This window comes from Rhinopithecus roxellana, chromosome 17 (genome assembly GCF_007565055.1).
Source record: "Rhinopithecus roxellana isolate Shanxi Qingling chromosome 17, ASM756505v1, whole genome shotgun sequence".
NCBI classification, from domain to species: domain Eukaryota; kingdom Metazoa; phylum Chordata; class Mammalia; order Primates; family Cercopithecidae; genus Rhinopithecus; species Rhinopithecus roxellana.
This window is the reverse complement of record NC_044565.1, coordinates 20,774,295-20,838,397: the sequence shown is the minus strand read 5'-3', so window position 1 is coordinate 20,838,397 and position 64,103 is coordinate 20,774,295. Positions and strand designations below refer to the sequence as shown.

The 64,103-nt window shown below is 46.2% G+C and overlaps 1 protein-coding gene, 1 long non-coding RNA gene and 1 pseudogene across 3 annotated transcripts; all 3 read left to right on the top strand.

Moving 5' to 3' along the window:
• The first annotated feature begins 292 nt into the window (after window positions 1-292).
• TMSB10 (thymosin beta 10) lies at window positions 293-1,407 on the top strand. Its single transcript, XM_030921518.1, has 3 exons — window positions 293-451; window positions 736-850; window positions 1,122-1,407. The coding sequence occupies exons 2-3, from the start codon at window positions 751-753 to the stop codon at window positions 1,154-1,156; spliced, it is 135 nt and encodes a 44-aa protein (XP_030777378.1). The 5' UTR covers window positions 293-451; window positions 736-750; the 3' UTR covers window positions 1,157-1,407.
• Window positions 1,408-3,496: 2,089 nt separating this feature from the next.
• On the top strand, window positions 3,497-8,791 carry LOC115894319. Its single transcript, XR_004054424.1, has 3 exons — window positions 3,497-3,806; window positions 7,552-7,656; window positions 8,483-8,791. It is a non-coding gene; the product is annotated as an uncharacterized LOC115894319 (long non-coding RNA).
• An 8,292-nt stretch (window positions 8,792-17,083) lies between these two features.
• Window positions 17,084-17,646, top strand: LOC104659728 (annotated as a pseudogene). The gene has a single exon (XR_747625.1). The product of XR_747625.1 is annotated as a 40S ribosomal protein S18 pseudogene (transcript).
• Window positions 17,647-64,103: the final 46,457 nt, after the last annotated feature.

Sequence of the window (64,103 nt, the reverse complement as noted above, 5' to 3'; positions counted from 1 at the left end):
ACGCCCGCACATCCACACCTACGGCTACACATCATATCTGCACCCGCACAAAACCACACACCCTTCCCAGTCGGTCCCATATCCTTTCTGCGGGGTGAACAGCAGATTCTCGGAAAGGGGGAAATGTAGCCGCAAAAGCAAACCCCGGAGCCTGGCGCCCACCCTGGCGGCGACTACAGCCCCCACGCAGGGCACACTGTGAGCTGGAGGTGCCGGGCGCGGGAGAAGCCGCGCCCAGCCGGGCTGGCAGCCCAGCGGAGGGCGCGGCAGGGCGAGGAGCCGCCCGCGCTGCTCCCGCCCCTCGGGTGCCAGCGCCGCCCCTGCTGCGGCGGTGAGGGGCGGGGCGGGGCGCGGCGTATATAAGGCTAGGGGCGGGCGCCGCTCTTTTGTCTCTTGCTGCAGCAACGCGAGTGGGAGCACCGGGATCCCGGGCTCGGAACCCGACTACACGGTGAGTGCGGCGCCGGGGCTGGGGGCCCACCCAGGGTGTGGCCGGATCCTGTGCACCGGGCGGGCGCGCCGCAACCGCGACAGGCGCCCTTCTCGGACGGGACCCAGGGGCCGGCGACCACGCCCTGGGACCGAGAAGGGGGGCGCGGGACGCGCCCAGATCCTCGGCCTTGGGGCTGCTCGCCACGCCTTGGCGCGAGTGCCACGTCGAGAGGCGTCGGCGGGGAGCGCGGAGGGGGACGCCGGCCCCCAGCCCCAGGTCAAGCGCCTTCGTTTGCCCACTAGGATTGTTTTAAGAAAATGGCAGACAAACCAGACATGGGGGAAATCGCCAGCTTCGATAAGGCCAAGCTGAAGAAAACGGAGACGCAGGAGAAGAACACCCTGCCGACCAAAGAGAGTGAGTGTGCCTCGGTCTCCCGCGCCCCAGTCCAGCCCCTCACCCTGCTCTTCCCTGCAAACCCACTCCTCCACCCCGCACCCGGCTGTTGCCCGCGGTCTGGGCGGCCCCGGCCACTCTTTCAGTTTCACAAAGCGCCTTGTTTCGCCCCAGCCCCAAGCTTCCTTCTAAATCCCCACACCTCGTGGGTGCCTCGCCCACACTGGGAAGCACCTCGATTGCGGGTGGGGGTTGCAGCTTCCCTCCAGCGCCCGCTTCCCGCTCTCCACAGCCATTGAGCAGGAGAAGCGGAGTGAAATTTCCTAAAATCCTGGAGGATTTCCTACCCCCGTCATCTTCGAGACCCCAGTCGTGATGTGGAGGAAGAGCCACCTGCAAGATGGACACGAGCCACAAGCTGCACTGTGAACCTGGGCACTCCGCGCCGATGCCACCGGCCTGTGGGTCTCTGAAGGGACCCCCCCCAATCGGACTGCCAAATTCTCCGGTTTGCCCTGGAATATTATAGAAAATTATTTGTATGAATAATGAAAATAAAACACACTTCGTGGCATGGCTGGCGTGGTCTGAGTCTCTTGGTTGAGTATGCGTGGGCAGTGCCACTGCAGGAAAGCCCCCTGCCGCAAAGGGGAGGAGGTGGGTCGCAGAATGGGCTGACTCGGAGGGAGTTTTTAATTTTGGCTTTACCTGCTTCTCCGTAAGATTTCATGTCTTGTTAGCCGCTTAACTCTTGCTCGTAAGCAATCTGTGTAAAATTTAACCCCACGTTGTCCCCACGTTGCTTTGGAAAATGCTTTTTCAAAAGAGCAAGGTTTACTTTTGATAAGCTTCGAAAGCCCTACTGTTTCCCTCTGGCCTCCTAGCTGACTCAGAAGGGAACACTGATTTTAAAGTCTGGGGAGAAAGCAAAGACAATCTGGAATGTTGGAAATTGGGTGAGGTCACAAAGTCTCCGGAAGGCTTTCTTCTGGAGCTTAAAACAAAGGCGGGATCTAGGGATACAGCAACGGGAACGTCAGAACTAGAGGAAGCAACACTAGAACTGGGGGAGGGGAGAGGGGGAAGAGCTTTTTGTCTTTTAACCCTAGTTCAGAACCTCCCACAAAAGCATTAGCCATTAGAGGAAGTGCTAGGCTGAGCTGCTACCACACAGTGTTAAGCAGGAAGGGTGGGGATGTGGTGGGAGGGTGGGAGGGAGGGCGGGCGGGAGGACTGGCGCTGGCGGCCAAGCTCCAACGGATGACACCTCAAACCCACCCGGAAGGAATGGGACCAGCCCAAGGGGGCCTGATAGTTGGGAACCTGGGGCTGCAGGCCATTCAGAAGCAGAAGAAACAGGCTTATAATGACAGGGGTGGAGTTTTCTTTAAGGAGGGTGGATAGGACACTGCTTAGTGATTCGTCCCACATTTTTGCCTGGCCCCAAGAGGCTGGACACTGGGTGAAGGCAGTTAATTCGAATGAGGTACGGTCCCTGTCCACAAGGAATTTAAAATCTAGTGAGTGAGATAGGTAGCCACAGCACACCAGAGTCAGGACACCTGGGCTTGGCAGGGAGACTCATGCCCAAAGACATTCTCTCTGAATTCCTATCTGCACCTCCTTCCTGGTACCTGGACACATACATCACCTCCCCCATTACAGTAAATAGAGAAACAATCTTTTTTTTTTTTGAGATGGTGTCTCGCTCTTGTCGCCCAGACTGGAGTGGGACCGCGTGATCTCGGCTCACTGCCTCCGCCTCCCGGGTTAAAGTGATTCTCCTCCCTCAGTCTCCCCAGGAGCTGGGATTACAGGCATGGGCCACCACACCCAGCTAATTTTTTGGTTGTCTTTTTTTTTTCCTTTTTTTTTTTTTTTTTTTTTTTTTTTTTTTTTTTGAGATGGAGTTTCGCTCTTGTTGCCCAGGCTGGAATGCAATGGCACGATCTCAGCTCACCACAACCTCCCTCCGCCTCCCGGATTCTCCTGCCTCAGCCTCCTGAGTAGCTGGGATTACAGGCATGCACCATCACACCCATCTAATTTTGTATTTTTAGTAGAGACAGGGTTTCGCCGTGTTAGCCAGGCTGGTCTTGAACTCCTGACCTCAGATGATCCACCCGCCTCAGCCCCTCAAAGTGCTGGAATTACAGGTGTGAGCCACCACACCCGGCCGAAAGATTCTTATTAATTGATATTGGTGACTGTCACAGTAGCCAGCACTTAGTAGACATTCATAAATGCTCACTGAATTGTAACTGAAGTATCACCTGGCCTCGCCATCTTGGCCATGCTAAAGCCAAGCTGCTACCAGCCCTCCTCCCCCACTGTCTTGTTGATTCTATTCTGTTCTATGTGCACATTGACAGGACCCAAGCATGGTGCACTTGTGAAAGTTCGGGGAAGGCAAATACCTTCATTTCCTTCCCTGAGCCCAGTTCAGGATGCAATCCTATTAAAATAAGGGGAAGTACAGTTAACCTACAATTGAAGCTATTGTTAGGAAGCTCTATATTACCCAGATGACAACTACAGCTCTCAGCCAGCTAAAAGATTTTGGATATTGGGTTGCTGATTTCAGAGAAATTCAGAAGCTGTGTTCCTGTTCTGCTTAATTCAACACGCTTTTTTTTTTTTTTTTTTTTTAGAACTCAGTGCCCATCATCGTACTAGGTCTGTGGAGGCTATAAAAGACATGTGCCAACTAACTACACAAAAGGGAGAGTAAAATAAATGCTAAAGAGAGATTTAAGTAAAACCCTCTGGGAAAGTAGACAAAGGAGTGGTTAACCCTGGGACAGGGCGCTGCTTCATGGAAGAGGAACCATTTGAATGAAGACCTAGAGAAGTGAGAATGAGAGCAGGGCTTTCTCAACAGAAGGAGGAGCAAGGTATAGTGATACCACAGCATATGCAGCAATGGGAAAGGTAAAGGTTCTGTGCAAACAGAAGCACTTCAAAATTACCCTAGCAGGTAAGTAGGGTGTGGTTTTTCCTGTAGACAGTTGGAAACTACTGCAGATTTTGAGGGTTGGGGCAAAGTTATGTAAGATGTTTGTGATAGCATGTGGAAGATGCTGTGGCTGATACAGATGGCTACGTACCCAACCACTACCACCACTGCCACCACCATCACTGCCATTAACACCATAACCACCACCACCATCACAACCATCATCATTGCCACCACCATCACTGTGATCACCGCATCACCATTGCCACCACCACCACCATCACCATTACCACCATCACACCTCCACCACCACACCACTACCATTACCATGACCATTGCCACAACCTTTATCACCATCAACAGCACCACTATCACCACACCACCCCATCCCCATTGCCACCATCATCACCACCACCATCCCTATTACCACCATACTACCACTACCACCATCACCTCCACCATCACCACCACCACTACCATTATTACCATCACGATTGCCACCACCATCACTACCATCACTACTACCATCACCACCTCCACCATCACCATTACCACCATCACACCTCCACCACCACACCACTACCATCACCATCACCATGACCATTGCCACCACCTTTATCACCACCATCAACAGCAGCACTATCACCACACCACCCCATCCCCATTGCCACCGTCATCACCACCACCATCCCTATTGCCACCATCACCATCATCTCCACTATCACCACCACCACTACCATTATCATCATCACCATTGCCACCACCATCACCACCATCCCTACTACCATCACCACCTCCACCATCACCATTGCCAACACCTTCACCATCACCACCACCATCACCATCACCACACCAACAACAATCACAACATCAACACCAACACCCACACATCATCTTCTTCTACCCTGCCTATGAAGAATGGCCAATGAAAGACCAATTTTATGCAGATATCAGTCAATCAATGAGCTTCAGAGGACCCAGCATAGGAAATGATGTTTGAGTAGTATAAATTTAAGGCACTTTGGGGTTCAGCAATATAAAAATTTGTGAGGACATTTTGTTTTGTTTTGGTTGTCATAATAATTAGGGGACAGTATTGGCAGTTCATAGGCAGAGACCAGAAATGTTTGACATTCTGAAATGCATAGAACAATCCTACACATCAAAGATTTGTCTCATGAATGACTTTGTTTTAACTTTTTTACTGTATTAAAACATACATATGGGGGCCTGGTGCAGTGGCTCACACCTGTAATCCCAGCACTTTGGGAGTCCAAGATGGGCAGATAACTGAGGTCAGGAGTTCGAGACCAGCCTGGCCAACATGGTGAAACCCCATCTCTACTAAAAATACAAAAATTAGCCAGGCATGGTGGTTAGCACCTGTAATCCCAGCTACTCAGGAGACTGAGGCAGGAGAATTGCTTGCACCCGGGAGGTGGAGGTTGCAGTGAGCCAAGATCGTGCCATTGCACTCCAGCCTGGGTGACAGAGTGAGACGCCATCTCAAAAACAAAACAAAAATTTAAAAACAGTATATATGGAAAAACACACAGAAGTGTACAGTTTGATGAATCTTTGCAAACTGAACACACCCTAATGCCTCCCTCCAGTCATATACCTATATGTGTTCTAACATCATGTATATATTTTACCTGTTTTTGAATGTAATGTAAATAGATGCATGACTTCTATTCATCTAGGTAAAACATTTCTTTTTTTTTTTTTTTTTTTTTTTTTTTTTCTTTTTTTTTGAGACGGAGTCTTGCTCTGTCGCCCGGGCTGGAGTGCAGTGGCCGGATCTCAGCTCACTGCAAGCTCCGCCTCCCGGGTTTACGCCATTCTCCTGCCTCAGCCTCCGGAGTAGCTGGGACTACAGGCGCCCGCCACCTCGCCCGGCTAGTTTTTTGCATTTAGTAGAGACGGGGTTTCACCGTGTTAGCCAGGATGGTCTCGATCTCCTGACCTCGTGATCCGCCCGTCTCGGCCTCCCAAAGTGCTGGGATTACAGGCTTGAGCCACCGCGCCCGGCCAAAACATTTCTTTATATGAGTCCAGCAACAACTAATTTTGCTCAATTTTACTATAGACTTTATGTGCCAAGAGTGTAAACTATCATGTAATTGAGGGATGCCTTTTTCTTTTTTTAACTTGCAGCTTCACTAAGAATTGATCACCATTGCAGAAAATCATTTCACTAATAAAAGTATCCTCTTGGTTTCTGAATTTTTTCATACAACACAATTGTATCATGTCCATCTGAAGCTGCTGGATCATGATAATATTACATATAAGTGAAAACATGCATAAAGTGAAGACTACTTCTTTATACGCTAGAATATTGTTGTACCATATTGTGTTAGTCAGCTTTTGATAAGTTATGCTGCAGTAACAAAAAACCCCAAAACCTCAATGGCTTACAACAACAAAAATCTATTTCTTGTTTACATTACACATCAGTTGCTGCTCTGCTCCTGTTCCACAAGTCTTTTTCATTCTGAGAGCCAGGCTAAAGGAGCAGTCCCCATCCGAGACATGCTGTTGTTACGGCAGAGCCGTGTGTCTTCTCAGATGTGGTACTTCCATTCACGTTACATTGGTCAAAGAAGCACTGTAAATTGCAAGTCATCAGGCTGGGATGTATAATTCCATTGTGGGGAAAGCAGAAAATAATTAGAACTTGTAATACAATTTACTATATATATATTTTTTTATATATAAATGTATATACCTTTTTTTATAAATTACCTTTATTTCACCTTTATATTCTGGTTAGGGCTTATATTTATGTTTTTAATGTGTGTGTAGGGGCAGGTTATATTATCTTTGATTTTCATTTCAGGAAAGAGGACTGTTATAAAATACTTTATACGTAAGAAGAAGTTGGTTGTGAAGGGTTGGGAACCAGTGGTCTGAACCAATCATGGTAATTCCATTATCTAAGAATAAGGGTGGGTTGTGATTCTGGCCAGGGAGACCCGAGAGGAAGCCTGTTTACAGGCTTCTTGGAAGACTGTGTTTCCTTTTCAAGACAGGCATGAGTACAAATGTGGTGATGTGAGAATATGACATGTGAAAGATGACAGTCATCTGGGGGAAATGCTAACATGATGAGGGTGGCAAAGATTGAAAACGGAAAGAATCTAGGTCCTTGGTAAGCCCCTGAGCTGCTGAGTTTTTCTGAAAGTGCCTTATCTTTGAACTTTTTGTTATGGGAAACAATAAATTTTTCTTACATTTAGGAAGTCTATGGCTGGGTTTTCTGTTACTTATAGTCAAAGTATTCTAACAATGATCAGCTGGAAAGAGAAGAGTTTAACTGCAGAAATACTGGTTAGTAGGATATTAGAGTAGTTCAAACAAGAGGTAGTGAAAACTTTAATCAAGGAAAGACCCTCCCATATTAGTACGCTGGCAAATATCTAATAATCATCTCAGTTCTGGGTAGAGGTGAGGAGGAACTGATTTGTAGCATTTGCTGATTTCCATGGTGTAAATATTGCTAATTTCAAGCTGCCAACAGTTTAAAAACCAATTTGCCTGCTTTCCGAAAATTTAACAATTGGCTCTTTGCAAGCTGCTGCCAGTTGGCTCCGGAACACCACTGACTATAGGGATAGGAAAGCAGGGCTGATATAAAAGATATTGCAGAGGGGGAATTAACAAGACTTCGGATTATATGGGAAATTACAGAAATTGTAATTTGACAGATGAAAATAAATTTTTACTTGTCTATGTGACTTCATTTTTCTGCTTTGAGTTTCAGAGGGGAAAACTGAAGCATTCTACAACCAGAGCATTTCCCAGAAAGTACATAGAGAGACACGGAATTGCTTTGGAGAGAGAGAAAGTGTTTTTTACGAGTTCCCAAGTGAGTATTACAAATTAGTTTTATTGCCAACACATTGTACAGAGAGACAATAAAATAAGCCCATAATAAAGTTGGTGCCTATGGTGATCCCAGTGAAGGGCAAGGTGAACTTATAAGACATCACAGTATGATAGAACCTGCATCAAGCACAATCCAGGAAGCTAACACTGGGGGTGGTGTGGGTAGAAGCACAAAGTGAGAGAACAGCAGGCTGGATCGGTGGGAGTCAATAGCTAGTTAGGACCAAACAAACTGAAGGAGCAATAAAGTTATTAACTGACCCATTGCTTTCTCCTTTTATATATATTAAGCACAATATATTAAGCATCTGCTAAGTACTGGGTCCTAGGCTAGGCACTTGATCAGGGTAAACAATATGGATTCTTTTTTTTTTTTTTTTTTTTTTGAGATAGAGTCTCACTCTGTTGCCCAGGCTGGAGTGAAATGGTGTGATCTCGGCTCACTGCAACCTCCGCCTCCTGAGTTCCAGTGATTCTTCCCAGGTAGCTGGGACTACAGGTGCGGGCCACCATGCCCAGCTAATTTTGTATTTTTACTAGAGATGGGGTTTCACCATGTTAGCCAGGCTGGTCTCGAACTCCTGACCTCAGGTGATCCACTCACCTCAGCCTCCCAAAGTGCTGGGATTACAGGCGTGAGCCACCACGCCTGGCTATAAAATTTATTCTTTGTATGTAATTCTCTCAAAGCTAAAATGATCAGATAACTCAGATTAATGACAAAATATGGGATCATGGAACTATATATCCTGATTTAAAACTAAAAGGACACTAAGATGATTTTTTACCTCCCCTGTGAAATTCAGAAGACTGAGCTATCTGAGAGACGGCCCTGTTGGTTCAGCCCTGGCTTAACTCTACGTTTACTCTGAAGTCCTGCGGCATCCTTGTCTATCTCTTCAATATTACATTGGTGTGCTTCATAGAAGTCAACAAGATCAGAAGGACTGTTGGTTAGAAGATAAAACACTGGCTCTATGATGGCTATTCAAAGTTGTCAAACAACCCATAGCTAGGAATTGTTTCCATATTGTGGAAAAATCTTATTCTCTCAGAAGACAATGCTGCAGGGAAAAATGCCTACTCTTACATCAATGCAGCCCCAAGACCTTCATGGAAGCATCTATAGCTAAAAAGAACCTATTCTTCTTTTTTTTTTTTTTTTTTTTTTGAGACGGAGTCTCGCTCTGTCGCCCAGGCTGGAGTGCAATGGCCGCATCTCAGCTCACTGCAAGCTCTGCCTCCCGGGTTCACGCCATTCTCCTGCCTTAGCCTCCCGAGTAGCTGGGACTACAGGCGCCCGCCACCTCGCCCAGCTAGGTTTTTGTATTTTTGTTTTAGTAGAGACGGGGTTTCACCTTGTTAGCCAGGATGGTGTCGATCTCCTGACCTCGTGATCTGCCCGTCTCGGCCTCCCAAACTGCTGGGATTACAGGCTTGAGCCACCGCACCCAGCCAAAGAACCTATTCTTTAGGTCACTTTTTTTGTCCAAATGTTATCTCCTGCCAAGCTATCTCTTATTTTGTTTCCTGCTACTCAGATGTTCAGTATTGATCTGGCATGTTCTTAGGAAAAAAATGAGTAAGGTGTATAATTGTATTATGAGGATTCTTTGGTTTGTGACAAAAAAGCAAAAACAAAAACTCTATCCAACCTTGCTTAAGCGAAAAGAATTTATTTACTCATGTACATGAGAAGTCCATGGAGTCAGTTTTGCTTCAGGTGTGTCTGATGGAGATAGCTAAATGACGTCACAGGGACCTGGTTTTCCTTTCTCTATCTCTCAGCTCTGTATCTTCGTTCTCAGGCTGACCCTCCCCTCATGGTGACATTATAGCTGCTACAGCTCAAAAATTACATTCCTCCCAGGTGTAGGAGCCACAGAAGAGAGAATTTCTCTTTATCCAGTTTGAACAAAAACCCTGGGCCTAACTTTCACTGGCCTGAATTAGGTCAAGTGCCAGCCCCTGGCCTAATCACACTGGCTAGGGAAAGGGAAGACAGCGATTGTTCCAAATCTAGGTCACATGCTATTATTTTTTTTAAATCAGGTTAAAGTTAGCATCACCAGTAACGGAATAAACCAACATTACGTACTTCCTGACATGATACACTGAAATGAATTCAGCATCACATTCATGATACTCCTGACAAAAATTGCATAGCCTGAATCCAATCATGAGGAAACACCAGACAAACCCAATTTAAAGGACTTTATATAAAACAACTGGCCTAGATCCTTCAAAAATGTCAAGATTACAAGAGACAGCCCGGACATTGTGGCTCTCACCTGTAATCCCAGCATTTTGGGAGGCCAAGGCAGGCAGATCACTTGATCCCAGGAGTTCAAGACCAGCCTGGCCAACATGGCAAAAGCCCGTCTCTACAAAAAAAAAAAAAAAAAGAAAAATAGGCCGGGCATGGTGGCTCAGGCCTATAATCCCAGCACTTTGGGAGGCCGAGGCAGGTGGTTACCTGAGATCAGGAGTTTGAGACCAGCCTGGCTAACATGGCAAAACTCCGTCTCTACTAAAAATACAAAAATTAGCTGGGTATGGTGGCTTATGCCTGTAATCCCAGCTACTTGGAAGGCTGAGGCAGGAGACTCATTTGAACCTCAGAGATGGAGGTTACAGTGAGCCGAGATCATGCCATTGCACTCCAGCCTGGACAATGAGAGCAAAACTCCACCTCAAAAAAAAAAAAAAAAAATGTCCTGCAAGGCACAATGGCTCAAACCTGTAATCCCAGTACTTTGGGAGGCTGAGGCAGGAGAATCACTTGAGGTCAGGATTTTGAGACCAGCCTGGCAACATAGTGAGACCTCATCGTTACAAAATATTTTAAAAATCAACCAGAGGCTGAGGTCAGAGGATCACGTAAGCCCAGGAGGTCGAGGCTACGGTGAGCCGCAATTGTGCCACTGGACTCCTGCCCGGGCAACAAAATAAGATCTTGCCCCAAAATAAAATAAAATAAAATAAAATAAAATAAAAAGTTAAAAAAATAAGAATCAGAATATTTCATCATTCACAGAAAATAGATTTTTTTTTTGTTTGTTTGTTTGTTTGTTTGTTTGTTTTTTTTTGAGACGGAGTCTCGCTCTGTCACCCAGGCTGGAGTGCAGTGGCCGATCTCGGCTCACTGCAAGCTCCGCCTCCCGGGTTCACGCCATTCTCCTGCCTCAGCCTCCCGAGTAGCTGGGACTACAGGCACCCACCACCAGGCCCGGCTAATTTTTTGTATTTTTGGTAGAGACAGGGTTTCACTGTGTTAGACAGGATGGTCTCGATCTCCTGACCTTGTGATCCGCCCACCTCGGCCTCCCAAAGTGCTGGGATTACAGGCGTGAGCCACCGCGCCCAGCCAGAAAATAGATTTTTTAAAAAGAAAGAGTGGACTGGACACAGTGGTTCATGCCTATAATCCCAGCACCTTGAGAGGCTGAGGCAGGTGGATCACTTGAGTCCAGGAGTTCGAGACCAACATGGGCAACACAGTTAGACACCCCCTGCCCACTGGCGTCTCTACAAAAAATAAACAAAAATTAGCTGGCCATCTTGGCACATGCCCCTAGTTCTAGCTGCTTGGAAGGCTGAGGTAGAATGATCACTTGAACCTGGGAGGTAGTAGCTGCAGTGAGCCATGATCGCATCACTGTACTCAGCCTGGGCAAGTAAGTGAAACCCTGTCTCCAGAGAGAGAGAGAGTAATATATAAGTAGCACTCAGTCCAACTCTGTGGAAGATCACACATGTGATCTAAACCAACAACGGATTTAATCTATCATGAAATTATTTTATCTTGTGCCCTAATTTTGAAGAAGTAAATAAAAACGAGTAAACTGGGCTATTCAGGAAATATTTACCTTTAGAATGATCCATTAAAGTGAGTAGACAACCAAACCATGGACACAGTAATAGTTACAGCTTACACAGTCTAGCCATGGAACCCAGCAACATGGCTTAGGGGCTAAGGAAGCTGAATTTCAGGGATGGTGTAAACAGGCCTTGGAACATGTTGACATCCATAGTAATAGCTAAAGTGGTTCCTGAGTCCCCAAACTGTTAGTTGTTTCTATCACTTAGGGTTTTCGAGAGAAACAGAGCCAATAGGAGATAGACACACACACACACACACACAAACACACACACACACACATACGGAGTGAAAGAGACTTTAAGAAATTGGTGAAGTGGCATTGTTGTTGTTGTCTGGGGTAAATACTGGGGGTTCGTTGTCTCACGCCAAGGACACGGACACACACAATGAGTGAGTTTAGGAGCCGAGGTTTAATAGGCAAAAGAAAGAGAAAGGAGAACAGCTATCTCTCTTGCGCGAGAGAGGGGATTCCAAATGGGAAATGTGGCCCAGAATGGGAGTGCTCTGCAGGCTTGCAGAGGTGGTGTCTGATTTGCGTAGGGCCCACAGATTGGTTGGACCAGGTGTGATGCTTACATAGTGCTCAGGAAGGCTGGCCACCCCATCCTCATCTTATTACGAAAATGGGCTTTCCATTTGGCGGGCACCATGTTGTTTGCTCCTTACTGTACACGTGTCTGGCAAAGAGAAGGGAAGATGGAGCGCCCTTTTGAATATGCCTAGTCCCAGGTACCATTTTCCTATTGTCATAGTTGCCAGCATTCACCCACGCAGGCTTCCAGGCTTGCTTGTCTATGTCTGCAGCTCGATTTTACAGGCTGCTCTTTGTTAGAAAAGAGTATGATTTGGGGGCTGCTTTTCATTAAAAGGAAAACCTTACCGAGGACTTCCTTACCCTCACTCTCTGCCTAAATAATTTCTTTTTAACTCTAATATCATTGGGTCAGATGACTGTAGAGGTTAACAAGTCTGAAATCCATAGGATAGGCCACCAAGATGGAAATTCAAGCAGTTCTTCTGTGTTACAGTCTTAAGATAGAATTCCTTCTTCTCAGAGAAACTGCAGTTTTTTTCTCTGAAGACCTTAAACTGATTGGATGAGGTTCAGCCACAAAGACTATCTCCTTTTCTTCAAGTCAACTAATTGCACATGTTAATCACATCTACAAAATGCCTTCACAGCAATATATAAACAGTGCTTGACCAAATAGCTGACACCATAGCCAACTCAACACATAAAATTAACCATCACACTGCTTGAGGTTTTTCTTTTCCCATTTCATCTGCACAGGCACCTGGATTCTTGCAGGCATTTTCTCCTTGGATCTGGGCACCAGTACATCCCATGCCGGTCCTGGCCCACCAAGAGGACCACTGAAGGCAGAAGCCCAGCTCCCACTCCCACCCAGGGCCAGGAAATGTCACTAGGGATGGAAACTGATGTGGGATGGTGCAGCAGAAAGCATTAAGGAGACTGGGATCTCAGAGTTGCTCTACCAGGCGTGGGCTGCTCCTTCTAGACATCTTTAATCTTTATCAGGAAGACAAATAAGCTTCTATTATGATATATAAGTCACTGGGTTTTTGTTTGTTTTTGTTTTCTTTTTGTCTGTTTGTTTTGTTTTTGTTTTTGTTTTGAGATGGAGTCTCTCTGTCACCCAGGTTGGAGTGCAATGGTGCCATCTCAGCTCACTTCAACCTCCCCCTCCTGGGTTCAAGCGGTTCTCCCACCTCAGTTTCCAAAGTAGCTGGGATTACAGGCAACTGCCATCATGCCCGGCTAATTTCTGTATTTTTGTAGAGATGGGGTTTCACCATGATGGCCAGGGTGGTCTTGAACTCCTGACCTCAGGTGATTCGCCTGCCTCGGCCTCCAAAGGTGCTGGGATTACAGGCATGAGCCACGGTGCCCAGCCATGTTTTTGTTTTCTGAGACAGAGTCTCACTCTGTCGCCCAGGCTGGAGTGCAGTGGTGCCATCTCGACTCAGTGCAATCTCCGCCTCCCGGCTTCAAGTGATTCTCCTCCATCAGCCTCCCGAGTAGCTGGGACTACAGGCGCTGCGCCACCATGCCCAGCTAATTTTTGTATTATTTGTAGAGACTGAGTTTCACCATGTTGGCCAGGCTGGTCTCAAATTCCTGACCTCAGGTGATCCACCCACCTTGGCCTCCCAAAGTGCTGGGATTACAGGCGTGAGCCACTGTGCCCGGCCAGACAGTCCAATATTTTTAAATCAGCCATAAATCTATGCACGGAATAATGTCTCTCTCTCTCTGTCTCTGACACATACACACATACACACACGCGCACGCGTGTACACCCACACATTGTTACCACTTAGAAGAGTGCCAGGCCCAGATGGTTTCACAGACGATTGCTTTCAAAGCTGCAAGAAAGCAATAACTTCAATACCTCAAAATTTGTTTCGGTAGTTAGAAAAGGACATATGCTTCCTGTGATGGTTAATTTTAGCTGTCAACTTGACTTGATTAAGTAATACACTAGTCTCCCCTTATCCACGGAGGGTATGTTCCGAGATCCCCAGCGGATGTATGAAGCCACACATACTACTGAACCCTGTACACACCTATGATAACGTTTAATTTATAAATTAGGCACAGTAAGATGCTAACAATAACTAATAATAAAATAGAACAATTAAGTTAAACAGTTGAACACAAGCACTGTGATGCTGTGACAGTCACTCCTAACTGAGATGGCTGCTAAGAGACTAGCTAACGGGTGAGTGGTGTATACAACGTGGAAATGCTGGACAAAGGGATGAGTCACATCCTGGGAGGGACAGAGTGGAATGCCATGAGATTTCATCATGTTACTCAGAACGATGAGCCATTTAAAACTTATGAATTGTTTATTTCTGGAATGTTTAATTTCATATTTTCAGACCAAGGTTGACCAGGAGTAACTGAAACTGCAGACAGCAAAACTGAATAAAGTGGGGAGTCGAGAACCTAGAGACCTGGTAAAGCATTCTTTCTAGGTGTGTCTGTGAGGGTGTTTTCACAGGAGATTGGCATGTGAGTGGGTGGGCTGACTGAGGAGGAACTGCCCTCAATGTGGGCGGACACCATCCCCTTGGCTGTGGGCCCAGATAGAACCAAAAGGCAGAGAAAAGGCAAATGCTTTTTTCTCTCTCCTGAAGCTGGGCCACCCTTTTTCTGCCCTTGGACATCAGAACTGCAGGCTCCCTGGCCTTTGGACTCTGGGTCTTACATCAGTAGCCCCCGGGTTCCGGGCCTTTGGCCTTGGACTGAGAGTTACACCATCAGCTGCCCTGGTTCTGAGACTTTAGGACTTGAACTGAGCCCCACTGTGGTGTCCCATGGTCTCCAGCTTGCAGACAGTCTGTCGTGGGACTTTTCACCCTCCCTAATCTCATGAGCCAATTCCCCTAATAAATCCCCTCTCATACATCTATATACAGTCACCCCTCATATCTGTGGAGGATGGGTTCTAGGTTATGTTGCCCAGGCTGGCCTTAAACTGTTGGGCTCAAGCTATCCTCCCATCTCAGCTTCCCGAGTAGTTAGGACTATCATATTCTTTCTTTTTGGAGATGGAGTCTCTTTCTGTCACTGAGGCTGGAGTGTAACAGCATGATCTCAGTTCACTGCAACCTCTGCCTCCTGGGTTCAAGCGATTCTCCTGCCTCAGCCTCCCAAGTAGCTGGGATTACAGGTGCCCACCACCACGCCTGGCTAATTTTTTATATTTTTAGGAGATAAGGGGTTTCACCGCATTGGTCAGGCTGGTCTCGAACTCCTGACCTCAGGTGATCCACCTGCCTCGGCCTCCCAAAGTTCTGGGATTACAGGCATGGGCCACTGTGTCCAGCCAAACTGTATTCTTAAACACGTTTTGTTCTGGCTTATTGCTGATTACCAAATAACTCCAAGACTTAGTGTCTTAAAACAATCACTCTTTTGTTATATATCCCGTAGGACAGGAATTCTTATCTCCCTGCGGATAACAAAATCCAGAGACGGTCAAGTCTCTGCTATAAAATGGCGTAGTATTTGCATATAACCTATGCACATCCTCCAGTCTACTTTAAATCACCTCTAGATTATTTATAATACCAATGTAAAGGCTGTGTAAATAGCTGTTAACCCACATTGTTTAGGAAATAATGACAAGGAAAAAAAAGTCTATACATATTCAGTATAGATGCTTTTCTCCCAGATATTTTCAATCCACAATTAATTGAATTCACTGATGTAGAAACCCCAGATATGAGGAGCCAACTATATATATATATATATACACATATCCTACTGGCTCTTTCTCTCTGGAGAACTCTAACACGCCTTCCAAAACAGTTAGAAAGCAAATATGATCCTGAAAACAAAATCTACTGTGAATATTGTTGCAAACTTCTAAATAAAATACTAGTAAATTTAATCAAAAAGTATATTAAAATAACAAAACATAGCCAAATAAGGTTTATTCCAAGGATGCAATAAAATGTCAATACTAGGAAATCTGTTGTCATAATGCAGCACATTAACTGGTAAAAGCAAAATATGTTCATCTTTATTTTTATTTATTTATTTATTTATTAGATGGTTTTGCTCTTATTGCCCAGGCTGGAGTGGAATGGCACGATCTCGGCTCACCACAACCTCCGCCTCCCAGTTCAAGTGATTCTCCTGCCTCAGCCTCCCAAATAACTGGATTACAGACATGTGCCACCAAGACCGGCTAATTTTGTATTTTTAGTAGAGACAGGGTTTTTTTCATGCTGGTTAGGCTGGTCTTGAACTCCCAACCTCAGGTGATCCACCTGCCTCCGCCTCCCAAAGTGCTGGGATTACAGGCATGAGCCACCACACCCGGCCAAAATATGCTCATCTTGATATGAGCCTGTGATGGTTAATTTTATGGTCAACTTGAGTGGGCCCAGATTAAATGTTATTTCTGAGTATATTTGTGAGGGTGTTTCTGGATGAGAATTGCATTTGAATTGGTGGGCCTAGAAGATTGCCCTCCCCAGTGTCTATGCAGCCTTATTGCTTGAACTGGGACATCTTTTATCTTCTGCCGCCCCCAAACTGAGATTTATGTCATCATTTCCTCTGGTTCTCAGGTCTCTGGACCTAGACTGAATTATAGCCCAGGTTTTCCTGGGTCTCCAGCTTGTAGAAAGCAGATTGTGGGACTCCTCATTGTCCATAATTGCATGAGTCTACTCTTCATAATAAGTTTATTCTTAGGCCAGTCACGGTGGCTCACACCTGTAATCCCAGTACTTTGGGAGGCCAAGGTGGGTGGATCATCTGAGGTCAGGGGTTCGAGCCCAGCCTGGCCAACATGGTGAAAACCTGTCTCTACTAAAAATACAAAAATTAGCTGGGCGTGGTGGCAGGCACCTGTAATCCCAGCTTCTCAGGAGGCTAAGGCAGGAGGATTACCTGAGCCCAGGAGCTGGAGGCTTCATTGAGCCGTGATCATGCCATAGCACTTCAGCCTGGGCAATAGAGTAAGACCCTGTCTCAGAAAAAAGAAGAAGGGCTTCCACAGGAGGCTTACACGCCGCCGCTTGTGCTGCCGCCATGTCTCTAGTGATCCCTGAAAAGTTCCAGCATATTTTGCGAATACTCAACACCAACATCGATGGGCGGCGGAAAATAGCCTTTGCCATCACTGCCATTAAGGGTGTGGGCCGAAGATATGCTCATGTGGTGTTGAGGAAAGCAGACATTGACCTCACCAAGAGGGCGGGAGAACTCACTGAGGATGAGGTGGAACGTGTGATCACCATTATGCAGAATCCACGCCAGTACAAGATCCCAGACTGGTTCTTGAACAGACAGAAGGATGTAAAGGATGGAAAATATAGCCAGGTCCTAGCCAATGGTCTGGACAACAAGCTCCGTGAAGACCTGGAGCGACTGAAGAAGATTCGGGCCCATAGAGGGCTGCGCCACTTCTGGGGCCTTCGTGTCCGAGGCCAGCACACCAAGACCACTGGCCGCTGTGGCCGCACCGTGGGTGTGTCCAAGAAGAAATAAGTCTGTAGGCCTTGTCTGTTAATAAATAGTTTATATACCTAAAAAAAAAAAAAAAGAAGAAGGGAGGAAGGGAGGGAGAGAAGGAAGGATTCTAGTTATATAATTCTATGTATAAAATATGCAAATTTTAAAAATATAAGAAAGACAAAGTTATATTCTTTTTGACAAAAAGAATTTTGTGTAATACAGATATTATGTGAAGGCTATTTATGAAAGAAATTAAAAAGAAACTAGTAAATAGGAGAAAGAGATGTAAACAGAGTCACAGATGTAAAGATGCATTTTTGGTAACAAAGATGAAAAAGAGAATAATATTGTATGAGAAATAATCTTGTATGGTAAATTTTTGTCCTACAGTGAAATGACTGTTTATTTAAGAAAGAGGGAAATTTAGGACAAAATAAAAAGTTCAAGTGTGTTGTAAATTGTCTGTGTAAATCATGATAAAGTTCATAAAAAGAAAAGTTATAAAAAATTTTGTGTATGATCAACTTGGCTATAATTTAAAGGAAATAATTTATAACAGTCCTTCTAGAGATTGAGCTTTGATATTAGAAATACACTAATACAGGCCAGACATAGTGCCTCACACCTGTAATCCCAGCACTTTGGAAAGCCTAGGCGGGTGGATCACCTGAGGTCAGGAGTTCGAGACCAGGCTGGCCAAGATGGCAAAACCTGTCTCTACTAAAAATACAAACATTAGCTGAGCATTGTGGCACATGGCTGAAATCCTAGCTACTAGGCGGAATGGGGGGCTGAGGCAGGAGAATCGCTTGAACCCGGGAAGTGGAGGTTGTGGTGAGCCAAGATCACACCACTACACTCCAGCCTGGGTGACAGAGTGAGACTCCATCTCAAAAACAAAAAAGCAGCTGGGTGTGGTGGTGCATGCCTGTAATCCCAGCTACTCAGGAGGCTGAGGCAGGGGAGTCGCTTGAACCTGGGAGGCGGGAGTTGCAGTGAGCCAAGGTCAAGCCACTGCACTCCAGACCTGGGCAATGGAGTGAGACCCTGTCTAAAAAAAATTTTTTAAAAAAGAAGAAGAAGAAATTAAATCTGGTCCTGCACCCCACTATTAAGTATATCTACCAAATCGGTGCTCCTACAGGGAAGGCTACTTCCCTGAACACAGAGAGTGGGTGAGAGTCTCAGGTCCTTGAGGAAACTGCAGGCTTCTTGTTCCTCCCACTCCTGGGCAGTTTCCCAAACCTCTCTCCCTTTGTCTTGACACTTCCTCTCATTCTCTTCCCCTGGGGTCAACCCACATAATCCCAGTGCAGCCCATTCCTTCCTGGATTAGCCCACTAAAATGCTAAAATCCTTCAGAGTTTCCTTACTACCAACGCTACTCGTGAATACACCTGTCACCAGGACATGAACTGTACCAAGGGATGCTTTTCCCCACTATAATCTTCATCAACCTCTTAAATAAAATAAGCACTTACAATATCCTCATATAAACACGAATAAAGGTATCTCTGGAAAATGTTTCTGTTTTAGTTAACCTGCAAACGCTTCATCCTTACAAGGCACATAGCGTTTCAAGGTATTTTCGTAGCTGCCCCCTGCATCCCCAGACCAGCCCCTCCTGACTGAAGCAAGAAAACAGGGTCTGGAGGCAGGGAACTAAATCAAAAGGAAAATCCCAACTTTCCACACCTAAGTAACAAAAGGACTGGAGGCTACTCCCTTTGCAAACCCCACCCACCTTTTCTGTGGGGCCGTTGGAAAATTGAAAGTATGTCTGACTGGTTGCTTTCTGCAACCAATCAGATATTTGCATAGGAGTGTATCTTTGTAACTTCACTTCAGCCTCTTCACTTCAGCCTGGTTGGTTAATTTCTCAACCAATCGGACTGATAGTGGGCCACTATTTCATTTACCTAGAGTGTACACCAAGTCGCCAATGGGAAACCTCTAGAGGGTATTTAAACCCCAGAAAATCCTATGCTTGGTCTGCTCACACCCTGTGGAGTGTACTTTCGTTTCCAATAAATCTTTGCTTTTGTTATTTCATTCTTTCCTTGCTTTGTTTGTGCATTTTGTCCAATCCTTTGTTCAAACTGCCAAGAACCTGGACATCTTCCACCCATAACATAACCAGATTGCTGCCTCTGAGCCTTTTCTTTTTAGAAATTCTAGAGGCGCTACTGAGAACGTGATGCATGTCCCTTCAGCCACTAGCTGTTCCCATCCTCTCCATCCGCCCACAGGTTCAGGGAGCCGAGGGAGCCTTCCAGAGCCTCTAAGACACCTCTCTGGGAGGCTGTCTGCCTGGACCACACACAGGCAGGCCCCATTCTTGGCCTCCCCAAGCCAAGAGGGCACAGACTGATGATCCAGGGCAGGTCTAGGCAAGTAGGACATGCAGGGATATTGTATTGTAAGCCTAAGCATCACGACAGGATCTGATGACTCAGGGAGCAATTTCTTGAGCCCATATTGTCCACCTGGGAAGAAATTGTGGCTGAAGAGTGTTCAGGAGCAGCTATCAGGGAGAGAGGGGCAGAAATGCACTTCAAGGTAGGCCTCTACTGGGTTCAGGAGGTCCTGGGGCTAGGCAGAGAAAGGCAAGCTTGAGACCCAACAGTGCCACCCATGGTGCATAAATCGGCTCGCTAGTCATCAATTCGCTTATGAATACGGAGGCCCCAGAAAGGTGAAGGGTGCCTTCTGGTGGCCAGCTGTGGAGGTGGCCTCAGAGAAGAGTGACCCCAGTGACTTCAGTTGCAGTGACCGCCGGCTGCGTGCCCAGCCGCGTTGCACAACTCTAGGTACACCAGGGGGCGCAATTCTCACAGGCTCCAGCGCTAACGGTGCTCCTTGGAGTTGAGAGGCGCGATGGTCCTGCAGCAGCCAGCCTGGGATGTACCCACAGCTCACCGGGGAGGCCGGGCCATACTTCAGCTAGATCTTGAATGAGATAAAGACGGGGAGAAAGGGCGTTTCGGACAAAGGGCTTACGCCCTAGATAAAGGGCGTGGAGGGGCGTGGCACATTCAGTCTGGACAGAGCATAAAGTGCATTGGAGAGAGAGGCTGGAGGCAGCATGGAAAAGGAGGGTGGGAAGGGCTGTGAAGGGTCCCCAGAGCCTTGCTAACGTGTTTGGCCTTTATCCCGCGCCAGACATTTTAAAGGTAGTAAGTAGTTTACAGATGTGCATTTTCAGGCCAGCAGTTTTTTTTTCTTTGAGACGGAGTCTCACTCCCAGGCTGGAGTGTAATAACTCGATCTCAGCTCACTGCAACCTCCGCCTCCCAGGTTCAAGCGATTCCCCTGCCTGAACCTCCCGAATAGCTGGGGCTACAGGCGCCTGCCACTATGCCTGGCTAATTTTTGTATTTTTAGTGGAGACGGTGGGGGGGGGGGGGTTTCACCACGTTGGCCAGGCTGGTCTCGAACTCCTGACCTCAGGTGATCCTCCCGCCAAGGCCTCCCAAAATGCTGGGATTATGGCCATTGCGCCGGGCAGCAGCACAGTGTCTTAAGCAATTTTGGATGTGAATACCTTCAAGACGAGCTTGCGCTCCCACAGACCCCACCACTTCTGCAGTCTGTAATTACCCCCAGCTGCACCCATATGCGTAGCTTCCCTGGTCCAGAGGGACGTGCGTGTGTGACCCTGCAGGATAGTGGGGCGGCCTTGCATGGCATGCCTGCCAGTGCTGAGGGGTGTGCCGCCAGCCTCCGGTCCCTCTCACCCGCGGGCCCCCCATCATCATCACTATATGAGGACCTCAGGCTCCCGAGGAAAGGCTGCTGCCCTGGTTCCTACAGGGGACGCCTAAACACAGAGTCCTAAACACATGCAGGGTTGGGGGGAGACTGACGAACTCAACCACCAGCCTGCAGTCGGCAGCCATCAGCGGATTGCAGGTACCCTGCGTGCGAGTCTCGGCTACAGTGCGGAAGAGGCCTTAGGAAGTGGGAACGGTCGCCATCTGGTGGTTATCTCTGGAGTGACAACAGAGAATTGGAACATATTTTATATTTTGTTCCGACTGCTCCATGACTTGAATAAAGCAGAAACAATTCGGAGAGCAATGTAGTATTAAATACCTAAGGGCCAAACCAGGCCAGAAAGACCAACAAAAAAGAAATGCTAAAAAGAAGTTCTTCAGAGAGAGATCCAAGAAGAAATAAGTGAAGGTAAAATGAAATATTTTTTCTTATACTTAATTAACCTAGTAGATAACTGATCAAAGTTCTAACAGCAACAATGTATTAGGCAATTATAGCGTATGGATAAGTGAACTGAATAACGGCAATGTTATAAAGGATGGGAAGGAGGAATTGTGGATGCATAAATGGTACCTGCACCACTTGTAACACTTGTGAAGTGCTGCAGCGTTATTTACAAGTGGAAGTAGCCAGACAAAGGGGCAAATATTGTATGATTCCATTTATATCATTGCCTACAATAGCCCAAACTAGAGAGAGAGAAAGTAGTATAGAGTTTACAGGGACTAAGTCAAGGGAAAAATGGGGAGTTGTTTTTTAATGGGTAGAGTTTCCGGGATGGTGAAAAAATCTAGAGACAAGGAGGGGCGATTTTTTTTTTTTTTTTTTTGGAGATGGAGTCTTGCCCTGTCACCCAGGCTGGAGTGCAGTGGCCTATCTCGGCTCACTGCAACCTCCGCCTCCCGGGTTCAAGCAATTCTTCTGCCTCAGCCTCCCAAGTAGCTGGAGCTACAGGTGCCTGTCACCACACCCTGCTAATGTTTGTATTTTTTAGTAGAGATGGGGTTGCCATGTTTGCCAGGCTTGTCTCAAACTCCTGACCTTGTCATCCGCCCACCTCGGCCTCCCAAACTGCTGGGATTACAGGCGTGAGCCACCGCACCTGGTCCAACAGTGATGTTTATACAACATCGTGAGTGTACTTGATGCCACTGAATTATACACTTAAACATTGTTAAAATTTGTCAGGCATGGCTGGGTGCGGTGGCTCACACCTGTACTCCTAGCACTTTGGGAGGCCGAGGTGGGTGAATCACCCGAGGGCAGGAGTTCGAGACCAGCCTGGCCAACATGGTGAAACCACGTCTCTACTAAATATACAAAAATTAGCTGGGCATGGTAGCGCATGCCTGTAATCATAGCTACTCGGGAGGCTGAGGCAGGGAGAATTGCTTGAATCCAGGAGGCGGAGGTTGCAGTAAGCCGAGATTGTGCCACTGCACTCCAGGCATTCCAACCTGGGCTACAGGGCAATACTCCCTTTAAAATAAAATAAAATAAAATAAAATAAAATAAAATAAAATTTTTTCGGGCATGTTGGCTCATACCTATAATCCCAACTCTTTGGGAGGCAAAGGTGGGAGGATCACTTGAGCCCAGGAGTTTCAGACCAGCCTGGGCAATATAGTGAGACCTCAGCTTTACAAAAACTTTAAAAAGTAGCCAAGTGCGTGCACATGTAGTTGCAACTACACAGGAGGCTGAGGTGGGAGGATCCCATCAGTCTGGGAGGTGGAGGTAACAGTGAGCCGAGATCATGCCACTGAAATCCAGCCTGGGCTACAGAGCAAGACCCTGTCAAAAAAAAAAGGTTAAAATGACAAATTTTGGGGCCAGGCGCGGTAGTTCACACCTGTAATCCTAGCACTTTGGGAGGCTGAGGCGGTTGAATCACTTGAGGTCAGGAGCTCGAAGCCGACCTGGCCAACATAGTTGAAACCCCATCTCTACTAAAAATACAAAAATTAGCCGGGCATGCTAGACTGCACCTGTAGTCCCAGCTACTTGGGAGGCTGAGGTGGGAGAATCACTTTAACCCGGGAGGCGGAGGTTGCAGTGAGCTGAGATCACAGCACTGCACTCCCACCTGGGCAACAGTGAAATACTTTATCTCAAAATAAAAATAATTATAATAATAATAAATGACAAATTTTATGTTATGTATATTTTACCACAATAAAAAATGAAATAGGCTGGGTGCGGTTGCTCACACCTGTAATCCCAGCACTTTGGGAGGCTGAGGCTGGCAGATCACCTGAGGTTGGGAGTTCAAGACCAGCCTGACCAACATGGGAAACCCCATCTCTACTAAAAATACAAAATTAGCCAGGTGTGGTGGCACATGCCTGTAATCCCAGCTACTCGGGAAGGCAGAGGCAGGAGAATCGCTTGAACCTGGGAGGCGGAGGTTGCAGTGAGCCGAGATCATGCCATTGTACTCCAGCCTGGGCAACAAGAGCGAAACTCTTGTCCCAAAAAAAAAAAAAGGGAAATAAATAACATGTGGCCAGGCACTGTGGCTCACACCTGTAATCTCAGCACTTTGGGAGGCTGAGGAGAGAGGATTACCTGAGGTCAGGAGTTCAAGACCAGCCTGGCCAATATGGTAAAACCCCATCTCTACTAAAAATATAAAAAATTAGACAGGTGTGGTGGTGCACACCTGTAGTCCCAGCTACTTGGGAGGCTGAGGCAGGAGAATCTCTTGAAGCCAGGAGGCAGAGATCGCAGTGAGCCAAGATCGCGCCACTGTATTCCAGCCTGGGCGACAGAGCAAGACTCCATCTCAAAAATTAAAAAAAATTAAAAAATAAACATGTGACATGAATAGAAAACAGTTACAAATATGGTAGATATTAATCTAACTGTATCAATAACCATTTAAAATCTGAACCATTTTTTAAATCTACTCTGATGGTGTGATCATCCAAGTGGATTTTAAAAAGAAACCCAATTAGATGGTATATACAAGAAATCCACTTTAAATATGAAAACTCAGATTGATTAAAAATACAAGAATGAAGTAAGATAGATTATGCTAAAATTAATCCAAAAAGAAAACTGGAATAGCTCTATTAACTTTAGACAAAGCAGACTTCAAAACAAGGAAAATATCATGGATAAAGAGGGCAGTATGTAATGACAATGGAGTCAGTTTTCCAGAGGGATACAACAATCCTTAACCTACATATACCTAACAATAGAGCATCAAAATATGTGAAGCAAAAACTGATGGAACTGCAATGAGAAATAGACAGATTCACCATTTTAGTTGGAGACTTCAGCGCCCTGTATCTGTAACTGACCCACTCATGAGACAGAAAATCAGTAAGGATATAGTTGAACTGAACAGCATCATCAATCAATTGAATCTAATTGACGTTTATAGAATATTTCATCCAACAACAGCAGAATACACATTCTACTCAAGCTCACATGTAATATTCACCAAGATAAACCATATTCAGAGCCACAAAACATGCCTCAACAAATTTGAAAGAATAGAATACAAAATACATTCTGAGACCACAGTGGAATTAAATTAAAAATCAGTAAGAGAAAGATAGCTGGAAAATCCCAAAATATATGGAGAATACACAATATAATTTTTAAATATTCCAAATAAATAGATCATAATAGAGCTGTCAAGGAAATGTTTACATATTTTGAACTAAATAAAAATGAAAATACAGGTCAGCCATGGGGGCTCATGTCTTTAATCCCATAACTTTGGGAGGCCAAGATGGGTGAATCACTTGAGGTCACGAGTTGGAGACCAGCCTGGCCAATACGGTGAAACCCCATCTCTGCTAAAAATACAAAAATTAGCTGGGTGTGATGGCACGCACATGTAATCCCAGCTATTCGAGAGGCTGAGGCAGGAGAATCACTTAAACCTGGGAAGTGGAGATTGCAGTGAGCCGAGATCATACCACTGCTCTCCAGCCTGGCAACAGAGTGAGTCTCATTGCTAAAAAAATAAAAAATAAAAAAAAAATAGAAACTACAACTCATCAACATTTGTAGGCTATAGTGAAAGCAGTGCTTAAAGGTAAATTTATAGCATTACATATAAATAGAAAAGAAGAAACATTAAAAACTGATAATCTGGCCCGGCGCAGTGGTTCACGCCTATAATCCCAGTACTTTGGGAGGCCTAGGTGGGTGGATCACGAGGTCAGGAGTTCTAGACCAGCCTGGCCAACATTGTGAAGCCCCATCTCTATTAAAAATACAAAAAATTAGCCGGGCATGGTGTCAGGCACCTGTAATCCCAGCTACTTGGGAGGCTGAGGCAGGAGAATCACTTGAACCTGGGAGGCAGAGATTGCAGTGAGCCAAGATCATGCCATTGCACTCCCTCCTGGGTGACAGAGCAAGACTCCATCTAAAAAAAAAAAAAAAAAAAAAAAAAAAAAAAAAAAAAAAAAAAAAAATTGGATCAATAAATAACAACTTTCCATGAAAAAAAACACCAAGCCCAGAGAGTTTCAGTGGTGAAGTCTAACAAACGTGTTCTTAATAGTATCAGTTCCCTCTCATCTTTTCCAGAAAATAGAAGCAGAGACAACACTTCTGTTTTGTGTTTTCTTACAGTCTATATTTATCTGTTTCACATCCATTAGTCACAGGGCCAAACTAATGGCCAAAGTTATTTAACACCTGTCCTGCAATCCAGAGTCCATACCCTGAACCACCCTTTGTATCTAATTCTCAGACATCAAGACAATATTTTCTTTTCCCTAAATCAACCCAGGGTCCGGTACCAGACAACTAGGGACAGCCTCTATGCCCCAAAGCCCACTGGAATTCTTCTAACCGGCTAATCCTAAAATGTTTCCTTTGCCCTGCCTTGCCTTTCCCATGGAAAACACAACGTAGGCACTGGGCCAGGCTGTCCCCTGGCCCACTCTACCTCTTGACCTACTTTGGTACTTCCCCATGTGGCCCTCTATCGCATGCCCCCTTCTCCTGGGAAACACAAATAATAAGTTATTCTTTCAAAGACAGTTGCCTGTATGTCTGTCAACTTACCACACCTAATTAAGACAAATCCCAGGTGCACATTTTAGAGCAACTTCCTGACTCATTGAATGGGGCCAGCCTTACCCTAATACCAAAACCAGATAAAGGCATTATAAGAAAGGAAAACTAGAGATCAATATCTCTCATGAACATAGATGCAAAAATCCTCAATAAAACATTAGAAAATCAAATTCAACAATGTATAAAAAGAATTATACACCATGACTAAGTGGGATTTACTCCAGGTATGCAAGGCTGGTTGAACATTCAAAATAAATTAATGTAATTCATCACATCAACAGAATAAAAAAGAAAAATCATAGCATCATATCAACTGATGCAGAAAAATGCATTTGATAAAACCCAACATTCATTCATGATAAATGAACACCCACTCTCAGCAAACTAGGAATAGTGGGAAACTTCCTCAAGTTGATAAAATCTATCAAAAACCCACAGTTCACATCATACATAGTGGTAACAAACTACATGCTTTCCCCCTAAATTCAAGAACAAGAAAATTACATCCACTCTCATCACTCCTATTAAACATCACATTGAAAATCCTAACTTACGCAATAAAATAAGAAGACAAAAAAATTTTAAAGGCCAGGTGCAGTGGTTCATGCCTTTCATCCCAGCACTTTGGGAGGTTGAGGTGGGAGGATCTCCTGAGTTCAAAAACAGCCAGGGCAACATAGTGAGACCCTGTCTCTATGAGAAAAGAAAAATGATCTGGGCATGGTGGTGTGCACCTGTAGTCCCAGCTACTTGGAAGGCTGATGTGGGAGGATCGCTTGAACCTGGGAAGCAGAGGTTGCAGTGAGATCAAGCCACTGCACTCCAGCCTGGGCAACAGAGCAAGACTGTGACTCAAAAAAAAAAAAAAAAACAAAAAAAAAAAAAGAGAAAGGAAAGAAAAGAAAAGAAACATTAGCTGGGCATAATGGTGTGCACCTATAGTCTCAGCTACTGGAAAGGCAGAAGTGGGAGGATTACCTGATGCCAGGAAGTCAAGGCTGCAGTGAGCCATGATCATGCCACTGCACTACAGCCTGGGTGACAGAGCAAGACCCTATCTAAAATAAAAAATAAAAATAAAAAAGAAGAAGAAGAAATAGTAGGGGGTAGGTATAAGCATTGGTAAGGAAAAAAAAACCCTGTCATTCCTCACAGACGGCATTAATGTCTCTGTGCCCAAAAAACTCAACAAGATCCTCCTAATGCTAATAAGCCTTATAGCAAGGCTGCAGAATCCATTAGTTGCAGGGCCAAAATGCAACAGTCAATTACTTTCCTATACACTAGCATGAACCATTGCAATTTGAAATTTATTTTTATTTTTTATTTATTTATTTTTTGAGACAGAGTCTCACTCTGTCACCCATGCTGGAGCACAGTAGCCTAATCTCAGCTCAATGCAACCTCCACCTCCTGGGTTCAAGCGATTCTCATGCCTCAGCCTCCAAGTAACTGGGACTACAGGTGCCCACCGCCACACCCAGCTAATTTTTTGTATTTTTAGTAAAGATGAGGTTTCACCATGTTGGCCAGGCTGGTCTCGAACTTGTGACCTCAGGTGATCTGCCCACCCCAGCCTCCCAAAGTGCTGGGATTACAGGGGTGAGCCACAGCGCCTGGTCACAGTTTGAAACTTAAAACACAATACCATTTATATTAGCACCAAAATAGAAAGAAGAAAGAAAGAAATACTTTGGAATAAACCTAATAAAAATAAAAGGAGAGATATTCCATGTTCATGAATGAGAAATTTCAATATTATTAAAATGACAGTTCTGCCCAACCTGATCTATAGATTCAAGGCCATCCCAATTAAAAAAAAAAAAAAATGCTAGCAAGTTATTTTGTGGATATCTACAAACTGATTCTAAAGTTTATATGGAAAGGCAAAAAACCCAGAATAACCAACACAATATTGAAAGAGAAAGAACAGAGTTAGATGTCTATTCAATTTCAAGACTTACTATAAAGCTACAATAATCAAGGCAGTATGGAATTTGCAAAAGAATACACAAATAAATTAATGGAACAGAATACAGAGCCTTGAAATAGATATACACAAATACAGCTATCTGATCCTTGACAAAGGAGCAACGACAATACATTGGAGAAAAGACAGTCTTTTCAACAAAGAGTTGGGAACAATTAGATGTATATAGGCAAAAAAAAAAAAAAAAAAAGAATCTAGGTCGGGCGCAGGGGCTCACGCCTGTAATCCCAGCACTTTGGGAGGCTGAGGCGGGCGGATCGCCTGAGGTTAGGAGTTCGAGACCAGCCTGACCAACATGGAGAAACACCATCTCTACTAAAAATGCAAAATTAGCCAGGTGTGATGGCGCATGCCTGTAATCCCAGCTACTCAGGAGGCTGAGGCAGGAGAATCGCTTGAACCCAAGAGGCAGAGGTTGGGGTGAGCTGAAAACATACCATTGCACTCCAGCCTGGGTGACAAGAGTGGCACTCCAGCCTGGATGACAAGAGTGGCACTTCAGCCTGGGTGACAAGACTGAAACTCCATCTCAACTTAAAAAAAAAAAAAAAAAAAGGAATCTAAACACAAGCCTTGGCCTGGCGCGGTGGCTCAAGCCTGTAATCCCAGCACTTTGGGAGGCCGAGACGGGCAGATCACAAGGTCAGGAGATCAAGACCATCCTAGCTAACCCGGTGAAACCCCGTCTCTACTAAAAAATACAAAAAACTAGCCGGGCGAGGTGGCGGGCGCCTGTAGTCCCAGCTACTCAGGAGGCTGAGGCAGGAGAATGGCTAAACCCGAAGGCGGAGCTTGCAGTGAGCTGAGATCCGGCCACTGCACTCCAGCCTGGGTGACAGAGCGAGACTCCGTCTCAAAAAAATAAAAATAAAAAATAAATAAAAAAATAAACACAGGCCTTACACCTTTCACAAAAATTAACTCAAAATGGATCAGACACCTAAATGGAAAATGGAAAACTATGAAACTTATAGAAGATAACGAGCCAGGTGTGGTGGCTCACACCTGTAATCCCAGCATTTTGGGAGGCCAATGCAGGTGGATTGCTCAAGCTCAGGAGTTTGAGACCAGCCTGGGCAAAACCCCATCTCTACAAAAATACAAAAATTAGCCAGGGGTGGTGGTGCATGCCTGTAATCCTAGCTACTCAGGAGGCCACAGCAGAAGAATCACTTGAACCTGGGAGGCAGAGGTTGCAGCCAAGATTGCACCATTGCACTCCAGCCTGGGCAACAGAGCGAGACTCAGTTTAAAAAAAAAAAAAAAAAACTGAGGCAAAAGTAGAGAAAAAGTCAAGCCAGGAATAGGGATTACAAATTCAGAGCTTAGGCTGGGCGTGGTGGCTCACACCTGTAATCCCAGCACTTTGGGAGGCCCAGGCGGGCAGATCACAAGGTCAGGAGTTCAAGACCAGCCTGGCCAACATGGTGAAACCCCGTCTCTACTAAAAATACAAAAATTAGCTGGGCACAGTGGCGTGTGCCTGTAGTCCCAGCCACTCGGGAGGCTGAGGTAGGAGAATTGCTTGAACCCAGGAGGAGAAGGCTGTACAGTGAGCCAAGATCACACCACTGCACTCCTGCCTGGGTGACAGAGCCAGACTCCATCTCAAAAAAAAAAAAAAAAAAATTCAAAGTTTAACCAGACGCGGTGGCTCACGCCTGTAATCCCAGCACTTTGGGAGGCTGAGGCTGGTGGATTGCCTGAAATCAGGAGTTCAAGACCAGCCTGGGCAACATAGTGAAACCCCATCTGTACTAAAAATAAAAAAAAAATAGCTGGTCATGGTGGCAGGCCCCTGTAATCCCAGCTACTTGGGAGGCTGAGGCAGGAGAATCGCTTGAACCTGGGAGGCAGAGGTTGCAGTGAGCCGAGATCGCACCACTGCACTCCAGCCTGGGCAACAAGAGCAAAACTCCATCTCAAAAAAAAAAAAAAAAGGAAGAAAAAAAAATTCAAAGCTTAAAGAATTCAATGCTCAATGCTTGCCAGAGCTGGGCCGTATATTTGACTCAAAGTTTCCTAGCAGCCTGTGTGAAAAGGGAAATCCGATTAGTTATGCAGTTTACAGTATCTATGAGATAAAGGCAAACTCTTGGCCTTTATAAAAAACTGTAAAAAGAGAACAGTCTCTATTTGTCTCCCAGCACTTTGGGAGGTCCACGTGAGAGTCCAAGAATTCAAGACCAGCTTGGGCAACACAGTAAGACCCCACCTCTACAAAACATTTTAAAAATTAGCAGGGTGTGGTGGCACACGCCTGTGGTCAGCTACTCAGGAGGCTGAAGTGGGAGGATGCCTTGAACCTAGGAGGTTGAGGCCACATGAGCTGTGGTCACTGCACTCCAGTCTGGGAGACAGAATGAGACCCTGTCTCAAAGAAAAAAAAAAGGCACACTCCTGAATCTAAAGAAGTGTAACTCTTTTTGACATAAGACGAGAAAAAAAAAAAGAGTAAAACTCTATCCTGGAGTTTCGTATAAAGATGACACATGTGTGATTTATTATTCATTTAAAAAGTGAAACCAGAGGAGAAACATCCTGAGGTAAGACTTTAACTGAACCCTTACATGGTATAACAGACCTTATTTTTCAGTTCGTCACGCTACATGCTAAGTTAGAAACAAGTTCCCACGCATGTTAGAGTACATTTATGCTACAGTGTCAGAGTCCATACAGTTATTTTTTTCTTTCTTTTTTTTTTTTTTTTTGAGATGGAATTTCGCTCTTGTCACCCAGGCTGGAGTACAATGGCACAATCTCAGCTCACTGTAACCTCCTCCTCCTGGGTTCAAGAAATTCTTTTGCCTCAGCCTCCCGAGTAGCTGGGATGCCCACCACCATGCCCAGCAAATTTTTGCATTTTTAGTAGAGATGGGGTTTCACTGTGTTGGCCAGGCTGGTCTCAACCTCCTGACCTCAGGTGATCCACCCACCTTGGCCTCCCAAAGTGCTGGGATTACAGGCATGAGCCACCGCACCAGGCCGTGTCCACACAGTTTTCTAGTTTGCCGAGCTGTGGACACACCAGCAGGTCTGCAGAGAAGGGATGTTCCTGGTAGAGCTCCTTAGGCCTCCCTCGGATCCATGGAATGCACTGGGACTATTCCTTTAGCTACACAGATACGTGACCATGTTCATCCTCTGCAGTTATTTAGTTACCCCAATCTTTCAGTGAAGTCTCTGCTAGACAAATGGAGTTGTAAGGTGACCTTGGTGTGACAGTGGGGGTAGTGATTATGGTGGCGGTGATGTGAAAGGGTGGTGGTTAAAGTGAAGGGGATGAGGGTAGTGGTGGGGGGCGGTTACTTAAGGTTGCAGTCTGCAGTCCACTGCCGTGGCTGCTGAGAACAGTCTCTATTCATCTGCCATCAGTCTATCCAGATCCTTCTACCTAGGGGAAGATCTGGACTGGCCAAGCCTGGTCACACGGCAGCAACCAGGTTGCAACGAACAAAATTTCCTTTCTGGAGGGAAAATTAATCTAGATTTAGAAACTGCCAAGAGTGGGTTTCTCAAGCCATCTTGGCCTTGAACTTCCTCCAAGGGAGGCCATCAGTGAGGGTGTAAGAGGTACTTGGGAGCCTGCAGTTGGTGGAGCTGAGATGGGTGTGGCGGCCCAGCCTTTGTGATGGCCTGCAGGTTTCAGTTTTAAGCACGTGGCTTTAAAGGGGACTTTCCCCACCAGAGGAGGAAGAGCTGACAATTGGAACAGGCCCTGAGCTTAACAAACTTTGCCAAAAGCAGCTACAATTGGCAAGCAATAAAGACTGAGATGGTGGAGTGTCCACTCAGCTGGCAGCCGCTAGAGCCAAAACTGAAATCCAGAAACTTACCCTGACCGAACCAGGAGTTCATGAAAGCAAAAACTTCTCCTCCCCTTTTGTGGGGAGGACAAGGGAAATGAAAGTTAATATTAGGCTAAGCAGTTGTTGATAACAGTAAAAGTTTATCCCAAGTCAAGGTGAAGAAAGAAATGACCAAAGATGGGCTTTCTGGTGGAGGAGACAAAGGATCATTGGGATGAAATGAGACCAGCATACCTTCCCTGAGATGCAAATTGCCCTCACCCCCCAATCTCAGCTAGGGAGACTGGGGGAGGGGGCTCTTTAAAAAGTCAGGCCAGGCACAGTGGCTCATGCCTGTAATCTCAGCACTTTGGGAGGCCGAGGTGGGCGGATCACTTGAAGTTAGGAGTTTGAGACCAGCCTGGCCAACATGGTGAAACCCTGTTTCTACTAAGAATACAAAAATTTAGCAGGGTGTGGTGGCGCATGACTGTAATCCCAGCCTGTGCAACATGGTGAAACCCCACTGTCTACTAAAAATAGAAAAATTAGCTGAGCACCTATAATCCCAGCTACTCGGGAGGCTGAGGCATAAGAATCACTTGAACCCAGGAGGTGGAGGTTGCAGTTAGCCCAGATCATGCCCACTGCACTCCAGCCTAGGCAACAGAGTGAGACTCTGCCTCAAAAAATAATAAATAAATAAATAAATAAATAAAACATAGTAAGTTCAAAATTCCAACGGTAAAAAGAACACACAGTGGAGTTTCCCACTCTGGGACACCCAGTTCCCTTCCCCAAAGGATCTACTGGTTTCTTTTGTTTCCTTCCAGAGCTAGTTTATACATATACAAATTATATGAGTGTGTATGCATATATATACTTTTTACCTTTTTTTCCTATGAAAGGCAGCATATTATTAATATAATAGGGTTCAGATACATGCTTTTTCATATCTCAGGATATCCTGGAATGATCCAGATCAGTACCTAAAGAGGTTCCTCTTTTTTTTATAGTTGCATAGTATTACTCTGTGCAGTTGCACCATCGTTGTTATTTATGTTGAGCACAGAAGTTACTTCCAGTCTTAGTTATTACCAACAGTGCTGCCATGCAAAACCTTATACAAATGTAATTTCATACACATGCACGGAAAGAAGCAGTCCTAGAAGAGAAAATGGTGGTGAAATTTTGTTAGTTATTGCCAAATTGCCCTCCATAAAATGTACACCAACTTTACCCTCCCATTTGCAATACAGGGCAGTGCTCCAGGTTTGAATGGAGACGACTTCAAGCTCACTGTGCTGAGAATCTGCTTTTCAGAGGGCTTCCACAGAGCCCACAGGTGAGTGAGTCCCTGGAGGAAGGGGCAGCTCTCGCCTTCCAAAGCTCTTCCTGTATACCTTTTTTATCTGAAGTTATGAAATGCACCATGGTCATTTGTTTAGTCAGTCTCCCCACTCTGGCTGTGAACTTCTCAGGAGCTAAGATTTGGCCTTATTGGCCAGTGTGATGGCTCACGCTGTAATCCCAACACTTTAGAAGGCCAAGGTGGGCGGATTGCTTGGGCTCAGGAGTTGGAAACCAGCCTAGGCAACATGGCAAAACCCCATCTCTACAAAAAATATAAAAATTAGTCAGGCGTGGTGACTCTCACCTCTAGTGCCAACTACTCGGAAGGCTGAGGCAGGAGGATCACTTGAGCCCAGGAGACCAGGGTTGCAGTGAGCCAAGATCGTACCACTGCACTCCAGCCTGGGTGACAGAGGGAGACCCTGTCTCAAGAAAAACAAAAACAAAAACAAAAGATTAGGCCTTATTCACCTTTATACCTTTAGCGTCTGGCCCAGAGCTCTTAGATGATCAATAAGTGTTCATTAGATGAGTGAAAAAATTAATAAATTGGGCTAGGCGTGGTGGCTCACGCCAGTAATCCTAGCACTTTGGGAGGCCAAGTTGAGACAATCATCTGAAGTCAGGAGTTCAAGACCAGCCTGACCAACATGGCAAAATCCCGTCTTTACTAAAAATACAAAAATTAGCCAATTGTGGTGGTGTGTGCCTGTGATCCTAGCTACTTGGGAGGCTGAGACAGGAGAATCACTGGAACCCAGCAGGTGGAGGTTGCAGTGAGCCGAGATCACGCCACTGCACTCCAGCCTGGGCCACAGATTGAGACTCCATCTCAAGAAAAAAAAATGATAAATTGGGCTTCTAGGTTCAATCTTAGGAAAACAACTGGAAACTATATACTGTAAGGACTAAGGCTATAATCACCTTAAGAGATTTCATGACTCTGCAACTTCCCCATGTGTTTTTGTCTTCTCACCTATATTTCCCTAGAAAGACTAGTAATTAAACATCTAAAACAAAAAGGGTCTGTGCCCTGTAAGCATGTAGAGTATCCTGACTCAGCCAGCAGGTATTTTCTGCTCACTGGGCCCACACTGGCCACAAGGCCAGGACACAGCTTCTGTCTCAGAATCCTAGGTCATGGCTCTGTGGTGCCATCTTTTCAGAAGCAGAAGTATTTCTCGAGGGCTACAATGTGCCAGGTACTTGACTGGTGGTCTGAGTTCCGTCTGCATGGGGGAGGGATTTCAGAGCATTGCCCTTTATAGTGAATACTTGTTGCTTGTTCCACACCCCTCTTTCTCCAGTACAAGACCCTGCTGCAGGCTCCTGACCGCAGAGCTCTATTCAGGGGCCAAAAAATGACCCTACTGGCCTCATCAGAGTGACTCTCAGCACTGTTGCAGGCACCTGTTGATAAAAGGCTTGCCCTTTTTGGCTTGACTTGATCTGGAAAGGAATGAGTTGGAGTTACTATTACCATTTTTTGTTGTTGTTGTTTTAGATAGAGTCTCGCTTTGTTGCCCAGGCTTGAGTGCAGTGGTGTGATCTCGGCTGACTGCAACTTCTGCCTCCCAGGCTCAAGCGATTCTGGTGCCTCAGCCTCCTGAGTAGCTGGGATTACAAGCATCCATCACCACGCCTGGCTAATTTTTGTATTTTTAGTAGAGATGAGGCTTCACCACTTTGGCCAGACTGGTCTTGAACTGCTGACCTCAAGTGATCTGCCTGTCTTGGCTTCCCAAAGTGCTGGGATTACAGGCATGAGCCACTGCACCTGGCCTACTATCACCAATTTTTGCCACCACACAGAGAACCCCCCAAGAATAGAGCTGAGAGACAGGAAGTGAGACTGAATCATCAGGGAGTGAAATCAAGGGCCTTGCCACATTTACATCCCTAGATCCAGTCATGCCTAAAGTGAGGCTTTCATTGACATGTGAGAAAGAGCTCTAGAATATATTCTCTGGTCCCTTTGAGTATAGAAGATCAGTCACATGACAAATTTTATTTCACAAAGCTGCTGAAGGCCTGAGCTATGGGTCTGCGTACAGGTAAGAGGGCCCTCATGAAGACTGAGAGGAAAGATCCCTAGCTACATGGGAGAAATAAGGTCAATAAAAGGCATTCTGCCTCCACTGAGATACAACAGGTATATAAACACATGGGAGAGAATGGGAAATTATCAGGGGAACCTGCCCCCGATGGTTAACATGGGTTCTTTTCTATTTCCCTAAGTGTCTCAGCTGGTTTGAGAAATAAAGGGAAAGAGTACAAACGAGAAATTTTAAAGCTGGGTGTCCAGGGCAGACATCACATGTTGGCAGGTTCCGTGATGCTCTCTGAGCCGTAAAACCAGCAAGTTTTTATTAGCGTTTTCAAAAGGGGAGGGAGCGCATGAATACGGTGTGGGTCACAGAGATCACATACTTCACAAGGTAATAAAATATCACAAAGCAAGTGGAGGCAGGGTGAGATCACAGGACCACAGGATGGGGTGAAATTAAAATTGCTAATGAAGTTTCGGGCACGTACTGTCATTGATAACATCTTATCAGGAGACAGGGTTTTTTTTTTTTTTTTTTTTTTTTTTTTTGAGACGGAGTCTCGCTCTGTCGCCCAGGCTGGAGTGCAGTGGCCGGATCTCAGCTCACTGCAAGCTCCGCCTCCCGGGTTTATGCCATTCTCCTACCTCAGCCTCCCGAGTAGCTGGGACTACAGGCGCCCGCCACCTCGCCCGGCTAGTGTTTTGTATTTTTTAGTAGAGACGGGGTTTCACCGTGTTAGCCAGGATGGTCTCAATCTTCTGACCTCGTGATCCACCCGTCTTGGCCTCCCAAAGTGCTGGGATAGGAGACAGGGTTTGAGAGCAGACAACCTGTATGACCACAATTTATTAGGTGGGAATTTTCTCATCCTAATAAGCCTGGGAGCACTACAGGAGACCGGGGCTTATTTCACCCCTTCGGCTTCGACCGTAAAAGACGTTGCTCCCACGGGGGCCATTCAGAGGCCTACCCTCAGGGGCACATTCTCTTTCTCAGGGATGTTTCTTGCCGAGAAAAAGAATTCAGCAATAGTTCTCCTATTTGCCTTTGAAAGAACAGAAATACGGCTCTGTTCCGTCTGGCTCACTGGCAGTCATACTCCAAAGTCTTCTCTCCCTTGTTTCCTGAAGATTGCTGTTATCCTGTTCTCTTTTCAAGGTGCCCAGATTTCATATTGTTCAAACACACATGCTCTACAAACAATTTGTGCAGTTAACACAATCATCACAGGGTCCTGAGGCGACATACATCCTCCTCAGCTTACGAAGATGACGGGATTAAGAGATTAAAGTAAAGACGGGCATAGGAAATCACAAGGATATTGATTGGGGAAGTGATAAGTGTCCATGAAATCTTCACAATTTATGTTCAGAGACTGCAGTAAAGACAGGCATAAGAAATTATAAAAGTATTAATTTGGGGAACTAATAAATGTCCATGAAATCTTCACAATTTATGTTCTTCTGCCATGGTTTCAGCTAGTCTCTCTGTTCAGGGTCCCTGACTTCCCGCAACAGGAAATGGGTCAGTCAGAAGCCAAGCCACGCTGGGGTTGTCAACTCGGTCCAGGAGTGGGAATGAATGTCCCAGTCACCCTGTATTACCAGGAGACATAATAAATGATTGTTAAAGGCTGGGTGCGGTGGCTCACGCCTGTAATCCCAGCACTTTGGGAGGCTAAGACGGGTGAATCACCTCAGGTCAGGAGTTCGAGACCAGCCTGGCTAACATGGTGAAAGCTTGTCTCTACTAAAAATATGAAAAAGTAGCTGGGCTTGGTGGCACGTACCTCTAATCCCAGCTACTCGGGAGGCTGAGGCAGGAGAATCACTTGAACCTGGGAGGAGGAGGTTACAGTAAGCCGAAATCACACCTGTGCAATTCAGCCTGGGTGACAGAGCAAGACTCTGTCTCAATAAATAAATTAAAAAATAAATAAATAAATAAATAAATTGTTGTTGTTTGTGTCACCGACACAATAGATAACTGAAACAATCTTCCTTCCCATATCTGCTCCTCTTCTCTTTTTTTTTTTTCTTTTTCTGAGACGGAGTTTCACTTTTGTTGCCCAGGCTGGAGTGCAATGGCCTGATCTCAGCTCACCACAACCTCCCGGGTTCAAGCAATTCTAGTGCCTCAGCCTCCTGAGTAGCTGGGACTATAGTCATGCACAATGCCCAGCTAATTTTAGTAGAGACAGGGTTTCTCCATGTTGGTCAGGCCGGTCTTGAACTCCCAGCCTCAGGTGATCCACCCACCTCGGCCTTCCAAAGTGCTGGGATTACAGGCATGAGTCACCACACCTGCATCTGCTCCTCTTCTCGTATCTCCTGCCTTGGCTAATGGCACCAGCACCTCCTGTGGTAAATATGTATTCTGTCTTTGTCCTCAGTCTTGGCACATGGCTCCTATAACCCTTGGAATCTCCGGAATGATGTCTTTTGTGTGCTAATGAAGTGCCTGGTGGCTGGGAGGGTCCCTGACATAGCCTGAGGATGGGGACTGGTCACCAGAGAGACCAAGGCATGACAGAATTAGAACTTTCAGCTCATCCCCCAACCTCCAGGAGGGAAAAGGGGCTGGCTACTGAGTCAATCACCATTGGTCACTGATTTCATCAATCGTGCCTGTGTAATGAAACCTCCATAAAAACCCCTAAATGATGAGATTTGGGGAGCTTCCGGGTTGGTGAACACACTGAAGTGCTAGGAGGGCAGTGTGCCCAGAGGAGACATAGAAGCTCTGTGTGCCCCTCCAATACCATGCCCTATGCTTCCACCTGGCTGTCTCTGAGCATATGTGCTTTATCATGAAGTGGTAAGCCTAACGAAAGTGTTTCCCAGAGTTCTGTGAGCCATTCTGGCAAATTATTGAACATGAAGGGGGGTAGTGGGAACCTAGGACTTACATAGCTGGTTGATCAGAAATACAGATGGTAACCTGGTACCAGTAACCGACATCCGAAATCAGGGCAATCTTGTGGGATGGAGCTGTTTAACTGGTGGCATTGGCACTAATTCTAGGTAGATAATGTCAGAATGGAATTGATTTGTTGGATACCCAGTTGGTCATGTGGAGAGTTGAATAATTGGTCAGTATAAGAAAAAACTCACATATGTGATGGCAGAAGTATTATGAATAAAAACAGCTCAGAGCTCCCTACTCCCAAACAAGAAAACCTGGAGTCATCTTCGATGCCACCCTCTCACCACCCACCCTCTGCACTATCCCTGCCAATCACTTGCCAAGGTATCCTGATTCCACCCCCAAATACCTCTCTCATCTCCCATCTTCACTTTTCATTCATCATTTACTCATTCAATCACAGATTATTTGCTCTAACCTTCTCTGTGCCAGACTTTGTGATAGGCATTGGAGTCAGAAAAACGAATGAGACCTGGTAGGAAAATCACAAGGTAGTGGTAAAACAAAAACCACAACACAATCATAAAGCAATGGGATTCACACAGAGAGAAATGCACAGAGCTGCCAGGCTTGGTGGCTCACGCCTGTAATCCCAGCACTTTGGGAGGCCGAGGCGGGCAGATCATGAGGTCAGGGGTTCGAGACCAGCCTGACCAACATGGTGAAACCCCGTCTCTACTAAAAATAGAAAATTAGCCAGGTGTGGTGGCACATGCCTGTAATCCCAGCTACTCAGGAGGCTAAGGCAGGAGGATCACTTGAACTTGGAAGGTGGAGATTGCAGTGAGCCAAGATCGCACTACTGCACTCCAGCCTAAATGACACAGCGAGACTCTGTCTCAAAAAAAAAAAAAAGAAAAAGAAATACACAGAGCATCGCAGAGCCCAGGGCAGGGTCCCTGACCAAGCTCAGGAATGGTGGGGAATGGGGTGTGGACATCAGTGGAGTTTTTTGGGGTTTTTTGTTTTGTTTTGTTTTGTTTTGTTTGAGACAGGGTCTTCCTCTGTCACCCAGGCTAGAGTGCAGTGGTGTGATCATAGTTCACTGCAACCTTGGACTCCAGGGCTCAAGAGATCCCCCTGCCTCAGCCTCCTGAGTAGCTGGGATTACAGGCATGAGCCACCACATCCAGTCAATAGACTTTTCTTGATGGGGGTGACGCCCAAGCTTTAAGTTTGAAGACTAAAGGAGAGCTGGCACACCAAGAGTATAGGAGAGGAGAGGAGAGGACACAGCAGGCTGGTAGGGCAGCTTTGAGCATGGCTCAGAGGCGAGGCAAGCAAGGTCTGAATCACTTGTGCTCCAAGTCTAGGCCCACATTACTTCTTACATGGACAAGAGGCCAGCAACTGCTCTACCCACACATTCTCCTCCCCTACCATCAGAAAAATCTCTCTAAAGCTCAAATTTGACTTCCTGTCTTCCCTGCTGGCTACCTTCTGCTGGTTCCCCTTTCTGATCTGTGGCGTCTCAGTTCCACCTCTGTTCATAAACTTCATATGGTGCCTTCAAAAGTATTTCTGTCTCTGGACCTTCATCCTTGCACTACTGTCTGCCTGCAATTTCCTGCCCTGCCTTGGTTGATGAGGTGGACTCCTATTCATACTTCAGAGTGACTCAGATGTGACTTGTTCCACAAAGTCCCCTCCCACTTGCACTCACCTCCGTGGTGCACGTATTCCAGGGCTGTGAGCTTCACCTCTCTGCACAGCTGTGAGGGTGCAGACCTCCTCTGCTGGCACCAGGGCCCGGCCCGCGGTGGGCCTTTAGCAAATGCGGAATTAAGGCTCCCAGTAGGTGAAAATGTAGCTAATGACCAGGAAGCTAGAAGCTGTTGGAACATTTTTGAGACCCTTTAGACCTGGAAATAGCTCTATGTGAGAGGGTTGCTAATAGAGAAGGCTGGAAGTGAGGTCCCTCTGTCCCCAGCTTGCCTCAGACCCTGGTTCCAGATACAGCCACATGTGTTTCCAACCAAGACTCTGATCTGGCTCCTCAACCAAACCTCCCCTGTGTCCATGGATCTGTCTGAACTCCCATTTATAACCGTAGAGGTTGTGGGTTAGAGAGGCACTGTGCTAATGATGACTGTATGGTTATTATGATTGTGAAGTTGTTATATTTTACATAGAATACAAGTTTATGTACATTACTATTGAGACTAGTAAAGCTCTTTGGCACTTTAAAAACAAATCCCAGTCAGGAGTGATGGCTCATGCCTGTAATCCTAGCTCTTTGGGAGTCCAAGGCAGGAGGACTGGTTGAGCCCAGTTCTCCAGGAATTTGAGACCAGGCTGGGCAACATAGTAAAACCCCATCACTACCAAAAAAAAAAAAAAAATCAAAAAATTAGCCAGACATGGTGGCATGCAACTTTAGTCCCAGCTACTCGGGAGGCTGAGGCAGGAGGACTGTTTGAGCTCAGGAAGTTGAACCTACAGTAAGCCATGATCTCACCACTGCACTCTAGCTTGGGCAACAGAGTGAGATCCTGTCTCAAAAAAACAAAGCAAAACAAATCTCAATTCAATTACATTTAATTATTTTTTTTTTTTTTTTTTGAGACGGAGTCTTGCTCTGCCGCCCAGGCTGGAGTGCAGTGGCCGGCTCTCAGCTCACTGCAAGCTCCGCCTCCCGGGTTCACGCCATTCTCCTGTCTCAGCCTCCCGAGTAGCTGGGACTACAGGCGCCCGCCTCGTCGCCCGGCTAGTTTTTTGTATTCTTTAGTAGAGACGGGGTTTCACCGTATTAGCCAGGGTGGTCTCGATCTCCTGACCTTGTGATCCGCCCGTCTCGGCCTCCCAAAGTGCTAGGATTACAGGCTTGAGCCACCGCGCCTGGCCACTTTTTCTTACCTTATTGTTTGAATGTTGTACAATGAGAGAGCTTGGTTTTTGGAATAATTAAATGTAATTAGAGGCCGGGCGCGGTGGCTCAAGCCTGTAATCCCAGCACTTTGGGAGGCCGAGACGGGCGGATCACGAGGTCAGGAGATCGAGACCATCCTGGCTAATACGGTGAAACCCCGTCTCTACTAAAAAATACAAAAAACTAGCCGGGCGACGAGGCGGGCGCCTGTAGTCCCAGCTACTTGGGAGGCTGAGGCAGGAGAATGGCATGAACCTGGGAGGCGGAGCTTGCAGTGAGCTGAGAGCTGAGATCCGGCCACCGCACTCCAGCCTGGGCGACAGAGCCAGACTCCGTCTCAAAAAAAAAAAAAAAAAAGAAAGAAAAAGAAAAAGTGCCTATGTGCCCCAAATTGGCGTGACTACTGCTCGCAGTTTAGATATGTGTCCTGTCAGCCTATAGAAACACAAGTGTCTGCGTGTGAGTGTAACTCTGACCCCTTCTCCTCCCCCTCCAACAAATGTACATATATATATATATTCTTTTTGTTCTGTTTTGTTTTTTTTTTTTTTTTTTTTTTTTTTTGAGACGGAGTCTTGCTCTGCCACCCAGGCTGGAGTGCAGTGGCCGGATCTCAGTTCACTGCAAGCTCCGCCTCCCGGGTTTACGCCATTCTCCTGCCTCAGCCTCCCGAGTAGCTGGGACTACAGGCGCCCGCCTCGTCGCCCGGCTAGTTTTTTGTATTTTTTAGTAGAGACGGGGTTTCACCGTATTAGCCAGGATGGTCTCGATCTCCTGACCTCGTGATCCGCCCGTCTCGGCCTCCCAAAGTGCTGGGATTACAGGCTTGAGCCACCGCGCCCGGCCCTCTGTTTTGTTTTGTTTGATTTTGTTTTTGATGTTAGTAGAGACAAGGTCTCACTATGTTGCCCAGGCTGGTCACAAACTCCACTATGTTGCCCAGGCTGGTCACAAACTCCTGAGCTCATGCGATCCTCTCACCTTGGCCTCCCAAAGTAATGAGATTATAGGTGTGAGCCACCATGCTCAGCCTATATATTCTTTTTTTTTTTTTTTTTTTTTTTTTTTAAGCCAGAGTCTTGCTCTGTCACCCAGGCTGGAGTGTAATAGCATGATCTTGGCTCACTGCAACCTCCACCTCCTGGGTTCAAGCGATTCTCCTGCCTCAGTCTCTTGAATAGCTGGGATTACAGGCATGTACCACCACACCAAGCTAATTTTGTATTTTTAGTAGAGATGGGGTTCCACCAGTCAGGTTGGTCTTGAACTCCTGACATCAGGTGATCTGTCCACCTCAGCCTCCTAAAGTATTGGGATTACAGGCGTGAGCCACCACAGCCAGCCTTTTTTTTTTTTTTTTTTTTTTTTTTTTTTGTGAGACAGAGTCTCACTCTGTTGCCCAGGCTGGAGTGAAGTGGCACGATCCTGGCTTACTGCAACCTCTGCCTCCTGGGTTCAAGCAATTCTCCTGCCTCAGCCTCCTGAGTAGGTGGGATTACAGGCGTCCTCCACCAAGCCCAGCTAATTTTCTGTATTTATAGTAGAGATGGGGTTTCACCATGTTGGCCAGGCTGGTCTTGAACTCCTAACCTCAGGTGATCTGCCCACCTCAGCCTCCCAAAGTGTTAGGATTACAGGCGTGAGCCACCATGCCCTGCTATATATCCTTTTTTTTTTTTTTTTTTTGTTTAAGAAGGAGTCTCCCTCTGTCACCCAGGCTAGAGTGCAGTGGCATGATCTTGGCTCGCTGCAACCTCCACCTCCTGGGTTCAAGCAATTCTCCTGCCTCAGCCTCCTGAGTAGCTGGGATTACAGGCACGTGCCACCACGGCTGGCTAATTTTTTGGTATTTTTTAGTAGAGATGGGGTTTTGCCGTGTTGGTCAGGCTGGTTTCGAACCCCTGACTTTGTGATCCGCCTGCTTCGGCCTCCCAAAGTGCTGAGATTACAGACATGAGCCACTGCACCTGGCCTTATATTCTTTTTTTTTTTTTTTTTTGAGACGGAGTCTCGCTCTGCCGCCCAGGCTGGAGTGCAGTGGCCGGATCTCAGCTCACTGCAAGCTCTGCCTCCTGGGTTTACGCCATTCTCCTGTCTCAGCCTCCCGAGTAGCTGGGACTATAGGCGCCCGCCACATCGCCCGGCTAGTTTTTTGTATTTTTTAGTAGAGATGGGGTTTCACCATGTTAGCCAGAATGGTCTCGATCTCCTGACCTCGTGATCCGCCCGTCTCGGCCTCCCAAAGTGCTGGGATTACAGGCTTGAGCCACCGCGCCCGGCTTTTTTTTTTTTTTTTTAAATAGCCTGATGGGGTCAGGTGCAGTGGCTCATGCCTGTAATCCCAGCACTTTGGGAGGCTGAGGTGGACGGATCACTTGAGGTCAGGAGTTAAGAGACCAGCCTGGCCAACATATAGTGAAACCCCATCTCTGCTAAAAATACAAAAATTAGCTGGGTGTGGTGACGCACGACTGTAATCCCAGCTACTCAGGAGGCTGAGTCTGGAAAATCGCTTGAACCCGGGAGGCAGAGTCTGCAGTGAACCGAGATCACGCTATTGCACTCCAGCCTGGGCAACAAGAGCGAGACTGTCTCAAAACAAAACAAAACAACTTGATGGACATCTTTGTCAGTACATATAATTCTATTTGATTCTTTTTAATGGTCACATAGTAAGACTTATTATATTAGGGTCAGCAAAGTATGGCCTCTAGACCAAATATGGCCCAGCACCTAAATGAAGTTGTGTGGGAACATACCCATGCCTATTCCTTTCCATAGAGTCTCAGCCTACTTTTGCACAATAGTAGCAGAATTAAAAGGTTGCATCAGAGACTCTGTTGCCTACAAAGTCCAGAGAGTTTACTATCTAGCTCTTTACAGAAAAAGTATGCCAACCTGTGCAATATATGGCTGCATCATGCTTTATTTAGCCAGTCCCTGTTAATAACATTTAAATTGTTTCCACTTGTTCAGCATTAACAATCTCACAATTAACACTTTCTTTTTCAACATTTACATCAGTTGATGGCCACCATGGCTATCAGTGAGTGAGAACATTAGTAAGTGTGAACCCAATGTGTCGATACAGAAATATTTCCTTTAAGAGTGGACCCAGGCCGGGCGCGGTGGCTCAAGCCTGTAATCCCAGCACTTTGGGAGGCCGAGACGGGTGGATCACGAGGTCAGGAGATCGAGACCATCCTGGCTAACACCGTGAAACCTCGTCTCTACTAAAAAATACAAAAAACTAGCCGGGCGATGTGGCGGGCGCCTATAGTCCCAGCTACTCGGGAGGCTGAGGCAGGAGAATGGTGTAAACCTGGGAGGCAGAGCTTGCAGTGAGCTGAGATCCGGCCACTGCACTCCAGCCTGGGCGATAGAGCGAGACTCCGTCTCAAAAAAAAAAAAAAAGAGTGGACCCTTTCATTAACAGATATTGTGGCTCCAGGGGCAACTCTGGAAATAGGAGCAATTACCAAAGTTGCCAAGGCAAAGGGCTGTACAAAAAAATCTCATTTTCGTAATAAAGAACCAGAACACTCACCAAAGAGCATCAAAGCAGACTTCAGGGTCCAGCATGAGGTGAAAATTCAGGGATGCAGAACAATGAAACATAGATACGAGCCGAGGATGGCCTACTGTCACTGACGGAGTGACATAAAGGAGCCCAAAAGTAAAGGGAAGGATATCATTTCAAACATTAGCTGGGCACAGTGGCACATGCCTGTAAGCAATCCCAGCTACTCAGAAGCTGAGGCAGGAGAATTGCTTGAATCCAGCAGTTCAAGGCTGCAGTGAGCCATGATCGTACCACTGCACTCCAGCCTGGGCAAGAGAGCGAGATCCCATTGAAAGAAAGAAAAAGGCCGGACACGGTGGCTCACGTCTGTAATCCCAGCACTTTGGGAGGCCGAGGCAGGTGGATCGCCTGAGGTCAGGAGTTTGAGACCAGCCTGGCCAACACAGTGAAACTCTGTCTCTATTTAAAACACAGAAAATTAGCTGGGCTTGGTGGCGGACGCCTGTAATCCCAGCTACTCGGGAGGCTGAGGCAGGAGAATAGCTTGAACCCGGAAGGCAGAGGTTGCAGTGAGCCGAGATCATGCCATTGCACTCCAGCCTGGGCAATAACAGCGAAACTCCATTTCAAAAAAAAAAGAAAAGAAAAGAGAGAGAGAAAGAGAGAGAGGAAGGGAGGGAGGAAGGGAGGAAGGAAGGAAGGGAGGGAGGAAGGGGGGTTAAGGAAAGGGAAGGGAAAGAAAGGAAGGAAAGAAGGAAAGAAAGAAAGAAAAGTAGCAATTACCAAGCATTTGCCAGGCACGAGTGCTTGATACTGTACAGGCAGGCATGGTATTCCAAATGTTCAATAAGGATTATTGCTCAGACATCAGCCAGTCAGAACAGATGCAGAACTTTTTCATTTTTCCTTCCTTCCTTCCTTCCTTCCTCCCTCCCTCCCTCCCTCCCTGCCACCCTTCCCTCCCTCCCTCCTTCCCTCCCTCCTTCTGTCTTTCTTTTTTCCTTTTTTTCTTTTCTTTTCTTTTCTTTTATTATTATTTTTTATTTTTTTTATTATACTTTAAGTTCTAGGGTACATGTGCATAACGTGCAGGTTTGTTACATATGTATACTTATGCCATGTTGGTGTGCTGCACCCATCAACTCGTCAGCACCCATCAATTCATCATTTATATCATGTATGACTCCCCAATGCAATCCCTCCCTCCTCCCCCCTCCCCATGATAGGCCCCAGTGTGTGATGTTCCCTTTCCCGAGTCCAAGTGATCTCATTGTTCAGTTCCCACCTATGAGTGAGAACATGCGGTGTTTGGTTTTCTCTTCTTGTGATATTTGCTAAGAATGATGGTTTCCAGCTGCATCCATGTCCCTACAAAGGACGCAAACTCATCCTTTTTTATGGCTGCATAGTATTCCATGGTGTATATGTGCCCTTTTTTTTTTTTTTTTTTTTTTTTTTTTGAGACACAGTCTTGCTCTTTCATACAGGCTGGAGTACAGTGGGGTGGTGCAATCATGGCTCACTACAGCCTCGACCTCCCAGACTCAAGCAATTCTCCCACCTTGGCCTCCATAGTGCTGGGATTACAGGCATAAGCCACTGCACTCGGCCAGATGCAGGCTTAAATAATTGATATCACTGAACCAGTGTGAGTTGCTGAATATCACACTGCCCATATTCAGTACTCAATTTAATCCCCACAGTCATATGCCACCTGACAGTCAAGAGAAGCAACTTTGAGGAAAAATATCAACCAACACAGTTTCCTTCTCCTCCAAGCATGTCTCAGGATAGGTCCCCTCCACTCTAACCACTGATAGTAACTGAAGAAGCAATTGTCAGACCTCCTGCACAGCATCAGACTGTACTAGAAAAGATGGATATGTGTGTGTAAAGTTATATATTGCTATAGATATTTCTCCCAAGAAGACATACAAGTGGCCAATAAGCACAAGAAAAGATGCTTGACTGGGCGTGATGGCTTATGCCTGTAAACCCAGCACTTTGGAGGCTGAGGCGGGCAGATTACCTGAGGTCAGGAGTTCGAGACCAGTGTGGCCAACATGGCAAAACCCCGTCTCTACTAAAAATACAAAAAAATTAGCCAGGCACGGTGGCAGGGGCCTGTAATTCCAGCTACTTGGAAGGCTGAGGCAAGAGAATCGCTTGAACCCGGGAGTTGGAGGTTGCAGTGAGCTGAGACTGCGCCACTGCACTCCAGCCTGGGCAACAGAGCAGGACTCCATCTCAAAAAAAAAAAAAAAAAAAGAAGAAAAAGAAAGAAAGAAAAGAAAAGATGCTCAACATTATCAGTTATTAGACAAGTGCAAATCAAAACCACGAGATACTACCCCACACCCACTAGAATAGATATAATAAAAAGAGGGACCATAACAAGTGTCAGTAAGGATGTGTGTAGAAGTTGAAGCCCTCATCCACTGAAGGTAGGAATGTAAAACAGCACAGTTGCTGTGGAAAACAATTTGGCAGTTTCTCAAAAAGTTAAACAGAGGTACCATATAACCCAGCAATTCCACTCGTAGGTATATACCCAAGAGAAATGAAAACAAGAGTCCACACAAAACTTTTACACAAATGTTCATAGCAGCATATTCACAATAGCCAAAAGTAGAAACAACACAAATGCTCATCAACTGATGAATGGCTGAACACAATGTAGTATTCCATACAATAGGCTATATTATGCAGCCATGAGATGTACTGAGACATGCTACAACATGGATGAACCTTGAGGACGTTGTGCTAAGTGAAAGAACAGACCCAAGGCCCGGTGCAGTGGCTCATGCCTGTAATCCCAGCACTTTGGGAGGCTAAGGCAGGCAGATCACCTGAGGTCAGGAGTTCGAGACCAGCCTGGCCAACATGGTGAAACCCCATCTCTATTTTTAAAAAGTACAAAACTTAGCCAGGCATGGTGGTGTGCACCTGTAATCCCAGCTACTTGGGAGGGTGAGGCAGGAGAATCGTTCGAACCCAGGAGGCAGAGCTTGCAGTGAGCCAAGATCGCATCACTGCACTCCAGCCTGGGTGACAGAGCAAGACTCCGTCTCAAAAGATAAAAAACAAAAACAGAAACAAAAGGCCACATAGTATATATGATTCCATTTTTATGGAATGTCCAGAACAGGCAAATCCATGGACACTGAAAGTAGATTCATGGCAGCCTGAGACCGAGGGTGGGAGAAAAGGGAAATGACTGCTAATGGGTGTAGGCTGATGAAAATGTTCTAGAATTAGATGGTGGGGATGGTTACATAACTTTGTTAACATACTAAAAACCTTTCGAAGAGTGTGAATTTTATGGTATGTAAATAACATTTCTTTTAAAACTACAGATTAGGCTGGGCACAGTGGCTCATGCCTGCAATCCCAGTACTTTGGGAGGCCAAGGCAGGAGGACTGCTTGAGTGCAGGAGTCTGACACCAGCCTGAGCAACATAGCAAGACATCATCTCTACAAAAAAATTTTTTTAATTAGCCAGATGTGGTAGCACTCGCCTGTAGTTTCAACTACTCAGGAGGCTGAGGTGGGAAGATTGCTTGAGCCCAGGAGGTCAAGGCTGCAGTGAGCTGTGATTGAGCCACTTGTGCTCCAGCCTCAGTGACAAAGTGAGACCATCTCAAAAACTAAATAATTTTTTAAAAGTTACATATTATTAGCCAGGTGTGGTGGTGCATGCCTGTAATCCCAGCTACTCAGGAGGCTGAGGCAGAAGAATTGCTTGAACCCGGGAGGTGGAGGTTGCGGTGAGCCAAGATTGTGCCACTGTACTCCAGCCTGGGCAAAAAGTGAAACCCCGTCCAAAAAAAAAAAGTACATATTATTATGCCAATGAACCACATTCCTTGGTGACTTACCTTCATTTTTCATCCCAAAGATCTCCCTGTATAAGAGAGAGTATGTGCTTCATTTTGGCACATCCTAATTATCAGTAAATGCTGATATAGGCTTACTGTGGGCCAGACACTACGCTAAGTGCTTTCCATGAGTGAATGAACTCTACTGGGTGGGATGAGCCACTATTTGTACTTCTGGACCCGTGATCCCTGATGTCTGCCCATTTGAGTTCTGAGAGTTGGCCTCAGCATTGGGATGGTGGCAGCAGTAGTGCAGAGAGAGAGCATAGGACCTCGGGTTCGAAAAACTCAAGAAAACTCAGAACACTGATAAAAAAAAGTCTGGGACAGTATTCAGCAACAGAAGAACAAGTTGAAGCTCAAAATCAGGAACTAGGTTGCAGACTGGGATTGGTAAAGAAATTGGAGTCAGGGGTGGGTTCCCAAAAAGGGACAATGTCAGCACCCCATGCTACAACACTGAATCCCAACAAAACATAGCAGATATAATCCAGGTCTACATCAAAAGTTCTTGGGAATGTACATGAAATCATACTGGGGCCAGGATATGTGGAGTGAGGCACAGATCTGGCCATGCAGTGCAGGGATGATGCCAGTGTTGATTTCTAAGCCTGTGTTTTCTCTGAGTTCTGATGGATCAGTGCCTAGGAGAACAAAGGCAGGATCAAGTGGTCCAGGTACTCAGAGTCAGAAATCCAATCTACAAGGCAAGCAATGAAGACAGCAAGAAAGGACTGCAAGACGAAAACTAAAGGCCAAGCCCAGGGATGGGTAACGATTTCTGAGAAAACATGTAAGCGCAGTGGCTGTCGCTGGCCACTGGCTCCTGGTGCCAGATTATAAAGCGAAGGTATGGGAAACAGCAGCATGAACTCAGGGATCAGCCAAGGACAAACAGAGCTGAGTCTGCTTTCAACCTGCCCCCGGAATGAAGTGAGCTATGGACTACATAACAGGATGCGATGAGACAACAGGACAGCAGAAAGCTAAAGGCAAGCCTAATAGACTCTATCCAAAGTGTCCATCTGGGTTGGACACGGTGGCTTATGCTTGTAATCCCAGCACTTCGGGAGGCCAAGGCAGGCAGATTGCTTTAGTCCAGGAGTTCAAGATCAGCCTCAGCAAAATAGTGAGACTTCGTCTCTACAAAAAAAAACAAACAAAAAATTGGGGCCAGGCGCAGTGGCTCACGCCTGTAATCCCAGCACTTTGGGAGTCCGAGGCAGGTGGATCACAAAGTCAGGAGTCTGAGACCAGCCTGGCCAATATGGTGAAACCCCCTCTCCACTAAAAATACAAAAATTAGCCAGGCATGGTGGCAGGTGCCTGCAGTCCCAGCTACTCGGGAGGCTGGGGCAGAAGAATTGCTTGAACCTGGGAGGTGGGGTTGCAGTGAACCAAGATCGCACCACTGTGCTTCAGCCTTCACGATAGAGCGAGACTCCATTTCAAAAACAAACAAAAAAATTGTAATCAGCTGGGTGTGGTGGTACATGGCTGTAGTCGCAACTACTCCTGTGGCTGAGGTGGGAGGACTATTTGAGCCCAGGAGTCTGAGGCTGCAGTGAGCCATGATCATGCCACTGCACTCCAGCCTGGGTGACAGAAAGAGACCCCATTTCAAAAAACACAAAACAGAAAAACAAAAAAGTTTGGTCGCAATGGCTTTTTAGAGACACCATGTCTAAAAAAACAAGAAAAAGAAGGGCCAGGCACGGTGGTTGATGCCTGTAATCCTAGCACTTTGGGAGGCCAAGGCAGGCGGATCACTTGAGGTCAGGAGTTCTAGACCAGCCTGGCCAACATGGTGAAACTCCATCTCTACTAAAAATACAAAAATTAGCTGGGCGTGGCGTGGTGGCACACACCTGTAATCCCAGCTACTCGGGAGGCTGAGGCATGAGAATTGCTTGAACCTGGGAGGCAGAGCTTGCAGTGAGCCGCGATTGGGCCACTGCACTCCAGTGTAGGCAACAGAGCGAGACTCTGTCTCAAAAAGAAAAAGAAACAACTGGCCACAGAGTAGATAAAGAACAGAATGGGAGAAAGACAAGAGGCTTGGGGACCAGTTAGGAGACAGCTACAAGTTGAGAGTAAAGTAATAAAGGCCTAAATCAGAGGCTAACAAACTTTTGCTGTAGGGCCATGTGGGAAATATTTTAGTCTTTGCTTGCCATAAGATCTGTGTATCAATTTTTTAACTATGCTGTTGTAGCATGAAAGTAGCCATAGATAAGAAGTAACAGGCTGGGTGAGGTGGCTCACACCTGTAATCCCAGCACTTTGGGAGGCCAAGGCAAGCGGATCACTGGAGTTCAAGACCAGCCTGACCAACATGGCTTCGCTGTCTCTATTAAAAATACAAAATTAGGGCTGGGCGCAGCAGCTCACACCTGTAATCCCAGCACTTAGGGAGGCTGAGGTGGGCAGCTGAGGTCAGGAGTTCGAGACCAGCCTGGCCAACATGGTGAAACCCCGTCTCTACTAAAAATACCAAAATTAGCCAGGCTTGGTGGCATGCCCCTGTAATCCCAGCTACTCGGGAGGCTAAGGCAGGAGAATTGCTTGAACCCAGTAGGCAGAGGTTGTGGTGAGCCGAGATCGCGCCATTGCACTCCAGCCTGGGCAAAAAGAGCAAAACTCCATTTCAAAAAAATAAAAGAAAAGGAAAAAAAAGAAAAATTAGCTAGGCATGGTGGCGCATGCCTAAATCCCAGCTACTCAGGAGGCTGAGGCAGAAGAATTGCTTGAACCAGGAGGTGAAGGTTGCAGTAAGCTGAGATGGCACCCCTGCAATCCAGCCTGGATGACAGAGACTCTGCTTCAAAACAAACAAACAAAAAAGTAAAATAGGCATAACTGTGTTCCAATAAAACTTTATTTACAAAAATGGTGGTGGGGAGCCAGATTTGGCCCATGGGCTAGTTTGCCTACCCTGGACCTAAAGTAATAATATAATAGTCAACATTTGTTGAGAACTATGACATACCAGGCACTTTATTACTGATTCTCACAGCAACCTTGAGGGGAAGTATTACTGGCTCTCTTCTAGAGATAAAGAAACTGAGGCTGAGAGATGTTAGGTTACTTTCCCAGGGTCACCCTGATGGTATGTGGCAAAACTGGGATTCAACTCAGGTCTTTACTCCAGAGCTCATGGTTAGTCTATGCCACCTGCCAGAGCAGTCAAAAGGAAGGGAGAGGGGAATATATGACTATCAGGTCTCAGTTCCTGGGAGAATTCACTCACTCGCTCGCTCACTCACTCACTCACTCATTCACCCATTCAACAAATATTTTACTTATGCTATTTGCAAAGTACTTGGGATTCAAAGACAAATAAGATATGATTGCTGTCCTCAAGTAGCTCAGAGTCTAGATTTTTTTTTTTTTTTTTTTTTGACAGGGTCTTGCTCTGTCATCCAGGCTGGCGTGCAGTGGCACAATCATGGCTCACTGCAGCCTCAACCTCCTGGGCTCAGGTGATCCTCCCACCTTAGCCTCCCAAGTAGCTGGAACTACAGATATGCACTACCATATCAGGTTAATTTTTTGTATTTTTTTTTTTTTTCTTGTAGAGATGGGGTTTTGCCATGTTGCCCAGGCTGGTCTCGAACTCCTGGCTCAAGTGATCCATCCACCTTGGCCTCTCAAAGTGCTGGGATTACAGGCGTGTGTCACCACACCTGGCCAAGTCTAGCATTTAAACCTCTAACTGAATGTAAGGGATGAAGAAAAGGGAATGTGATTAATAAGATCAATGAGTTAAAACATTGAAGTTGCTCTCATCCCTGCTTCCTTCCTTCCTCTAAGCATCCAGAGAGCTCTCTGATCCTTTGGGATCACAGACACGGGATATTTTTACTCTCCAGAATGAACACATAGGCGGATTTATGGTGAAATTACTGAAGCTTACACTTCAGGGTCCCTTGCTTCCTCAAACAGGGCTTCCAAGCCCTGTATCTAATTTTGCATTTCTTTCTTTCTTTCTTTATTTTTTTTTTTTTTTTGAGACAGAGTCTCACTCTGTCACCCAGGCTGGAGTGCAGTGGCCGGATCTCAGCTCCGCCTCCCAGGTTTACACCATTCTCCTGCCTCAGCCTCCTGAGTAACTGGGACTACAGGCGCCGGCCACCTCGCCCGGCTACCTTTTTGTATTTTTCAATAGAGACGGGGTTTCACCAGATCGAGGATGGTCTCGATCTCCTGACCTCGTGATCCGTCCGTCTCGGCCTCCCAAAGTGCTGGGATTACAGGCTTGAGCCACCGCGCCCGGCCCTGCATTTCTTTCTTAAGAGTTGCCTGTCCCAAATATATAAGCCTCAGGGCCCCAAACCTGGATCCAGCTTAAGTGAGTATTTTTTAAGAGCCAGGTCTGATAGAAGCCTGTTTTTAAGGATTACCAGGAACTGAGATGCTGTTTTTGGCCCTCAGGGGTTTCTCTCAGAACTAAGAATTTGGGGGCTGTCCTGAGTCACAGGTGCAGCCTGAAGTCTGTTCCCACCGCGTCCACTCTCCTCCATTTCCCATCACCTGCCCCTATTGTGTCTTCCTTTAAAATACAGCCCTGGGCCCTAAGCTTTGTGCTGATTCAAGCTCTTTGGAATTCAAGACATCCAGGAATCCGATGCTCCAAGAATTTTCCCAATGACCTCTCAGTGGGCCATTCAGGCAGGAAAGGACACACACATTCCTAATGGGGCCAGAGGCTGTGACTGAGCCTGTGTGTGGCTGGGAGTTTGCTGAATACAAGGTGCTGGCCGTTGGCAGGGCTTCCCAGGGTGGGGACGTCCTGCTGAGCTCATCAGCAGGCCCAGCTCTGTACCCATTTGTCCAGGGAAAAATCAACCCCTAGTGGAACTGTTTGTTTTATACTCTCTCACCCAAGTCATAAATGACTCACAACTAGAATGTTATTAACGTGAAATAGGAGGCCTACCTGGCAAAATAATTGGTTTTGGTCATTTTTCAGAGTGGCAGGCAAATCCACAAAGCATATCAAATTACAGGTTAGAAACTTGATGACTAAACAAGAATAATACTGTGAGTTCTCAAGGGTACATCCTGTACCTGTTTTGCCCACTGTCATATCACCAAAAAGACACAGTGAATACAGCCCTTGACACATTGGAGGAACTCTATAGAAGAGTTACTGAATGATTAAAGAAAAGGGGGCCGGGCGCGGTGGCTCAAGCCTGTAATCCCAGCACTTTGGGAGGCCGAGACGGGCGGGCGGATCACAAGGTCAGGAGATCAAGACCATCCTGGCTAACCCGATGAAACCCCGTCTCTACTAAAAAATATAAAAAACTAGCCGGGCGAGGTGGCGGGCGCTTGTAGTCCCAGCTACTCGGGAGGCTGAGGCAGGAGAATGGCGTAAACCCGGGAGGCGGAGCGTGCAGTGAGCTGAGATCCGGCCACTGCACTCCAGCCTGGGCGACAGAGCGAGACTCCGTCTCAAAAAAAAAAAAAAAGAAAGAAAAGGGATGAGCTGTTCTTAGCAGAAACACCCATTTCTCCTAAGATGAATTCGCATTCTTTTGGACGAGTTCTTTCTAAATTAACTGCACTAGCCAGTGGTATCAGAGCATCTTTATCTTTGGATATTACAACTCTATAAATTCTAATTTCTTCTTCTTTTTTTTTTTGAGACAGAGTTTTGCTTTTTCACCCAGGCTGGAATGAAGTGGCACAATCTCGGCTCACTGCAACCTCCACCCTGCCGGGTTCAAGCGATCCTCCTGCCTCAGCCTCCTGAGTAGCTGGGATTATAGGCACCTGCCACCATGCTGGCTAATTTTTCCATTTTCAGTAGAGACAGCAAAGCCATGTTGGCCAGACTGTTCTCGAACCCCTGACCTCAGGTGATCCACCCACCTCCGCCTCCCAAAGTGCTAGGGTTACAGGTGTGAGCCACTGCACCTGGCTGAGATGCTATAATTTCTAACCTATGGCTTCCCCTTTTCTGGATTCCATGCAGTCCACACACAAGCATTCTATGACTCATTACCTCCTGAGCATCCAGCTTCTTAAGTGTTACATTCCAGGGATCTTTTCTACAGTATGTTTCTAACTCCTTGGTGGTTTTTGGGGAGACCTGGGTGACACACTTGGAACAGACCTGCTCCAAGGGCTTGCTCATCCACTTTGTGTACATCCCATTCCCTTCACTTTCAGGTGACCTCACTTTCTAACCTTCCTTAGAGCAACCAATCCCCCATACCCTGTCTCCTTCTTCAGAGAATCTATGGGGATTTGTGGTTTTTAAATTGGCATATGAGTTTTAGGCACAGTTGGAGCAGGAAATGCCTTCATGAGGAATTCAGCAGCTTCCAGAGATAAAATGTGATAGGGCAAATTATGAGTCTGGGAATCAGGACACTTGGGTTCCAGTTTTGTACACATCATTCATTCATTTCACAAATGAGCACCCAAAGCCCACTATGATAGCCAACTGCAGGGCTGTGCTAGAAGTATGTAAACAAAGACACCTACTCCCGCCCAAAGGCAGCCCAGTGGGGGAAGTGAAAGGATTAATTGCAATAATAGAGAATTGTAAAAGGAATTGGGAGCACTTAGTGAGGTGGTTCTCCTATTGCACCATCACGATCCCCACGGGTGTTCTTTCAAATGCCAATCTTTGAGTCCCAGCCTTCAGAGATCCTGATCCGGTTGATCTAGGAATGCTCAGGGACATTGAATATTTATTCTGAGCACGTTCCCTCCTCCCTGCACTCCCCTCCCGGTGATTCCACTGCAAGTGGCCCCAACCCACACGCTTTCCTTCAAGAAAAGGTTCACAAAGGCAGGGGTCTGCAGCTGATTTTTTTTTTTTTTTCCCAAGAGACAAGGTGTTGCTGTCACCCACGCTGGAGAGCAGTGGCGCAATCATAGCTCACTGCAGCCTCAATCTCCCAGGCTCAAGTGGTCCTCCCGCCTCAGCTTCCCAAGTAGCTGGAACTACAGGCATGTGCCACCACATCCAGCCCTTACAGCACATCCAGCTCTTACAGCTGATTTTTAAAGGAGGAAGGAATACAAACTTACGAGGCACAGAGGGAAAAAATGGCATGATTTTACCCTACACTCTAAGACAATGAAGGCCAAGAGGCATGAATACCACAGCTTCCTGACCTACCCAAATGGACACCTTTATCTCCACTAGCAACTTTTTCTTTTTTTTTTGAGACACAGTCTCACTCTTGCCCAGGCTGGAGTGCAGTGGCACGATCTCGGCTCACTGAAACCTCTGCCTCCCGGGTTCAAGCGATTCTCCTGCCTTAGCCTCCAGAGTAGCTGGGACTACAGGCGTGAGCCATCATGCCCAGTTAATTTTTGTATTTTTAGTAGAGATGGGGTTTCACCATCTTAGGCTGGTCTTAAATTCCTGATCCACCCGCCTCAGCCTCCCAAAGTGCTGGGATTACAGGTGTGAGCCACCATGACTGGCCAATTTTTGTATTTTCTTAGTAGAAACAGGGTTTCACCATACCGGCCAGGCTGGTCTCAAACTCCTGACCTCGTGATAAGCCCGCCTCGGGCTCCCAAAGTGCTGGGATTACAGGCATGAGCCACCACGTTGGGCCCATTGGCAACCGTTTCTATAGCACCAGCAGAGGAAGAGGTATCCTGCTCCTGGTGGAAGCTAAACTCATCTAAGCTCCTTCTCCCCTCCGTCTCCCACCCTCACCAACCCCATCTCACTGCTCCACACACATACACCCTTCTGTTCTCTGCCGCCTCTCCTGGATTCTCCCCCTAAACCTCTAAACACACTAGACTCTCCTATTCCTAAAACCAAAAACACTTCCCTTCACTCTGGGGCCTCCACTTACCATCTTTTTTTTTTTTTTTTTTTTTAATTTTTTTGAGATGGAGTTTCACTCTTGTTGCCCAGGCTGGAATGCAATGATGCAATCTCGGCTCACAGCAACCTCCGCCTCCTGGGTTCAAGCGATTCTCCTGCCTCAGCCTTCCAAGTAGCTGAGATCACAGGCATGAGCCACCATGCTTGGCTACTTTTGTATTTTTAGTAGAGACGGGATTTCTCCATGTTGGTCAGGATGGTCTCGAACTCCCGACCTCAGGTGATCCGCCCGCCTCAGCCTCCCAAACTGCTGGGATTATAGGCATAAGCCACCGTGCCCAGTCCCATTTACTACCTTTTATTTCTCATTTATTTCTCTGACAAGCTTTTTTTTGAGATGGAGTCTCGCCCTGTTGAGTGCAGTGGCATGGTCTTGGCTCACTGCAACCTCCAGCTCCTGGGCTCAAGTGATCCTCCTGCCTCAGCCACCCAAGTAGCCAGGATTACAGGAGTGCGCCATGACGCCTGGCTAATTTTTGTATTTTTAGTAGAGACGGGGTTTTGCATGTTGGCCAGGTTGGTCTTGAACTCCTGACCTCAAGTGATCCACCCGCCTCAGCCTCCCAAAGTGTGGGATTACAGGTGTGAGCCACCACACCCGTAGCTGCCAAGCTTCTTTAAAGAAAGAAAAAAGAAATAAAAGGGCTATGAAACCAGCGTATGTTAATTAAAGAAAATTTCAAAACTAAAAGAAAAAAAGGCCTTCACACCTTATCATAAGCTCTCAAAACATCAATCATAACTGCTTCAATTAATTTTGTCACCAGAATGTAAATACCTCCAGGATGGGGACATGGTTTTCTTTTTCATCATTGTGTCCTCAGTGGACCCAGAAGACTCAATAAATATGTATTTATTGGGGACTACTAGATGGAGGAGAGAGGGAGGGAGACAAGGGCTAAAAACCTACCTTCTGGGTACAATGCTTAGTACCTGAGTGACATAATCATTCATACCCCAAACCTCAGCATCATGCAATACACCAGGTAACAAACCTAGGTAACATAAAAGTAACACAAATCATCCATATTATACACCCATAACCATATTGACTCTGGTATCCATCCAATCTTTATGTTTTCTTTATTAAAAATAAAAAATGAGGACAGGTGCCATGGCTCACGCCTGTAACTCCAGCACTTTGAGAGGCTGAGGTGGGAGGATCATTTGATGCCAGGAATTTCAGACCAGCATAAGCAACATAGCAAGACCTCATCTCTAAAAAAAAAAAAAAAAAAAAAAAAACTTAAAATTAGCTGGGCGTGGTGGTGCGTGCCTGTAGTCTCAGCTACTCAGGAGACTGAGGGTGGGAGGCTCGCTTGAGCCTGGGAGGTCAAGGCTGCAGTGAGCCATGATCATGCCACTGTCCTCCAGCCTGGGTGACAGAGCAAGACCCAGTCTCAAAAAACAAAAACAATAATGACATCAGGCTGTACATACATAATTCAGAAAAGAATGTTTTATAACCTGCTTTTTTCGCTAAAAACATATCATATATTTCTAGTTCATTATCCATTTTTAGTTGATGCTTTTAGTTTGGATAGACAATAATTTATAGCTTTTCAATTTTAAATATTAAAAAGAACACTGTGATAAACATCCTTGTGTCTAAAAACTTTGTATGTATCAGTAATTACCTAAATAGGTTAAGTTGAGCTGGGACTGCTGTGTCAAAGAATGGGCAAAAATCTATGGCTCTTGAAACCTACCATAAAATCCCATTTGGAATGCTTGTAACAAGTCATGTTCCTTTCTTGACACCCTCATTATCAAGTATTATTAAAATTATTTTTCTGCCAATTTAAGAGATGAAATGGTGTCTCCTTTTAATTTGGATTTATTTGATTCCTAGTGGTTGAATTTGTTTCATATTCTTATTTCAGCTCATCTTCTAGAAGTCATCTATAGCTACTGTCAGTTTCTAGGCTTCCAAGGACTCCCTTCAGCCTATTGCAATGTAGCTTCTGACCCTACTCCTCCATGGACAGATGACATCCATTTCTGAAATCCAGGGGCCACACTTCAATCTATCTCATGAGGTATCTCTGCTGGGTGGACACCAATGGTCTCCCTGCCTGAAGACTCTGCTTCTCTGACTTCTGTGAGCATAACCTCTTCTGGTCACTCTTGTTCTCTGGCATAGACTTCTCTTGCGGGGGGTGGCCTTCAGCATCATTATTGCTCAGGGCAGTACAAAAGACCACATAAGGGAGTATGATTGTTGGTGAGGAGCCAAGATCATGCCATATCTTGAGAAGAGATGGTAGCAGCCTGGAATGGTTTGGTGGCCATGGGAATAAAGAGAAAGGGATTGATTTGACAGATGTTTAATGGGTAAACATCACAGGATTTGGCAATTGGCTCTGGAAGATAAATGGGAGGAAAGAGTCTAGGATGACTGCTGTGTTTCATCTTGCGGGTTGGGGGTGACTTGACTATGTTGGTGACTTTGCTCAATCCAATAGGGGATACAAAAAGAGCAAAGACATGCAAGGGAAGATGATGAAAGTGGTATCCCAGAAAATGAGAGGGTGACCAACAGCACCAAAAATCAGGCAATCAGATAAACCAGTTTCTAAGCCGAGGAAGGGGAGTGACAATTCTTTCAAGAAGATTGTCCATGGAGAAACAATAGGGTAATAACCAGAGGGAGTACAGGGTTGAAGGGGTGTTTTTTGGCTGAGGGCAACGGACCAGTAGAGGCTGAGCAGCTGAAAGTACAGGTGCCAAGCAGGTGGCTGAAGGAGTAAGATCCCAGAGATGGGATGAAGTGGGATCATAACAGAGGAAGGGCTGAACAGAAAGAATATCTCCATGCATGAGGCAGCAGGATGCAGATGTACACATTCCCTTGGAGGCTCACAGTAGGAAGTGAAAGTTCCTGCATTTTGAACTTTCCTCCCTCTGTGATTTAGAAGGTGAGGTTATCTATTAGGCACGTCGGTGAGTAAGCAGTTGGAACCAAGTGGTGAATGTTTATAGTAGAGGGTTCTGACCAAAGACAAAGATTGCTCAATGGCACTGAGGTCCAACTGTAGTTGAATGCCCTAGATTTATAACAACCACAATCTGTACACTTCTATCATTTTTAGTTGCTATATTCTACACCCCAAGCAGATATACATAGGGATAAACTGAGTCAGGCAATTCAGGTTTGGAAGCTTGCAAAGTTGGTACAGTTTGAGGATGAGGGGTTTAAGGAGCTGAGGGCATGAATGAGAAGTCTGAGTTGACCACAGGGCACCAGTTGGGTCAGGTAGAGAATGCAGTTAAAAAGAGAAAAAACAAAAGAAAAAATGGCCGGGCACGGTGGCTCACATCTATAATCCCAGCACTTTTGAGAGGCCAAGGAGGATGGATCACTTGAGGTCAGGAGTTCAAGATCAGCCTGGCCAACATGGTGAAACCCTGTCTCTACTAAAAATATGAAAATTAGCTGGGCATGGTGGTGGGCGCCTGTATTCCCAGCTACTCGGGAGGCTGAGGCAGGAGAATCACTTGAACCCAGGAGGCGGAGGTTGCAGTGAGCTGAGATCGCGCCACTGCACTCCAGCCTAGGTAACAGAGTGAGACTCTGTCTCTGAAAAACAAACAGACAAACAAACAAACACCATAACAGCAACTGCAAACATCAAGGATTAGGCCAGGAGTGGCGGCTCACACCTATTAATTCCAGCACTTTGGGAGGCTGAGGTGGAAGAATCACTTTAAGCCAGGAGTTCAAGGCTAGCCTAGGCAACAAAGCGAGACCTTTGTCTCTACAAAAAATAAGAAAATGAGCTGGGTGCAGTGTGTGGTGCATGCCTGTAGTCCCAGCTACTCAGTGTCCGCTGAGAAATACAGATGATTGCTTGAGCCCAGGAATTCAAGGTTGCAGTGAACCATGATGCACCACTGCACTCCAGCCTGGGTGACACAGCAAGACACTGCATATTTAAAAAAAAAAAAAAAAAGGTTTAGTGGTACAGAGTAAGAAAACTGAAAAACAGGAAGTTACAATAGACAGATCATTAGTGTTTCCAGCATGGTCACAAGAGAGGAATGTGTTGAAGTAGAAGTGGACATAGATTTGAAAAAAATCAAGGCTTTGTACAGCCAATTCTAAGGCCTTGCTTGAAAACAATCAGGGTGGCAGAATTTGGGATGAAAACTGCAAAGCAGAATTGAGGCCTCAGTGACTCCTGCATAGTGACTGTGAGATTGGCAGATGACAGAGAGCTGGTGAAGTAACCAGATGGCATGGGCCTTCTGACCCTTTCCAGACCTCATGGAAGTGGCAGAAAACTGTAGTCAACATCAGGGGCTCAAATTGTGGCTCCAGCAGTGATTAGCAACATGGCCTCGGGCAAGTCAATTTAACCTCTCTGTGCCTCACTTGCCTTATCAGTAACATGAAGACATAATAGTACCCTCAAGTAAAGTGCTTATAAAAAGGCCTGCCGGCCGGGCGCGGTGGCTCAAGCCTGTAATCCCAGCACTTTGGGAGGCCAAGACGGGCGGATCACGAGGTCAGGAGATCGAGACCATCCTGGCTAACACGGTGAAACCCCGTCTCTACTAAAAATACAAAAAAACTAGCCGGGCGAGGTGGCGGGCGCCTGTAATCCCAGCTACTCGGGAGGCTGAGGCAGGAGAATGGCGTAAACCCGGGAGGCGGAGCTTGCAGTGAGCTGAGATCTGGCCACTGCACTCCAGCCCGGGCGACAGAGCGAGACTCCGCCTCAAAAAAAAAAAAAAAAAAAAAAAAAAAAAAAAAAGGCCTGCCACATGTACCAGAGCACTACTTAAATGTCAGCATCATTATCATTTCTCATTTGAACAATGAGGGGGTTGTTAACAGTCTCTAAGGCACAGATTCTTAAATTTTTTGGTCTCAGAATCCTTTTACATTCTTAAAAATTGTCAAAGAGGCCAAAGAAACTTTTTTTTTTTTTTTTTTGAGACAGAGTCTCGCTGTCACCCAGACTGGAGTGCAGTGGTGCGATCTCGGCTCCCTGCAACCTCCGCCTTCCAGGTTCAAGCAATTCTCCCGCCTGTCTCCTGAGTAGTGGGGATTACAGGTGCGCGCCACCACACCCCGCTAATTTTTTTTTTGTATATTTAGTAGAGATGGGGTTACACCATGTTGGTCAGGCTAGTCTTGAACTCCTGCGCCTGATCTGCTCACCTCAGCCTCCCAAAGTGCTGGGATTACAAGCGTGAGCTACCATGCCCAGCCCAAAGAACTTTTAGAAAAAATTTTATCTGTCAATATTTTTCATATTAGAAAACTGAGAAAATATTTTTAAAATACGTAGTCGGCTGGGTGCGGTGGCTCACGCCTGTAATCCTGGCACTCTGGGAAGCTAAGGTGGGTCAGGAGTTTGAGATCAGTCTGGCTAACATGGCAAAACCCCGTCTCTACTAAAAATGCAAAAAAATTAGCCAGTCGTGGTGGCAGGGGCCTGTAATCTCAGCTACTTAGGAGGCTGAGGCAGACTTGCTTGAACCCAGGAGGCAGAGGTTATAGTGAGCCGAGATTGTGCCATTGTACTCCAGCCTGGGCGGCAGAGGGAGACTATCTCAAAAAAAAAAAAAAAGCAGTCACTTGAAAACAGTAATAAATCCACTAACTAGAAATATAACACATTTTAAAGAAAAATAACTATATTTTTCCCAAAAAATGTGGAAGTATGACATTGTTTTGCAGATCTCTTTAATGTTTGGCTTAAATGAAGACAGTTAGATTCTCTTCTTCTGCATTCAATCTGTTAGGATGTGCTGTTTCCTGTTTGCTTAAAGCTGAAAATCCTAGCAACTCACCTCACCTCTTAGGGACCTTGGACCACACTTTGAGAACCATTACTTTTTCTTTCAGCTCTAAATCATTCACAGCCCTGCGTGGTGGCTCATGGCTGTAATCCCAGGACTTTGGTAGGCTGAGGCGGGCAGATCACCTGAGGCCAGCAGTTTGAGACCACCCTGGCTGGGCAACATGATGAAACCCCATCTCTACTAAAAATACAAAAAGTAGTCAGGCCTCATGGCACCCTCCTGTAGTCCCAACTACTCAGGAGGCTGAGGCAGGACAATCACTTGAACCCGGGAGGCGGAGGTTGCAGTGAGCTGAGATCGCACCACTGCACTCCAGCCTGTGTGACAGAGAGAGGCTCTATCTCAAAAACAAACAAATAAATAAATAACTAAATCGTTCATTCACGCACTCATTCAACACTACTGGATCCCCGAGACAAAGAACAATGTGGTCACTGCCTTTGAGGAGTCTAGTTGAGAAAAAAGATGAAAACAAATTAAAAATTACAGCACGACATGAGTGAGCAGAGGAGGAAGTTAGGAAATTACTGGTGTGCCTAAGAGAGGCAGGGAAGGCTTACAGGAGTACAGGGAACCCGAATTTGACTTTACTTTTCTATGCTCCATCTAAGCAGAAGGAAGAGAATGCACAAAGGCGCAAGGGCAGGAATTAATACAGTATAAGGAAGCCCAGGGTGCGCTGGCAGGAGGAAGAGTCCGTATGCTGGAAAAGCACGTTGGCCTTAAAGTTACATTTCATCCTATTAGCCCCAGGAGGCTGGGGTGATAAGAGCTTGCTTTTCTTTTTTTTTTTTTTTTTTTTTTTTTTTTTTTTTTTTTTTTTTTTTTTTTTTGAGACAGAGTCTCGCTCTGTCACCCAGGCTGGAGTGCAGTGGCCAGATCTCAGCTCACTGCAAGCTCCGCCTCCCGGGCTCACGCCATTCTCCTGCCTCAGCCTCCCAAGTAGCTGGGACTACAGGCGCCGCCACCTCGCCCGGCTAGTTTTTTGTATTTTATTTTTTAGTAGAGACGGGGTTTCACCGTGTTACCCAGGATGGTCTCGATCTCCTGACCTCGTGATCCGCCCGTCTCGGCCTCCCAAAGTGCTGGGATTACAGGCTTGAGCCACCGCGCCCGGCCGCTTTTCTTTTTTTTGAGAGGGAGTCTTGCTCTGTTGCCCAGGCCTGGACGCGATCTCCGCTCACTGCAAGCTCCACCTCCCAGGTTCACGCCATTCTCCTGCCTCAGCCTGCCGTGTAGCTAGGACTACAGGCACCCACCACCAAGTCCGGCTAATTTGTTTGTATTTTTAGTAGAGACGGGGTTTCACCATTTAGCCAGGATGGTCTCGATCTCCTGACTTCGTGATCCGCCCATCTCGGCCTCCCAAAGTGCTGGGATTACAGGAATGAGCCACCACACCTGGCCAAGAGCTTGCTTTCCTTATTTTAAGTCAGGTTTACTGAAGTATAATTTACATAGAAGTAAAAACCACCCTTTGGCTGGGTGCGGTGGCTCACGCCTGTAATCCCAGCACTTTGGAAGGCCTAGGTGGACGGATCACCTGAGATCAGGAGTTCGAGACGAGCCTGGCCAACATGGTGAAATCCCGTCTCTACTTAAAATACAAAAAATTAGCAGGGCGTGGTGGTACATACCTGTGATCCCAGGTACTCGGGAGGCTG

Bases quoted from the DNA above. Each gene is read 5' to 3' on its own strand.
- TMSB10 (XM_030921518.1), top strand. From the start codon at position 751: ATGGCAGACAAACCAGACATGGGGGAAATCGCCAGCTTCGATAAGGCC. The intron at 851-1,121 runs GTGAGTGTGCCT...CGCTCTCCACAG, and splicing joins CACCCTGCCGACCAAAGAGA to CCATTGAGCAGGAGAAGCGG.